The following is a 60,994-nucleotide window of genomic DNA, read 5'->3' as shown; positions in this document are numbered from 1 at the left end:
CTGAAACCACGCCTTCTTTCTTTGCATGCACATTTGGGCGGCATTATGCAAATATTTCCACATAGTGAGGTAGATATGTGGGGGCGTGTTAGACTGAGCCGTTTTAGGGGGTCGTGGCAGAGTCTTAACTTTGAAAAAGAATATCTCTTTGGTTTTAGCCTGTAACACTCCAAAGAGAAAGGAAAACTTGAAATCGCATCATATGACCCCTTTAAGAAACAGACATAAAGAATCTGCCATGAGACTTTCATCGAGTGTTAATCTCAAGCACCCTGTCCTTTGTTTGGAATGCATTGCATTTTTGTAAAATACCTTCACAATATATCATCTGGAGTTTGAGCCACAGACCATTGAGAAATAAAATTTTCAGATGCATTCGTTTTAGGCACATAAGCAAAATAGATTTGAGACTGAAAATGACACTAAATATACACTAGATGTAAATTAAGATGAAATGTGTTGCTTGAATGACTGCATCCAGCTCTATTCATCTGTAGACTCTTCTAAATTTGTTGATCCTCTCTCTTACGCAACTTCATGTCTGAAAAAAAATGTGCGGAAAGATGTAAACAATTATCTACTACTCCTCAAAACAACTGTTTATAAAGTGATCTTGCAATAATTAATTCCAGAACTGTATATTTTTAGATATTTAATATAATGCATAATGCATTTCAGATTTGAAAAACAGAAGACTGGAAGCGACATTCCTACTTATAGCTGCTCATCACTGAATAAAATGCACAAAAACATATTTCTCAGTTATTCTGACATATTTATCAGTGGGTTTTTTCTTGCTAAGAAATTACTGATAATTATCTATCTATCTATATATCTATCTATCTACTACTATATATATATATATATATATATATATATATATATATATATATATATATATATATATATATATATATATACAGACTTTTAATTGACAAAGTGAGACTACACTTAGTATAAAATGTACGATTAAAGAGTTTACTATTCTCTAACATATTCAGATTGACAGACAAGACCTGGCGAGAATCCATTTCTAAAGGTTTGGGTCAATAGTCTTTGTCTTTGTCTCTCATTTTTCCTCAATGATAATTTGGTTAAATGTTGTAACTCTCACATGACGTTTTGACTGGGAGATATTATCCCATTTCAGCCTGAGATATTTATATAGACAGCATAATGAAGCTTATGTCACACTTTCCTTTCATTGACATTAAACAAATCATACAAATGTTGTTCTAACTGGCTCTCTTCACACAGGGTCAAGGCTCAATGTTTCCCACCTCGCTCTCGCTACGGCAATTCAGAGATTTTAGTTTCAAGTGTATCGCTGTGCCACTCAGAAGAAGGTGTTGTTTTGAGTTATTTACGCAGTTGAAAAAGACTCCCTTTGTATTAGTATGAGTCCTGCAAGACGGCACAAGTTCATATTTTCCAGGAATTTAAGCTGTGTTGAACAGTGTTGAAGATAGAGGGGAAGATGGAGAACGGGAATGTGCCAGGAGCATTGGTGAGGGAATGAGAGACAGAAAGAGACACAGAACGATAGACAGCCCAGAGCAGGACGACAGCAGAGTCATACTGCAGACAGCCAATAGATTTATAGAAGCGTTGGTATTAATATAGCTGCTGTGTTTCAATGTATTTAAACACACACACACTGGCTGTGGAATGTGCAGGATGGGACAATCGTTCTGTCTTTGCCTGCTGATAGTAAAACACACAGGGCACTAATGAAAGCCTGCCACTGTGGGTGGATACACGGCATGATGGGATACACTCTCATTTCCTCGTATCACCCAGACAATGAGGTACAAAGACGCTCAGACGAGAGGCCATGAACTCTAGTTGCAAGTGCAGAGGTGGTAATCATCACCTCTGAATTTATGATTCAAGATTTTTTGCAGTAATGGAGAATTTACTGTAGGATTTATATCAACATAGAGCAAAAAGTGTCTGAAAGCACAGAAAGGAAATGGTTTATGTGCATGTGTACACAGGTGGATGTGTGTGGCAGATAGCCTGAGTGAATAAAACTAACGTAATACCACCATGCGTCCCCCTTGTTCTGACAACCAGTCTTTATCTAAATAGAGATGCTTGCTTTAGGAAAACATACTCATAAAAGTTGAGCTGTGAATAAAGGCTTTGAAACCTCGCAGGAGATTTTATCAGGAGGTAATCAGTCTAATTGCAACTTAGGCTCTGTCAGACTCTATTCTGCGAGTCTGTGAGGTGCATGATGGAATGGAAGAGTTCACTGTACAAAATTTTTTGCAAAAAAACAGCAATTTTTGTCAAATTTATTAAAATTACTGTGACTTAACAGTTCAGGTCTAGTGCATTACAGTAATCTTTACTCATAATTGTGTGATTTCCATAATATGCACGACAAGAATAACTTTAATTTTAAAGAATTAACTTTAATTAGCTACCCCCCCCCACACACACACACACACACACACTTCAGTTAGTGGTTTTATTAATAAGACATGAAGACATTCTTATACCAAATGTTTATGTGTGTGTGTGTGTGTGTGTGTGTGTGTGTGTGTTTTCTGGGACAACATTCCTTGTTGTTCCCTATGATGGCTGCCCTGCACCTGATTATTTAATAGAGATTATCTTTTTTACTATAACATGGCTACATAGCCTATAGGCCTACTGTAAATGTAGCAAGTTACAGTCCTAAAGTCAATCACTAAACTTTTTTCTGCATTTATTTACTGCATGTAATAGTGCAACCAACGGTGTTACCACAGTTGCACTGGCTCTGAAAATGTTAATTGCATTCAAATTTAATACAACCGTTATTATCCCACAATGCAACATAATGCAGTTATAAATTGTGGAACTAATCTGGGTTATTTTCACAGTAAAATTCCGAATACAGTTATTAATTGTAAGAAATTACTGCTAAATCTTGTAAAATCCTGGAGGTCTTTTACATTGGTATATTTATACGTTCTGCTACAGGGCATGGAAGTTCAGCCGTTTCGAGGAGGGCCGAAATAGCCTAATCGCCCCTAATGGCAACGACTCTGTTCGGTAAATAACACAATTACCTGCACCATTTCTTTTTGTGGATAACCGGAGTTTAGTGCTCGGTTGTTAACCTTTCAGTGTCAGGATTTTAAGTGCTGATAATATCTCCAGAACAAAGCTTAGGCCTACTCATAGTTACCATTTTTGTCTCTTTTTGAACGGACTAAAACATAGAGACCCAGCGTGCAAGTCTGTGTCAATAAACAATGTTGTGTGCGTGCTCTCCGCACTGAAATCCCCAGATGGAAATTGAGTCCCTGTCCTCAGTTAGGTAAGGCTTGCTGTTTCCAAAATGGACCTGCAATGAAGTGTTTATGGATTTGTGGTTTGCAGGCATATGGTCTTAAAGGATGATGCAAACCTCTGGACACACACACACTCACACACACTCACACTCACTCACTCACGCTCTCTCCGTAACACACTGCCTTCCACTTAACACTAGATGGAGCTATTTGTCTCATTTCATGGCTGCATGCTTCACGGGAAACTCTTCAGATAATTCTGTGCCTCTGAAATACACCGATTAAATACAGTACAGTGTAATTTAGATCATCAGTAGCAACCAAATAAAAGATACCTTTGAATATAGTGTATAACCTAAGAAGAGTGCAAACAAAGATATAAGAAATTGCATGAAATGCCACTTGTGAAAAAGAGGTCCAGTAGGCCTACTACCGAAATAATATGCTTTAAAAGAATATACTTAAATGTGAACTGAATGTAATATTTTGGGGCCATGTTATTTATAATAAAATGAAAATGAATTATAAATTAATTTATATTAGGCCTACATGCAGTTAGTTGAACTTAGACCCGCTTTATATGTAATTTCATAATTCCTAAAAGTGTCTTTTGAAACTATTCTGCTATTAAAACTTGTATGCCATGTAATTAAATATATTTATAATTACACATTTGTAATGATTAAGTTGCAATTTAACACGTATAATGTATTAACTTTAAATATAATATCAAGTAACACACTATAGTTCAAATAATAATCAAGTACGTTATGTGCTGTAGTCAATACATCAAAACATCAAAAGTGTACTTTAAAGCATGACAAGATTATGATTTAAAATGTACTTTTAATTTGACATTATTACAAAGTACAATTTTTAAAAGTGCACTTAAGAAACAATCATGAAAATGTACTCTCTTCAAGTACACTTAATTGACCTTTAATTTCATTAATATTGTATTATCTGCAAGGGCAGTTTTTAAAAAATATACTTTTAAGATTTGAAGCACATTCAATACAATTAAAGCTGCTGTCCGTAACTTTTTTTGGTTAAAAATTATCCCAAATCAATATTTGAGAAAGTACATAACCAGCCAGTGTTCGAAACTATCGCCTTATATTAGCCCGATTCACAACGGTTATCTTATAATAATGTTTTCTAATTTGAGTGGTACATGTAGGTTTTCGCAGGAAATTCAAGCATGGCACTGCATCATTACGTTACTTCTGTAAATATAAAGAAGTTGTCCCGGCTACTAGGCTATCGCATGTGAGGATCCTGCAGGTGGCCTATCGTTTATAACCTTTTCTCACAGCAGCCAGAATAATTAAATGTATTATTTTGATGGCGGCTTGTAATCCAGAAAGGATTACGTGTTTATGAAACACATGTGAATGAAATTAAATTATATTCCAGTTTTAAATGTGCTTCTGATTACAGATAGCCTGGGATTATAAAGATTTGTATTTTAAAGACACCCAGTTCGAAAGGAGCATCATTTGCTTTTTGGGTTAAAAGAATTTCTTAATATGAAATTCGAGTGGTATGACAATTAGAGATTAGACTGTACAGAAATTGAAATCTACTCGCTTATACACACTATAGGCTACTCATAGTCCCGCAATGCTAATGTTGTTAACATTAACAATTTGAGAATAAAGTATAACAATAATAATAATTTGCACGGTTTGATGTGATATGAGCTAATTTAGATTAAATCATCTTTGGTAGCGCGATTTATTGTAATGCTTTTTTCCTCAGTTGGTCAGAACAAACGTGGCAGACTTGTTACTTACTTGTTCAGATGACAATATCCGGTGAAAATGCTTATTTGTGTCATATATTCCAAGATGTAGTCTAGAATCTGTGAGTGCAAAGTACAATATCCACACCGGTGCGGTGACTGAGTGCCACACACACATACTCCTCAAAATATTAGATTAATCTGCGCTGGAGCCGTGCCGCAGCACAACCCACATAAGGAAGATAAGTCCGCACACAGCCACAATTGCAGGTTTTCAAACAGAGATGGCGACAAAGAGGCAAAACTTACGGACTGCAGCTTTAACAATTCATTTTCACAAGGGACTTTGGGAACGTTGATATGTTCAGTGGTGTGATTTACAATAGCCAAATAAAACTGTTTTAAACAATATTTTGATAATTCTGTAATAATTATTGTGCTTGTACATAATACTAGTTATTCTAAAATTAACTGGAAACTACTATAAATAATTATGTGCTTGTACATTATACTAGTTATTCTAAAATTAACTGGGAAACTACTATAAAGTAGTAACTGGCAAATATTACCTTAAAAACCTGTCTTGTTTTTAAGGTAATACACCTAAGTTTAGTTGTGTTGGTGTTACCTGTGTAGGTTAATTCAGTGGTTTTACATATTGTAATATTTTTTTTACTTGAATTTTACCACATGAAGCACAGTTAACATTTTATTTTATTTTATTTATTTTTTCAAGATACCGTCGCCTTGGAATTATAAGGTTCTATCTGACATTTTTATCATGGATCAAATCGATCCACCATGACAAACAGCGAATATCTGTGCTGTTTAATGCATTTGAGACGTTGTGTTTTCCTCAGTGCATAACTGACATGTCACAGGTATATTTTTCATCTGTAAATGTTAGAAAGTCATGCAAACATATCCATTTTGATGTCAAGAGTGGGCGAGACACACGAGAGCAACGAGCGCAGCTGTGCGAATGCATGCTAAACAGACAGAGCGCAATCGAATAGGAGCGCAATAATTCTGAGTAAAATATACATTTTGCTAAACAATTTGTTTTTGGACATTAAATGTGTCTTTTGTAGAATTTTAAACCTACATATAAAGTGTATTTTTATGATAGCAGTAACTGTAAGTGTACTATTGTAATGGGTAAATCAAAAGTAAGCTAGACACTACTAATTACTAAGCTCAAATAAGTTAATGTGTGTTTCTTATAGCAGTTAAAATGTAGTCATATTCTTTATTATTTATTTTCATTTTTAATTCAGTGATCCAGGGGCCAAGTTAGCCACCATCTTAAGACTGTGTCTTAAAAAATTGTTTGACCAACTAGCAGTTGCCAAATGGTAATCAGTCTTACTTTTCCAATACAAATAAGACCAATCTACCTTTTCATAACTGAATTTAAAAAGCTATGACCAGTCTTGAAGAAAAACAATTAGTTGACTAACTTTTTAAGACTAGTCTAAACAGTTTATGCAACCGGTTAGTTTCTCAGCATAAGTTGCCACAGTGACTAAGCTTGATCTAGAGCTATGTTAAATTTGCTTTATGGAACCAAACCATTTGACAATGAGTCAGAATAACTGAAATAAGCCTGGCTTATTTGGTTAGCTTGTTTTATGAAACAGGCCTCGAGGCATTAAAAGTGATCATATTTTCTCCATTGCATCATATTGCATCGAATCGCATTGTGTTGAATCGAATCGAATCAAAATCGGATCGCACTGCATCGTAACGGGGTGAATTGTATCACATCGCATCGGTAGCTGCTTCATATGTATTTTTAATGTATCGTATCGTTGGCTATGCATCGAGATTCGTATCGTATCGGCCTGAGTCATGAGATGCACATCCCTACTACCCATGAAAAACACAACTAGGCACAGTTTTTACAGTGATTACACAGAGCCCTGAAGTGTACTGTAGCAAACAGAACAATAAACATGATCTAAAGAATAATGGGTTTTCTAATCAATGCATGATATACAATGAATGAGACCATAAAGTGCAGAGGATGGAGTTGGTAGTTGGTAGCAGACCAGCAGCACCTGTCAGACAGTTGTATGAAATTAGTTTGAGGGTTAAGAGCTTGGCTGAAGTGGGAAGATACTCTTCTGAAACCCGGTGGTCTTTGCGAATAGGGATTTGTTGTACATTCCAAGAGAAAAGTTGGAAGAACTAATGCGCAGAGGGATAAAAGGGATCAAAGATTATTTTGGTGTCCCAGAGTGCAGTTTAGAGGGAATGCTTGCATCTGCTATTCAGTGTCGTTTTATTTTTTTGTACAGTTAGGTGATGTTGGGGTGCTTTGAGTGATTTTTTTTTTTTTTTTTTTAAGTAGACAAGAAGCTGCTGTTTACTTCATCAAATAGGCTCTTCATTTGCTGGACTTTACTGTTGTTTGATTCAGAAGTCCTCTCAGACAGATTTAGTATGTGAGTGCAGTGCATTGTGGGAGGTTTACCAGAATCTTGATGAAGACATCCTGCAAGGTCAGAAACGTTCACCGTGTCCAGCAGTTCGTAGCGAATGACCCCTGAATAACTCTTGCTTCTGTTATCTTCACCATCATCTTAATGACCACAATTCCCAAGTGAAACGTCTCCCTCAGTTTTATACCCTCTGTCTGCCATTTTCTAATTTCTCTCCTCTCTCTCTCTCTCTCTCTCTCTCTCTCTCTCGCTCTCTCTCTCTCTCTTTCTCTCTCTCCAGATCAGAAGCCACCAGCATGCAGAATTCATTTTGGAATTCTTCTCTGGGTAAACGGTTTGCTCACGAATGAATAACAGAAGCACGGATCTGTGCAGAATAAGGGGTATGTGCCTCAGCATAAGAGGAAATCCCCTGTGACGACCCTTACCACAAACTTTGTACACAGTTGTTTCTGTATATTGTATGTATATACCGTGGGGTTCAAAAGTCAGAGACCACATTGAAAATATAAGATTTAAAAAATGTAATTAAATTCTGGATTTAAACAAAAGGTTTTAGGATGGTTGAACTTGAATGTAAAAAAAAAATCGTTTTCAAATTCACATTTTTAAAATGTTTAAATATTCATCTTTCATTGTTATAATATATTATATAATATAATAAAGTTTTAATTTGATAACATTATTTATAATGTTAGTCATGAATATGTGAGTGGTCGGTAGGAATATTTTTAAAGGAATTATTCAGCAAGGTTGAATTAAGTTGATCAAAAGTGACAGTAAAGACATTTATAATGTTTCTGTAAATACTTCAAATAAACGCTGTTCTTTTGAACTTTCTATTCATCAAAGAAAAAATGGTTTCTACAAAATATTTATCAGTACAACTGTTTTCAATATTGATAATAACAAGCACTGTTCCTTGTTACTGCATATGCAGGGGGAGACCGGGGATGATAGTAACACTTTTTGTTTGAGGGTCAGTAACTTAGTGGTTGTTCATGCTAGACCTCTCAAACTTTGATACATTGTAGCCACATTTGTCTGCTACAAATAAAACTCACTTGAACTTGTACTACACAATCACAGATTATGTGAGTTAATGTCAAATACAAAGAGGTAGGTTGTTACAACTCACCAGCTGGGGATAGATGTAACAATAAGAGGTCATTTGGTGAAACAATATCCACACTTTCCAGATTATCCAAGAACTTTATTGAAGAACAAAAATGAACAATTTAAAACTAACAAAAATATTCTGAAACTTTAAACTCAAGACTATAACAAATTGCTGTGTGTGTGTGTGTGTGTGTGTGTGTATAGTATATTCGTTTTGGAACTTTAAACTTAACACTAACATTTCTGTGTGTGTCAGTGTGGTTGTGTGTGTGTTGGAACTTTAAACTTAACAATATAACAAATTTGTGTGTGTCAGTGTGTTTGTGTAGTGTATTTCTTATGGGACTTTAAACTTAACACTATAACAAATTGCTGTTTGTGTCAGTGTATGACAATTTTTAATGAACTGTTACAACTATCCCCACCCCAAGCAGCCAGTACATATCTAACTCTTTTAGCATGTGGGTTTGAAGTTAGCATTAATGTCTAGCATCAAATTAAACTAGAGAAATGGCTACTTAAGCTACTTAAAAAAAATTGTATCTACATTACAATGAATGCTAGGCAAAAAATAATCTTGATAAAAAAAATTACTTTCTTACCTGACAATCACTTTTTTGGTGATAAAATTCACAATCTTGCTCACAGACACATGCCACTTCTCCTGTTAGCTCAAAATGGAGATGTGAGTGTATGATATGGATGACATCACCATAGGTTGTTTCTGATTGGTCAATCTGACAGTGTTACAACTAACCCCATGTTACAACACTCCCGGGTCTCCCTACTGTACATATTAAATGAAAAAATGCAAACTAGAAGCATTTTCACTGGTGGTATCAATTTTTTCCCTACTGTACTTCCAACAATGGCAGTTTTTCTGTATGCTATACTAAATTGTGGCACACTGCCATCCATCCGAGCATATTTCTGTCAAACGGCGAACGACTTTCTTATCTCTAATACCTTCTCCTGCTTCACATACACCTTTATAGTCATATCATCTGCTGCAGTAACCCAAACATTTTCACAGTACCAAGAAAAGCAAGCAAGCGGGTGTAATTCTGCTCAATTAGAGATTTGAGCAGTAACCCAAGCGGTAAAGAAAACAAGCAACGCTCTGCTGTTTTTCAATAACAATGGCTTAGCCAACTCAGCAGCTGGCCATGTACCTGACGGCAGGAATCTCACCAGTGGAAGATTTTTGTGATAGGCTGCACAAACCGAACATCTCCTTTAATTCAATAGGAGAAACCAAGAAAAGCAAGCAAGCGGGTGTAATTCTGCTCAATTAGAGATTTGAGCAGTAACCCAAGCGGTAAAGAAAACAAGCAACGCTCTGCTGTTTTTCAATAACAATGGCTTAGCCAACTCAGCAGCTGGCCATGTACCTGACGGCAGGAATCTCACCAGTGGAAGATTTTTGTGATAGGCTGCACAAACCGAACATCTCCTTTAATTCAATAGGAGAAGTAGGGCCAGTAGGGGGAGCTTCAGATACCATGTCCTAACTAATGCACGACTAGTGCAGTCGTACATTGTGGCGTAGTTCATTGTGATTAAATACAGAACACCAAATGTTCAAAAATTTATTTATCCATTAAAATAAATATTTTATCCATCAACAACAATAAAATTGTATCTACATATTTATCGACACAACATCTGCAGTTGTTGATAGAAATTTTAATTTTTTTAAGGAATTATGTTCCGCTGTTGAAAAGAATATGTCAGTGTCTAAATTAACTGCAGGTCTCCATCAAAGAGAACATTTTCTGTTGTGCTGTTTTCAAAGTGAGTTTGCATGTTATTAAGTCCAACAACTTGTAGATGTTATAAAAAACCGCTAATACCACACTGCAGTGAACAATTTTACAAACGATGTGACTATGATCAAAACAGACCGCATCATTCCATGGCCTATAAAGATCTTTTGCGGCCAATTTAAGACATCTCTTAAACAGCACAAGACACTCTTTGTTTGGGTTGCTAAGACAGTCAATAACAAAACTTCTCTAATCCCCCAAATGTTTTGCTCCAACGCAATGAACATTTAATTGATTACAACCATCCCCATCTCCACATATCAACAAGCAGATCAGAGGGCAATGGTTCTTGGGAGCTGTGCATGCTGCGCTGTACCGCACAGTGCTTATTTTCCTCTATTCTTTGAGTGTCCTCAATTTCTGTGTCTTAGGAGCCAATACCTACACCATTAGGCCAATCAAAAAGTCCTTTTCCCATCATGCTCTAATGGCTTTAACAACAAAAAAGAGACAAATATTCCTGTGGGAAAAACAAAAGCTTAGTACTCATCTTTATTCTCCTCTGAAAAAAAGGAAAGGTTTCCCTGCAAGAACTCATTTCTCCGCAGATGTGTCCTTGCTCCACAGCAGGGGGTTGAACTTTCTAATTATTTTAATAACCTTCTTAGTGAGACGTACTGCAGGAGCTCCAGTAATTGCAGTGTTGATCTGTTTACCCTCTGTTCTGTTTTTCTGTTAGCGTCACATCTGACAATCAAAAATAAGTTCCATATCTAAGATTTAGAAAAACAAAAGCTTAGTACTCATCTTTATTCTCCTCTGAAAAAAAGGAAAGGTTTCCCTGCAAGAACTCATTTCTCCGCAGATGTGTCATTGCTCCACAGCAGGGGGTTGAACTTTCTAATTATTTTAATAACCTTCTTAGTGAGACGTACTGCAGGAGCTCCAGTAATTGCAGTGTTGATCTGTTTACCCTCTGTTCTGTTTTTCTGTTAGCGTCACATCTGACAATCAAAAATAAGTTCCATATCTAAGATTTAAAAAAAAAAATTGTTTCTTCCTTCATTTTCGTGGCATTTTCTCTCTCTGTCTCTGTGTTCGTGAAGACTTTCTTGGAGAACTTCTGAAACCTAACAGACTGTGAATAATTCAGATGTCCCTGGTGGGACCATTTGGACAAGGACAAGAGCTATTACCATCTACAATGCCATTTCAGCAAGGAAAAGTGCACGCTACTCGCAGCACACCTCTTTATCGTGGGAAATTCCAATTCAGCATTATCTTTTGCCTTGGGGCTCTTCTGGTAATCACTACAATCAATGAACAAAACAGTTTTTTGCTCATATGAGTCATTACATCACAAGACAGAAATCATTATGTGATTAATCAATGTAAAATTGCTGTAATGATTTTGCCTTTTACTAAATGATGTCTTTCTCAGCCATTTAACTCATGATCAGAAGATGTGTTGTTCAGCCATGGATAAATGTCATTACTAAATTATCTTAATGGTTTACAATTAAATAGATCATAGAGAAAGAGGTTCCCCAGTTGACACTAGGACACAATCAAAATCAGCATGTGTTAAATTCTTGACCGCAGATCTCTTGGCAAGGATCCACACCAGATGGAAGCAGGATTTCGTTTTGCTGGACGTTGCGACATCTTACTGGTAACCATTCAAGTGGGAATGTGTCCGTTGTAATGTTTTTAACTTGTCATGAACTAGCAATAAAAAACGAAGCTGTGATGGTGCGTAATTGAAGACAGAGATCATTATCAATTAATTCGAAGTCAGCGGGGGCCATTCACCCTCATTCAAAACTGAAGTTTTAAACCGTACCGACTCCCTCCTTGTGACTTCACTGTGACTAAAACCTCCCTGCCACATTGAAGTAACTTTTTGTGGTTCGCTTTATTGATACCACTATGCACACACTCTTCATTTAAGTCTTGAAATGAAGAATTACAAAAGAGCATATGGAATTTAAACATTACAAAAGCTGCGGGAAGGTTTCAGCTTTAATGGGCTTTTGGCTCCTTTCTCAGCATGTAAGATGTGGTTGTATTTTGCATTTGTCATGGGTTTACTATAAATTCAGTGTCCATAATTGCATTTCCAGGTAACATAAAGACCAGACAGCAAAATAGACAGCAAGTTTAATGAAATGAGACAAACATTGTATTTTCAATTATTAAGACACTATTCTCTGTGAAATTACTCTAGGACAATACATATTTGGAAAAATTTTAAGAATTTTTCATTATGTAATAGAAAAGAATAAAAGATATAGTTCACTAAACACATTGACCTTTTGTGACAACATCCCCCAATAGTACCATATATGGCACAATTTCAAAAAATGTAAACAGTTATGGAACACAAAACCATTCATAAAAGGGCACAATAAAATTAAAAGGTATACAAAAATGTAAAGCGAATATTGTAATGAATACTTATAAATGTATAACATTTAAAACACTTGTGACAACTTGCACCAATTTGATATTTATGAAAAATACCCGTATTTAGCCAGTTATTGTTTTCACTTACAATTGTAGAAAGAAAAAGAAATGTGATTATTACATTTTATTTTGGAGGACAGAAATCAGATTTTTTTTTTTTTTTACATTAAAATTTACTTATTTATTTATTTATTTATTTTTAACATAGGTGGGGTTCAAAGGTTTTTTTTTTTTTTTTTTTTACCAAAACATAAAAAACCACTGCTAAAGAAAAAGATTTATGAAAATGTATTTTTTGACTCGAGATCATTTAAGAACTGAATTATAGATATATGCTTATCTGATATGTTTATCACTGCCTCTCTCTTGTCGTGTATCTCAATTAAATTCTTCAACATTCATTTTTATCCATTTTCATAGCATGAAAGTACCTCATTAGATTATATCATTCTGTCCTCGAACAATCCCTCACATCCCAATGAGTCGTAACTTCCCTGTTTATCGGTTCAATGATTTGACGGTTTGTGTAATGAGGCACTTGTCCTGTACGGCAGTCTGCTGTGTGTGTGAGTGTGTGCGCTGACGTAGAGGTGGGCTGGCAGAGAGTTAAGTGTAGTCTGAGTGCCATCAAGATAAGGCAAACATCAGAAGTCCTGAAAACAGTAGATAGCTCAGTCTGAGTACTGATGTGTACATGAGTGTCTTGTGTCAGATGATATCTCAGCGGATCCTCAGCGTCGGCTCACATTTTCATTCATTCGGAAAGCTCAAACTGATAGCTTCAGCAGAAAAGTTGTCAAGTGATTTCATGAATGAAGTATCACGACATCGCTTGGCACTCTCCAGCATCATTTTATTTTTCGTCAGATTTGGCAGATCTGAAGCTGATCGCTGGAAAGCTGAGCACGTATTGGACGGATCTTCTCCTCGAGCAGAAGAGTTGTGAAAGAGTTTTGCAGAAGAGCTCCAGCAGCAGCAGCAGCATGGATTACTTTTTATTTCGACTCTTCTGTTCTTTGGCTTTGGCGTCGCTTCTAGTTCAAAGGTAAGAACTTGCTCGTTTGTTTCGTCTCACATTTAAACGATTGCATTCGTTTCTGCACGTGAATATTTACTGCACACATTTGCTCACAAACGTTCACTGAATGAACTGCCATGATATACTATACTTAGCTTAGGTGCATCATAAAACTTTCAAAAACAACAAAATATGTTTTTAAAGGTTTGTACATCCGTTTTTGGATTTACATCTTTAGAAGTTTTCACTCTTTTGTAATGTAACTAAAGTATTGTATTATAAGTGTCATAAAGTGCTAAGAGTTTCATTTAATATCAGTGAATCCACTTATAGTTTGTTTGCAGTTTATTACTTATGTTTTTTTAGTTTGCAATTCAGTAGTTTATACACCAAGGTAAGTTTGTAGTTGCTCTTATATAGTTTCACATAACTTTTCTTATATGTGCTGTTATGGAAGGAGCTTTGCATCTGCTATTTGTCAAGTAAACTCATTTGTAATAGTCTCAAATCAACCCTTTTTGATGCCATATTTTCTGCACGTTTATGGTATCTATTACCAGCGCATGGTGTATTTTGTAATAGTCATGAGCATTAAGCTCCTCAATGGTACTTTTGGCACTTTTGGCAACAGCAGTTTTGTATGACCTAGTAATAAAGGATCCTTTGTATATTATAAACACTTACACAATGCAAAAGAACACAGGGTATTTATTATTTATTACCTCTTTATTTATTACCTTTTTTCGTGCAGATGTATTTGGATACTTGATAAGGTTTAATTTTCTCTTCTAGGGCAGACTCAAACGAGATCCTGGGACTAAAGATCCCCTTTGACCCCATTCTCAATGCCAACACGGTGTGTTTGACCCTGCCCGGCCTGACAAAGAAACAGCTGGATGTATGTATGAGGCATCCAGATGTGACAGCCTCAGCCATACAGGGCATCCAGATTGCCATCCATGAGTGCCAACATCAGTTCAGAGGACACCGCTGGAACTGCTCAAGTCTGGAAACCAGGAACAAGATCCCCTATGAGAGTGTTGTCTTCAGCAGGGGTAAGAAACAAAATTAACCTAATGAACCCATGTCGAAATAGTGACTTTTTTAGTTTGGGGCTGGTGTGAAGAAGTACAAAAACTGAATTTTAAATTAAAGTTGGTATATGTACAACATACCTAGCCTAGTAACAAACTAGGCTACATGTAAATTGGTTTGGTTAGCTGGAAATTGATCCATATTGGTGAATAAATCCTTGAAGTGTGTATATTGTAAACACTTACACAATGCAAAAGAACACAGGGTATTTATTATTTATTACCTCTTTATTTATTACCTTTTTTCGTGCAGATGTATTTGGATACTTGATAAGGTTTAATTTTCTCTTCTAGGGCAGACTCAAACGAGATCCTGGGACTAAAGATCCCCTTTGACCCCATTCTCAATGCCAACACGGTGTGTTTGACCCTGCCCGGCCTGACAAAGAAACAGCTGGATGTATGTATGAGGCATCCAGATGTGACAGCCTCAGCCATACAGGGCATCCAGATTGCCATCCATGAGTGCCAACATCAGTTCAGAGGACACCGCTGGAACTGCTCAAGTCTGGAAACCAGGAACAAGATCCCCTATGAGAGTGTTGTCTTCAGCAGGGGTAAGAAACAAAATTAACCTAATGAACCCATGTCGAAATAGTGACTTTTTTAGTTTGTGAACATTTTGGGAAAATCTGGTTTGGTCTGTGCTTATCTTGGGGCTGGTGTGAAGAAGTACAAAAACTGAATTTTAAATTAAAGTTGGTATATGTACAACATACCTAGCCTAGTAACAAACTAGGCTACATGTAAATTGGTTTGGTTAGCTGGAAATTGATCCATATTGGTGAATAAATCCTTGAAGTGTGTATATTGCAGACACACATAAATGTTTGATAGTAGGAAAGCTTTATCAGCCATAGGCATATATCACTTAAAGAGTGGATGTAAATATCCTGCAAGAGGGCTTCCCTGGCCGGCTAATGCATTTTACTCTGTGCCAGTGCAAGTGCTGTGAATTTGCTTTCAGCATTTTCCCAACCCTCAGTGGCAAAAGCATAAACCTGTTTAGTTAGTTTCCGTAACCCAAAGTGACAGTTTCCTTCAATCTTTAATTAATTTTCCCACTTCCTCCACCATCAGCGCAGCCGGGCGTGCCTCTCACTTTAAATTATTTGTTAGATTGATTTGTTCCAGGTCTTTCATTGGCTTGGAAGGAAATCTAAAACAGCATTTCCATGTCTATGTCTTCTGGCTGCGCCTAAGTGCCGTTTGCCCCCCATAGAATCATGAGAGGATTGCACGGAAATAAAGCAGCATCGGCTGGTGTCGTGTTTGTGCGCGTGTGTGTATTTCAGCATGCAGGGTTCCTCTGCGTGAGTGTATATGTCACTGTGGGTGGGTGAGTTAATAGGTGTGAGTTTCTGTGTGTTTTGAAATGATCAATTGAACATCATTCAGCTATCTCAGATCTTTGATCCGAGCCCCAAGGGCAGCTCTGCCATCAGCAAGCATTTTTTTGTAAAACACAGTGAATTCCAGACACTGACTGCTTCACACCTGATTTAAGTCTTAAAGGCTCATTAGTCATTTGTAATCGCCAGAGATGGACAAAACAGGACACAGAGGTGAGGCGAGGCTGCATTCACAGGCCTAATAAGACAAGCATTAAACATGCTTTTTAAGCTGTAGACATGGGGTCATGGACAGTTTAAAACTTCTGTTTTTCTGTTTCTCTTCAATGATCATTTACAATAAACCAACATTAGTGGTCACACAAATTCATATGAATGTAGACAGTCAATGATGCAGAAGTCATAAGCTTTCATATTTTTATAGAGTTTCTTTCAGGTCTTTGACATTAACCAAACCATTCTTTTTTCTTTTGATGATTTAAACATCAGAAATGTTATACGAAAGACGCAAAATTAATAGACTTTCATTATGTGTGTACATACATATTATGTAAATAAATTGTATGGATATTTGACATTAACCTTTTTTCCTTTTTTGATAAATTAAATGATGAATTAGGAATCTATCTATCTATCATCTATCTATCTATAGAGAGAGATTCATATGCTTTCAGATTTTTGATTATTTAAATGGCAAGATAGTAATTTCATAGGCTTTCATTTTTTATCCTTTTTTTATAATGTTGTTTTTTCATGATTTAACGGCAAAAACAGGAATTTTATATGTGTACTTAAGAGTGTATTTTTATGCTGAAGAACTGCCCTTTGATTTTAGCAAGTAGAAGGAACTATAAACTATTTAGCCTTTATGGGCTCTTTCATGTTCCTGAGCATGGCCTTCTTTAATTCCCCATCTGCCCCGAAAGTGATTCAGGAGAGTCTGCTTTTATGAGACCTCCATTTATTATTGTTTGAGACCATTAGTTTTCAACAAGCCTATAGCACATGCAGGCACCTTCTTCAATGTGGAAACCCTGGAGAGAAAAAAACACTGTAATTAAATATTCTTATATGAGAACAACAACATAACTTGCTACTGCTACATGTGGCTCTCATGTGTTCAAACGTATTTGCTGAGGAATTTCTTAAATCTTGTCGGAAAGCCTTAAAGTCTGCCGCACTTCAGGTCCAATACAGAGCGCAACGGATGAGAGCTGAAATCCAGATGAGCGGCATGTGATTAGTGCAGACGGCCGCTAACGGTAGCCAGGTTAATTGCAGCCACGTTTTTGAGCTCAGCGTAGAGCCTGTGCACAGATGTGCATGTCTGTGCTTAGCCACGCTAGCCAGAGCCCTCCACACCTTCTCCATTGTTCCAGATTGTGCATGCTTTGGATGCTTAAAAGCAGCGCAGCATTCACTAGCTTTGTCCTGTGAGTTCTTTCTGACGCTTGTTGTTTGAAGGAATATACTGGTACTGCTGTGAAACATCAGGGCTCATGCGGTTTCTCCTCAAATACGACAGCATTCTTCTCCACAAAGCACAGAGAGAGCAATTCCAGGGGCAAAGTGGGCAGTGGATAAACAACGTTTGAGCAAGACTTGCCTGAATAATCTCTTGTATTGTCTCTTTGGCAGGTTTCAGAGAAAGCGCGTTTGCATATGCCATCGCAGCGGCCGGTGTGGTGCACGCCGTGTCCAACGCTTGCGCCATGGGCAAGCTGAAGGCCTGCGGCTGCGACGAGAAACGCAGAGGGGACGAGGAGGCGTTCAGGATCAAACTCAACCGTCTCCAGCTGGAGGCCATCAACCGGGGTAAAGGCATGGTGCACGGCGTGATGGAACACTTTCCCGCCGACACTCTCGGCCCCCAGGACTCCTGGGAATGGGGTGGCTGCAGTCCCAACGTGGAGTTTGGGGAACGCTTCTCCAAGGAATTCCTGGACTCCCGTGAGACATACAGAGACATTCACTCCAGGATGAGACTTCATAACAACAGAGTTGGCAGGCAGGTGAGAGACGGCGTTACGCTGGCTGTGTGTGTGATGTGTGACACTAAGCCTGAATGAATCAGCAGTGTTGGATTGCATTTCCAAAGAGTGCAAAGGGATCAACTTACACTCCCTTTCAAGGTGCATTAAAACGCGGTGTTCAAAGATGAGCGCTTCTTTTCTACTGAGATACTATAACCGTGTCCCATGTACTATAGGAGACAATAGCGGTTAAGTTCCTCCTTTTGATGTACCTAGAAGCTACAGATTTCCTCCGAGCGGCGGTTAAACATGAAGGGACTCTCATGTTGCAGCTGTGCTCTTGAAAGCCTCATCCCTGTCCGTTTTGCCAAGTGTAACATTTTTGTTTGTGCCTTCCCTGAGTCGTGTGATCGTTGGTTTTTCTAATGCGAGGCCCTGGCATTGCGAGTGGTTTGTTGAACTTTTTGCCTGGGCTCCTGCCTGCGTCTAAACGTACAAGCTGGTGCCCCGTCTATGCTCAATTAGGTGCTCTCATTAATCTTTTCTGATCTCCACGCACCCACGCAACCACCTACCAACAGCAAAACACTTAAATGAGCAATAACTCCACTCGAGCAAAAGCAAACATGTGCTTCTCTGAAACGTGTTATCTTTGGATTTGGGAATGTTTAAAAGGCATTTAAGCTTTTTATCAAAATATGCCTTCCCTGGTGTTGCCTTTGATCAGTGAGCCCTTCCTGGTGGCAATGTGTGATGTAAGGGATCGAGGTGTTGTCTCTTTGCCTGTGTTGTACTAATTAGATAATAAGAGGCAGATTAGTGGCACTGTAGAGCAGTTAAGTTAAATGCACTGAGAGGAATAACAGGACGTGGATAAGGTAAAGAACTGATGGATCCTAATGGCCTTTCTGAATCATTGTTTGTTACTTGTGTTTCATCAAATCAAAACTGTCTTATATTTAAGATCCTTTACTCTGCTTTGATAACATCTTTACACGCTCTGGATATTTTCCCAACTTCATGAGGAGCATTAAGAGCATTTTAAGCTATCTGGCCACTTGTTGGTTGCTTTTCCATCACTCTGTAGTTTAAGTTACCCATCCTAAAAACACGTTTACTTCTGTAAAAAAAACTTTTTTTTTTTTACAGAACTAGTTCCAAACATAAGCTTATTGATCACAGTTGTATTAAGATCATGAGAAACCTGTCCAAACTTTTCACTGGTTCTTTATGTACATTCTTGTTTATGATTACTCAAGCAGTTGTTACACAAGTGTTCATAAATGTTAGACTTCTTAAATTATCTTCTTAAATTATGTAAGAGAACTGGAAAGAGTATGCTAACCTGGTTAGGAGTTGCAAGATGACTGCATTATGGAGACAAAGGCAGAAACCATGCAATAAATAAGTTGGAATTTGCCTTTTTTAATTTATTATGTATAATTAATTATTCCAGAGTGAGAGCAACTAAGCTTTTGAAAGAAAAATAAAAATAAAATGTTTTCAGAGGGCTATCACTACAACAGTGCAACAACTAACAGAGGTGGTGAAAAAGTACATGTGGACATCTTGGGTTTTGCCATTTTTCCACTGCCTCTGTTAGTTATTTCATTGTTGCTCTGATATAAACTTTCTCAAAGAATCTCATGTGGCAAGACAGTTTGCTTGTGCTGTTTATTGTTATTTTACTGTAAATGTTTATCCCCTGAACATCCCTTTATGCATAACTTACATTTTACTGATATATTCTTTTGAAAATATATAAATATTATAAATTCAAATCATATTAGTTACTGCATTTTGCAAAATAGCACAGTCTAACAGCAGCCCAAGTTATAGTTAAACTACAAATATTAGACTGTGCATGTTCGTCAACTATGTATAGTGAAACAAAGTTTTGGACTTTTTATTTTGAAGATAAGTTTATATCCATTAAGTCCATAAGATCATGAAAGTTAAGTGAATACAATTTGTTGAAATAAACCTTGCATGAATAGCGTAATGCCATTCGTGTCATATTACTCTTGCAGGCCCACTATTGGCTAATTCAGTGGTTGAGGGCAGTCATTTTGGTTTGACATTGCTGTTGGCATTACTTCACAACACTTAAATGTCATTTCAGTCAGTACTTACTTTAGGAATTAGACAGTATTTGCTGAAACTTATTTTCAACTTCATTAGATAAAGCTCTGAGTTACTGTTGTTGGATTAGAAGTGTTTGTACTGTTTCTCTTCTTGTAATCCTGAGGTAACATTTTAAATTTGGCAGGCACTTTTATCCATAGAAACTTCCATTGCATTCAAGAGATACATTTTTACCAGTTCATGCATTCCTTGGGAATCAAAGTCATGACCTTGGCACTCCTACTGCTACTGATTGAGCACTATTTTAAGAGTTTGACTATTGCTTGTAACTTCAAAATTAGCCATTTAAACTGCGTTTGGTGTGGCTGCTCCTCACTCAATGACAGCTCATCAGCTGTGCATTTTAGACGTGGGAGGTAAGATATCATCATGAATTAATCTGTTGTCACTCTTTATCAGGACGGTACAGAGCTGAAGTGTAAATGACGATGATAAGCTCAGATGGGCTTCACTGGCAGGTTCACATAGACAGAGTTGCAGACTGTTCATTGTTTGCTGCTTCCTCTTCTATAATTTGTCTCTGTATCGTTCCATCAGTTTTCTGGTTCCCTTGATTATGCAGACAAAACATACTCGGTCAGTCCCAAATAAATTAACAGAAGTGTTTGCCATCTAAAGTACTTCTACTAATTCTCATGCCCAATTCGGTCTCGCTCTATAAGCTTAGGCACATTGTTCTAGAGACTGTACATTTGGTATAATTCTAGAATCTTTGTTACTGATGAATTATGTCACAGTTTCGTGATTAATAATTATGATAATTACCATGATCATTGTAGTTTTTTTTGGCAAAAGTCACCCATTCTTAGACTCAGAGATGACACTTCAAAGGATCTTTATTGTTATCAGTTTCTAAACTGATTAATTGTTATTTATATTGGCTGATCTATAAAGGATGCTGGAAGTTCAGGATTTCTGTCCGAGAAGCTCAATTAGGAGGTGTGGCGTTTGATCAAGCTGCCAGCGAGGGTGTGATGTACAGAGAGACGCAATTTTTCAGGAATATTTCTTCTGCTCCTGCCAGTAAGCCTATTTGGCATCCAAACCTGATTGTCAGAAAGAAACTTTACTGCTACCGAAATATGTTACTGTTGGCAGGTTTTCTTGAGTCAGTGTCATCGAGATGAGAAAGAAAAATGCCAAAATCCTTCATCTTCCATCTTTAATTAAACTCATTGGGCCTCATTTATCAATCTAACGTAGAAACTAGCGCAGATCTGTGTGCACAAATCAACTTACGACAGAGTTCACGTGTGATTTATGAAACATTCGTATGCCGCCAATCTCATCGTACGAATGATCGTATGTTGATAAATGTGGCAGCAGAAAACAATCGTCATTTGAATATCACGCTCCTAAAAACACCCTGGTTTAGAAGCCTCGCCCCAAGAGTTTACGACACGCAGAAACGAAACCCGGCCAAAAAGAGGAAGTAATCTCGTTAAAGAGAAATTGATCTTACTCCAAAAACACCCATTAACCTTGTTACATTAATGTAATTTATATGTATATTAAAATACTGGTAAATATAAACAGCCTATTTAGTTCCCCTCACTCTACAACAAATATTTTAAATTTAACGGTATTCAGAACAGAACAAGAATGAAAAATAAGTAGTTATAAATTATATTTTAAACTGTAAAATAAAACAAATTAGGCTATATAAAAGACATTCTAATCTTACTGGTTAATGATCGACTAATGAGCTTCGTTTGATGGTTAGGAATATAAAAATGAACAAAATGCTGTCATTTACTGTGCTCTGCGCAAGTTCAGGTAACTCAAGAACTTGCGTACACGAGCTGAGACCAGACGTGAGATTTGATCGTAGCCACTGCTCACGTCCATATTGATAAATTCCACGTTTTGCGTTGAAATGACCGTACGCCCAATTTTCTGTCGTACGTTCGTTTCGTAAATGAGGCCCATTTTCTCAAAATTCATGATATATTTATGTTTTTCTCTTTTTAGCCCATTGTCTTTGGCAATTGGGTCCCATGATTTTGGCAGATGAGTGATGTGACATAGGAGTCCCAGGCCGGGTTGAAGGGGACACGCTCTGTATCACAGAGCTTTTTTTATTTGCAAGGTTTGTGACCCAATATTCCTTCACCTCCCTCCCCAGGAAAGGTAGTCACTTGTCGAAGAATGTAGTGACTTTTCTGGGATGTACATGTCGCCTCATGCCCACCCTCTGGTTCTCACGGCGTTCAGTCTTGCTAAAAGCTCTAATTAGTGGCCGCTGGCTATTTGGAAACAGATGTTTCAAGCCAGCAAAAGATTTTAGACATCAAACACAGCGGGAAGTAGAAAGACATTCGCCCTTCCTTCCCCAAATACAACTTTAAATAATCTGTCACTGGCCAGGGCAACATAGAGGGGGAAAAAAAGGAAACTTCATGACGAGGATCGATTTAATTGTATTGTTTTAGAAGTTGCCATTCACTGCTTCTGGCAACATCATGTGGACCGGCAGGGCAAAAACAACAGGGCATGTTTTTATGTTTGTAGTAGTTGCCGATTACATGGCAATGTCTAGTTGGATTGTAAATTATTTTTTGCATGTTTTCATTGGAGCTCCTTCCACTCGGTTGGAAAGCCAGGCAGCGTTTCTACTTTTAGAGCAAAGCAAGCAAAGAGCAGGAGACGTTACAGAAACACAGTTTATAAGAACAATGTTTTGACCTAAATGTATTAGTGAAATTTCCTCTACATTTCTTTGCTATATACACCACACATGATTTAAATGTAAATATGTTTAATTGACCAAATACATCACAGTCTGGTTGCGCATCTATCCGAGACATTAATAAAGACGTGTGTTGGGACATTGAGGTTTTGGTGGAACGCCTCCTCTAAAACATCAAAGGAACCAAGCAATACTGATTCAGCAATTCATCAAGAGCCATTAGATGGAGGATCATGTTGTAACGCACCCTGTCATCATTTTGTCCTAGATCTTAAGTGGACTTATAGCCTACCTAACGGTGTCTTACTGTGACTACAAGCCCTGAACACAAAAGTGCTCCACATATGATTGTCTCTGTTTGTGGTGACAGACACTAATATGTTCCTGCTTTTTTGAACTGGCATACAAAGATTTTAGACATTAATGTTGCTGTAATGTAGTGTTACTGACATCATGAAATAAAATTGACCTTTAGATTGAATGGCAACATTCTCACATTTCACAAAAATGGCAAGAAATTGGATTGTTAGAATTAAAGGACAGACTTCAAAGAAACCAATAATGCAGTTTTTAAGCCCCCTGTGTTACCTGTTGTCACTTGTACAGGGGATGCTCGCTGTAGTGCTTCTTAAGCTGTTCAACTGTTTCATACATGCTTTTGTTCTCAGATCAACTTTATCTGCAATAGGTTTACAGTAAATTGAAGGAATATGAACACTGCCATGTGGAATCTCTTTATCAGAAAGGAAAACAGCCTTGCTGCCATATAGCAATTCTGTATCACATTGGAATAGCTGTGATGTATTTCCTCATTGGGAATTTCTATAGCAAAAAAATGTCTGCCCACTGCTCCGGGTGTGTGAGTGTTCACTGCTGTGTGTGTGCACTTTGGATGGGTTAAATGCAGAGCACTAATTCCAAGTATGGGTCACCATACTTGGCCACATGTCACTTTCTTTTCTTTCAAGTATATTAGTGCAATTATTTATTTAAATGTCTAATTTAGATGTGTATTTATTTAAATGCACAAATAATAAAATGTGTTCTTATGAAACAAATCATTATTCAATTATTTGTTTCATGTGTTCAGAAAAATGTGCACTTATTTTTTACAGAAAAGATCAGGAAGAAGAGTACACAACTGACTAGTGCTGAGCATGTTTTTAAGAGGAATAAATGGCAATGATTCACTAATTTAACTGGAGTTTGAAATGTACTGTATAAATATCTCAAATTATTAAAGGAACATGAATTTAATTTGTTATTGGGGAAATGTTGCCACATGGAAACTCTGTAATGGAAACTAGTAAGAGACAAAAAAAAAAGTTTTTCTTTAAAAAAGTATTAATATTTCTTCTAGCAAAATGTAATAACTTTCTCCACTTGTTAAATTACTTCTTAAAAGGTGGCATGACAGAGAAACGTAATTTTAATCCACAATATCATAGCTTAATATTTTTCACCCCAATGAAATCCTGATTAACAAAATAAAGTCCCACTCAGAAATGCAGCACATTAAGAAAGTTAAATGCATTGCAAATGCTGTTTCAGTTTAATAGTATTCTTGAAAATGTTCAGTTGTATCAATGGCTTGATTGACAGATCCCAAATAATTGAATAATATTGTAAAAGCTGCTTAGCTTAAATGTTAGTGTTTGCATTGTTGATGTATTGTGAAGGAAAAAGCATCTGACTTGAGGGGCTGTGCAATTGTTTTGCTGTATACTGCCTGTGGCCCAAATGTGCTACCAATGTGTTTTACTCGATCTCAGTATGGTGCCAGTTTATGGGCTAGCCTGTCTCACTGTTTCTTCAATTAAAGTGGCCCAGATGTGGCTCTCAATTTGCTCTGCACCAATGAAATTACAGCACACCCTTCAAAACATCCACATCCACTGCATGTCGGAAAAGAAAATGTGCAAATTTATAGGCCCTAATATGTTTTGCTTGCAGATCCATTTATAGTGGCTTCTGCTGTGTTACTGTAGCTTTTGGAGCAGCACATGTTGCTGTAGACATCAAGTGCTGATGAATTACTGCAACTCTTCTTCCACTGTGAATCTGCTGTTGCCAAAGAATTGTCAAACCAAAAGATTTGCTCTCTGTAAGGTTGAAATATGACTTTAGGTTTGTTCTGTGCTGACACCCTCTTGAGATTTCCCGAATATCCCGTGATTGCATGCGGTTGCGCTGTAAATGTATGTTCCTCTGCATATAAAGCACTGTATCCCTATAGAAACGGTAAGATACGTTGAAACAAATGTGTCGATAAAGCCTATTGTTTCACAAGTTTGATTCTATGCCAGCAGGGCAGTGCAGAGACTTGACAGGCTTTACTTTAAGGATGTTAATCTGTTCATGGCAGACACAGCAATGAGCTGCGCTTCCTGCACTTCATCTGTAGCTCCTCAGGCTAGACGGTCTGCCAGGCTTCAGTCAGACGCTCCACCTCTCCACACACCCGATAGATTATCCTGTTGCCACTTAAGCAGGGCAGCAGCTTCCAAGAGAGCACTTTCTGTCTCTTCCGCGCACCCACACCACTCCTGCCCTTAGGTGCTGAATCCAGGCAGAGGAGGAAGAAGAGCAATCAGACCTTGAGATCTTCCATCCCATCCCTGTAGCTTCCTTAGCATGGGCCGCACATGGCAAGAGCAGGCAGGTCCACTTCCTAACTGCTGGAGGTGAGACATTTAAATTCCCGTCAGGTTTTCGGCACTCAAAGCAAAAGGATTTGAATATCCTTATTTGTCTGTACCCACATCACATTAGCCCTCAGGGAACTGATTTGGCTTCGGCTTCAGTCTCTTGAAACAATCCCGAAACGACCTTGAAACGATGAAAAGGCTGGTGCTACACAGGATTAATCCTTGTTTATGCATCACTGAGGGTTAATTTGAGTGCCACTGGGGTGTTCACCTCAGACGGAGCACGATCAACCTGAAATTCTTGTCTATGTTTTGTAAAAATAGTCTTGTAGTACCTGATTTCCCATTGTGGGCGTATTGTTGTGATTGATCGTTGTTATCTTTGGCTTCAATAATATCTGTTTCATATCTGTCTCTCTACTCTTTGAGCCCATTCATATAAAACAGACCTGCTCCATTTGCATGTGTACCTATGGTGGCTAATAGCTTGAAATAGAAACCACCAGCATGCAAACCGTATAGCCTGAAGTATTCACAATCTTCAGGGACGGGAGATGTCTGCTTTTGACAACTGCTGAAAGTGACCTGCGACTCGAGGTGAACCACAACAATTATCCGCCAAATATCAGAACATTCGGTTTTAGTAGTCTTCGCCCCTGGAGGATAAAAAAAAGTTGTTTTGAGTTATTTCAAAAATTGAAAAAAATATGTCCTGCTCAGCTCAGCTTCATTTTGAACAGTGAAACCTAATCTGTTGAGTTTTGACTGACAAAACTCAACTTATCTCTATAAAGATGTTCAAATTGTGTTTTGTCCCATGGTGAGCGCTAGGAAGCCCGAGACAGTGTGAAATGTGGGATTGCTAAACCTTAATGTTTGTGCTAGTGTTGTTGATATGGGTGGGTGCTGGGGCATCTGTCAGTAGTGAGGGTGGCCCCTCTTCCTCTTGGTAATTGGATCTAAAAGTTTATAGCTGGGGATGACAGATGAGTGCATTGTTGAGAGAATGGGAGGTCTGAACTTATGAGTCAGGTATCCTCATCTCCAGCTCTGATATGTCATGTGGTGAAACTTACAACCACAGAGAAAAAAGCGCACGAGTAATACTAAACTGAATAAATCTGTCAATAACATAACTCTTTTTTTAATATGGATATATTAAGTTATTCAAAAATACATTATGAGCATGTTTTTAATTTATGAATTTATAAAATTTGTTTTTGGTGTGAATAAAGTAAAAAATGTCAGGGTGATACAACTGTCCAGATTTTATAAATAAAAGTCATTTAAAAAGTTTAAAACCTCATTAAGTATATTTTGGCATAATCATTTATTATTTTCTAATATAAAATATATTAACAAAAGTATTTGAAAAAATGTTGTCAGCCAAATCATAGTCACGCTGTCCGACCAACATGTAGAAACATGCAGAAAATAGGAACTAATATATGTAAAGAGCCCATATAGACCCTCATGAAAACTAAATAAGCTTTATGAATTTATTCATGATATTTAATAATTTTACCTATTAATTAGGTTCTCATAGATCTAATATATGTAATATGAGATGTTGCCATCAACAGTTCACTGTTATGAAAAGCAAAATAAAGATTTTAAAAATATATTTTTTATTTAAAATAAAAACATTTAAAACCCTTAAAAATAATTGTCCTTACTGTTTACACCCTTAAACGTCATTGACTCATCTATTAATATCTGTATAATTTTCCATTCATTACAAATCAGTGATTCATATAATAAAAGATAAGAGGATTTTTCGCTAATGCAGCAGCTTTAGTTATTGCATTGCAAGGTCTAGATTGCCAACTATGGTCTAGATGCTGCGGTTTCCAGATATTAACGTCTTCCTCATCTGTTTTGCTTGTGTGCAGGTTGTGGTGGACCACATGAGGAGGAAATGCAAATGCCATGGCACATCAGGGAGCTGTCAGCTCAAGACCTGCTGGCAGGTGACTCCAGAGTTCAGAACGGTGGGCTCGCTGCTGAAAGAACGCTTCAATATCGCCACGCTAATCAAAGCCCACAACAGAAACACGGGTCAGGTGGAGCACGCCCACCCGACACACCGACGGAGAGCCAATGCGAACGATCTTGTCTACTTTGAGAAGTCCCCGGATTTCTGCGAGAGGGACCTTGGATCGGACTCTGCCGGGACGCAGGGTCAGATCTGTAACAAGACCAGCCAGGGAATGGACAACTGTGAGAGCCTGTGCTGTGGCCGGGGCCACAACATCTTACAGCAGACTCGCAGCGAACGCTGCAATTGCAAGTTCCACTGGTGCTGTTACGTGGTGTGCGAGGAGTGCAGGATAACAGAGTGGGTCAGCGTCTGCAAATGAAATAAGCAATCATCTATTAAATGTACAAAAACTAACATTAAACATAGGGAAAGACTGAGAAATCCCTCTCTTTTGCAATGGACTGCCATTTCCATGATTCGGATGGAAAGCACAAAAGTAGACTGAGATGAATTGAGTACTAGAGAAGTGTGCACATGTTTGCACACTGCATGGGTCCAAGCACAAGATTTCAGACTGATTTTGGACTTGCACTGCATATATTTTCAGAAAGTATTTTTAATTTAAATAAATTAAGAATATGGATATAGTGTTGAGTTTATTGCCAACAGAGCACTCATCAACACTACGTGGTGTTTGTTTTGTTTCAGTTTTTAAAGAATTCAATGGCTCATAGTCCTGTAATATAGCACCAAGCAGACGAATGGGATTCCGGTACTTAAAGAAGATAAATAAATATATCTATATATAAATATAAATACCTTTGCACAGAGCCATTTTTTTTAGAAGATTTTACCAAATAAACTCTGAGTAGAAAAACGGTATCATATACCAGTTAAAATCAATTCAAAAATCCCCAGCATGTCTTGTTTAAATTTCCAGTGATTGTGTATATATATATATATATATAACCACTTTAATGCTGGTAAAAGTGTAAACTGGTCCTCAAAGGCTTTTTAAGCACAATCAAATGAATGGATTGCAAGCTGTGGATCAGTCCTGGTGACCAGCGGAAATGACAACACTGTTACATGGATCTGGACATTTGTTATGGACAAATCTCATGAAAAACAGATTGTAAAAAGGATCTGAGGAGACTAAATGTATGGAAGAAGCTGGACTACACCTCTAAAGATGCTTGTGTGTACTGTATGTTGTTTCCCTGCAAACTGTTGGCTGTGCCTCTGTTCACTGTAACAGGAACATATTCACCAGAGCTTTTAATGTCAACCAATAGACATTTAGACATATGTATAATCACGTCCTGATCACCACACTCGTAATGTGGTAGTTATAGGTCCCCTCAACTCACCAAACTTTATATAAAAATAAAATATAAAAATTTCTGCCATAGTCAAGTGTTCAGACATGACTACTCAACATTCAGAGTTGTCAGATTGCTTGTAGTCTAACATAATGTCTTATATAAAGTAGTAAAATATCAGTTGATATTTTATGAAAATAACTGTTCATGGCCAGTGTAAGAAACTTCTATGTTTTAGATATTTGTTGTTGTATTTTAAAAAAGAATCCAAGTTTCTGCAAAAATCATTACTTTGATCAATAATAATTACACATACAATAAGCTTGTGTACACTTTTGCCCATCTGAACCATTTTTCATAGTATCTGATCTCATAATTACTCACATTTTAAAAGGAACTCCTACCAGTAATTTTAAACATTGTCCCATAATGAAAGAAGAATTTTTTTTGTTTGTTTGTTTGTTTTAATCTGCTAATTTTGTTCTGTTTTTCTGTTTTGCGTTGTTGTTGTATTTATTTATTTGTGTGATTTTTCTCATGTTAAAATATATGCCAAAACATCAAAAGTGCATTTGTCAAAATATACAGTCAGTTGAGTTTTGAGTTGTCAGAGTTAAGTTCCTGTTAACGTTTAATTTAGTTTGATTGTTTGCACATTTAGACCAATTATTCTGGAGAAAATGACTGACATGAAATACTGTGCGGGGTGAGCGCGATTATATATATTTTTTATTTTAAATTGTATAATTTTAAGTTTGAATATATAAGTTATTTTATTTTGTGGATAACTTAATTTTTGTAAAACAATAAAGAACTTAATTCTAAATGGTTAAATAGTGATGTTGACATTCCTGCATACTAGCTTTCACATTTCACCTGTTTTGCGTGTGCAGCAGGAAGGAAGAAAACCACACATTATACAGGACTGATCTGTTGGTCATCATGCAGACCAATATACCCTATCGTGCATGTTTTTTAATTTATGAAAATCAGGAGAGAGAGCGAGAGAGAGTGCCAAAGAAAATTATAAATAATTTCTTCTGTTCTCTGGAAAAAGTAAACTATTTTTCATTTGTGAACTGCATGCATGAACAGTGAGGACAAGTACGTTGTTGCAGCCTGCAGAGAGATGCCTCAGGGCTTCAGTCAGTTGACAGCCATTTAAAGAGTAGCAAAACTGATCATCTCTGCTTTTATATAAACATGTTGCAGCATAAATTAGACGAGTAACCCTTTTAATCATTAACTGCCATAAAGAACATAGTAAAGTCATAACTCATAAAGAATATCATAAAGCTCCATAAGAGACAAGACATGCACAAATAAAAGTGTACAGGATAATCTGTACTGTGCAATCATAATTCTAATTGGCAGATAGGTGCACATTAATATTAATATTAATACAGGCAAAACAAAATTCTACACATTGAAGTTTTATTTTTGCGCTTCAGTTTGAACTAAGCTGAAGAAAAAAACATGATTTATGGTACTGTATTTACAGTACATTTGCACTGACAGTCAAATTCTTGGCTGACACTTTCATACCCATGTGACTTCCTAAGAAAGCGTTCATTTGCATATATTGTGTTTTGTATATCATTCACTAAAGTGTTGTTTTCTGTGCGGTTGAAGAGCACGCTCTGTGCAGGAAGCTGACGCTTAGCGACACGTAGAGAAGTTTGAGAAGACATTGAGGAAAAGAGAGGCCAGCTGGGGAAAGCAGCCCGAAGGAAAACAAGCACCTCAGTGCCAATGCCTGATGTGAAATCAGTGTTCTGCGTTTTTCCCCAAGGGTGGATCACGTCAAGCTGATGTGATGGGCCAGTCTCTACAAGCACAGGACAGAACAGACAGAGAGACTGTACACACCATACAAAGCTCAGAATGACACAGTTTTTATTGCAGCCAGAGAGAAGTCATTATTATTTTGTTAGCTGAAGCAAAAGCATGACATGCGAGAGGCAGAGACCAAACCGTGTGTATTGAGACCTGTACACCATTTGGTCATGGTTGTTTCACCGTGCTAAAGGAATTATGATCTTGAGAGTCAAAGACTCATTTAATTATCTGTTTGCAAACATAAGTGAACTTTGACCTCCCTACATGCTCAGAGACCACACATGAATGTTTGAGCAGGTATTGGTTTGCAGATACATGAGGAATTCCGCATGAAAAGATCCTGTGCAGGCAGATGAACACACTAACAGGCCCTGGGTGGTGGTTTACCCGCACTTCACCAGATGGAAAATGACTGTCTGTTCTTCAACTGGTGTCATTATAAAAATAAAGTCAGTGTGATACAACTGTCCTGATATCTTGAAGAAAAAAAAAGAAAATCAATTCTTGAAAATAGGTAGTTTGCCATAATTTATTAATAATATATATCATATATCTATAAGGTTGTTAATTATCATGTGGTACATTTCCTTAAAAGCTAAATAACAAATTAATAATAAATGTTTCTAATACCATTTAAAAGTTTGTGTGTGTGTGAGAGTGTGTGTGAGTGCGTGCGTGTGTGACTACCGGTTTGGGTGGTTTATGAGGACACAAATTTGTATAATGACATGGGTATGACATAGGTACTGCAATGTGAAGGTGGTTTATGAGGACAAATAAATAAATATATAAATAAACAAATAAGAATAATTAATATCTGTACACTAAACTGTTGTGTACAGAACATTTCTAAAAACTTGTTTTCCGTCAAGATTTTTTCTATATCACAGATGCTCTTATTTGTCATTGTCCCTTTAATGTTGCTGTCAACATGATTATTGCTTCGTCTATAATAAATATGGACGTCATAATGCAGAGGAAATCAGCCACATTCCTCTTTTATCAATGCTATCAATCAAAGTTTTTCTTGTGATCATGCATAGTAATAATGTTTGGTAACACCCTTTGTTTGAATGTCAGACTCTGCATGCAACAGCTGCCCCTGAAATTCTGTGGTACTGTGATGCGTGTGATTTTGTGAACATTCTAAATGAACAGGCAGGATTGAGCTTGTTTAAGATTTTTTCTTATTGTATAGCACACCCACCCCACCACTATCCAGTTTTGGTCTATTATACACTCATTCAGTTCTCAACAATATTTGGTATTTGTCATCAGTTTGTTCTTTCATTTTTCAACTGATCTCAGGGTAGCAACACACATCTTAAAGGGTTAGTTCACCCAAAAATGAAAATTAGCCCATGAATTACTCACCCTCAAGGCATCCTAGGTGTATATGACTTTCTTCTTAAAGACGAATCCAGTCGGAAATATATAAAAAATTGTCTTTGATCTTCCAAGCTGTTCAATGGCAGTCAGCGGGTGTTGCAGTTCATCAGTCCAAAAGAAGTAAAATAAAGCGCATCCATCCATAATAAAAAGTGCCTCACACGGCTCCGAGGGGTGAACAATGGCCTCAAGTAGCGAATCGATGCGTTTTTGTAAGAAAAATAACTAAAAATACAAATTTAATAAAAATATTTAAAACGTAATAATCAATTCAATCTAGCTTGCGCTCACTGTTGTTTAATGGCACTCAGCGGGTGTTGCAGTGCATCAGTCCAAAAGAAGTTAAATAAAGTGCATCCATCCATAAAAAAAAGTGCCTCACACGGCTCCGGGGGGTGAACAAAGGCCTCCTGTAGCGAATAGATGTGTTTTTGTAAGGAAAATAACCATATTTAAAATGTAATAATCAGTTTAATCTAGCTTGCGCTCACTGTTGTAAATGGAAGCAGCTCCGGGCGGATGACGTAAAATGACGGCATTGCGCATGCGCCGCTCAGAAGTGAGGAACGCGGAAGCACAGGGGAGAGATCAAAACAAAACAACGGTCATGAATTAGAAGTACAAAACGAGGATTTTGTGTTGTGAATGTTAGAACATAGATTGCACTCTAATTTCAAAAGAGCAATGAAAATCCTGTTTTCCATGAAAGGTCCTGTCTACTTAATAAGCAAACATTGAATACATTGGAATAAATCCTTACAAATAAAAATATTTGAATAAAAAAATTGCAAGATAATAGGCATTTTACTTTCAGTTCAATGGTGGAAAAAGGAACTCTTATCATAATTTAAAGTATCCATAGTTTGTTCTTTTTGCTGTTGACTTTGATCTTCCAAGCTGTTTATTGGCAGTCAGCGGGTGTTGCTGTTCATCAGTCCAAAAGAAGTGAAATAAAGCGTATACATCCATAATAAAAAGGGCCTCACACAGCTCCGAGGGGTGAACAAAAGTGTCCTGTAGCGAATCGATGCGTTTTTGTAAGAAAAATATCCATATTCAAAACGTATGAATCGCTTTAATCTAGCCTGCGCCAACAGTTGTACACGGAAGCAGCTCCGGGAGGATGACATAAGATGTCGGTGTTGCGCATGCGCCAGTGAGTCTCGTGAAAATCAACGTTTGTTTACAGGAGCAAAGAAGCAAAGTTTCCTTACTTTAGCAAAGGAAAACCAGTCTCCTCTTGGCTTATATCAAAATCCTTCGATATTCTTCTTTACAAACCACCCATCTAACAAACCCTTTGGGAAAACAAAAGCTGAAAATGGGTGGTTTAGAAATTGTCATGGTTATGACATCAGAAGGATGAATATATGCTTCAAACGGCCACCTACAGTTATATAGCAAGGCCAAATGACCGATAATACAAATGAGAATAAGAAAAAAATCATTTTTGTCTGCATGTTGGTTTTATGCATTAAAAATGTTGATAATTTTTTCAACAAAAAGTAAAACAGTAATCAGTGTAACCATCAAAAAAACTATATTTGTCTTATACTTTGAATTATATATATATATATATATATATAAAACATTTTTTTTTTAAACATGCTGACCTTGACACACAGACACAAGGATCTAACAAGGCCTTTTCTGTGATATCATTTCTTGTTTTAGGAATAAAATGTCTTCTTGCAAAAGTTTCAAATGTTATTTAAACTGGCAAAAAGTAACTGCTTTATTGTTTTAGGAACTCCATATAAAAAAGTCTAACTCTTTTTCAGTGCAAGATGTCTTAAAAGCACAGTAGGAAAAAAACAACAACCTAGAGGGTGGACAATGGTCGTGTAAAACTAAAATATCATTTAAACATATATGTGTTTGGTGCTGAGAACCTTACTAACCATATAAGATATGGTATATGTGGACTTTAGGGTTAAAAAAAATGGCATGCAGCAATAATGATCATTGACATCATACTCAAAGCAGAGCCAGAGCTGGCAGAGTGTAGGTGGTCACAGACTATAGCAAATAGAAGCACCTGATCCAGTTGAAGGTGATTAGAAGTGTTCAGGTTTGGTGGATGAGCTCTAAGATAAGCCACAGTCAGCACCGATCAAGCATCCATGGCATGATCAGAAGAGAACTCACACACACCAGCAGACTTAATCATCTTAACCCCTGACTTATACATCAAGATTATATTGTAATATCTCACTTCAGTGCACCCTGAAGACTTTTCAGTTTTCAGTTGTGCTTTATACTATGTATCCTGTTCTGTATGATTATCCAGTTCTGCTTGAGCATCTATGTAATCAGCATTTCTTCTCCAATTCTAAGATACCTGCTATTTCTCCATGAACTCCCTCCTCCACTAAGTAGTCAGTTCACTCCAGCTCCTCTCCAGGTTTTTCTTTCCCACCACAAGTCTGTCTAATCCACCTTATTTTTAACATAAGACCGGGCACAGGTTTTATAAATCGTTCCGACCCTATCACAGTGACCCTGGGCTCTACAGCTTTGATCAAAGATATCTGCACTAAATGAGTTAAATTGCTGCATCGTCAACCAGCCTTTAAAACTTCTAAAGAGTATAATTAGCAATTCCAACATTAATAACATAAAAAGTAGACGCAACCTTACCCTTTAATCTTAAGCTCCTATGCCCCTTGATTTACCTCTAAGCTCCGACCCTATCACAGTGACCCTGGGCTCTACAGCTTTGATCAAAGTTATCTGCACTAAATGAGTTAAATTGCTGCATCGTCAACCAGCCTTTAAAACTTCTAAAGATTATAATTAGCAATTCCAACATTAATAACATAAAAAGTAGAAGGAAAGGGCAAATTGGAACATGTCTTAGGGGGAGTGCCGGAGCCTCTCTGTACTTTAATGTTATAACCTGCCTGATCTTAAATGTTTGTCCTTACATCAAAAAGTAATAGAGACCATAAGTGCCACAAATGCCATCTTAGCCTTCAGAACAGAACCATCGTTAGGTAGTGATTATTAATGACCTTCACATTTGAAGAAACCCAGTGACTTTTTACTCTTAAAGGGACAGTTCCCTCAAAAATAAAAATTGTGGTGTTATCATGAATTGTTCATTTATGGCTTTCTTTCTTCTGTGGAACTCAAAAAATGCCAGTTTTTTTTAAGTCTGAAGAAAAACTTTCTTCAAGATATCTTCTTTTATATTCCACCGAAGAAATAAAGTCATATAAGCTTGATATGACACATGAGGGTGAGTAAATTATGACAGAATTCTCATTTTTGGGTGAACTGTCCCATTAAATCTCTTCAGTTTGTGATGTGGGGTGGGTTATTTGTTTGTTTGATATATAGTGTGCAATTTAGCGCTTTTATTCTTACATGATAAAACATAAAAAGATGTTTCAGGCCTCTCACTCCCTTGCAATAGGTGCCAACTAGAGGAGCTGAGCCTTTTGAAACAATGTATGAGGGCCAGCTGCACCTCTCAGGGTTATGACATAAGGGTATTCTTTTACACAGATAAACAGAACACAAAGAAGCTGAATAAGTTAGCTTGAAGGCATTACAAACAGACTGTGACACAGGTATATGCTTCATCCTCAGGTGTCAACCACAACTGAGCGCAGATACCTCCCGTGTCCTTTTGACTGATGAGATACGCTTAGTCTTAATTGACATCTTTGCATTTTGACTAGAGGGCTAGGCAGTGAAGTCACTTGTGGGATTTTATTACGATGGAGAAATCCCGCCCACAACTCCTTCACTACCTCTGCAGGTTTCATAGTCTAGCGGTTTGGACACATGGAAATGACTGTTATTTGCTATTTGGATGATGTGGTAAAAAAAAAATGGAAAGCCTTTCCACCCCCAAAACCATTACAGAGCAAGTGGTTGCCAATGATAGCTAATTGTCCAATCTTTTTCTGAGAGGGAAGTCTCCCTTTTTAGGTTCTCTCTCTGTTCTCCCCTGCCAGCTCGGTGGTTGAACATGAAGACGAGTGAGTCACTGTGCATTCTTTGGATGTTCAGTAAGAAACAGACAGTAATGACACACTGCCTGCATGAGAGTGTAATAAAACCAAAACAAGAAAAAAAACGAGGAGCGTCTGTGTGAAACGTGATTAGGAGAGGAGAATGGGGACACCCTTTGAAGATTTTAATCAGCAGTTAACGTATTGGAAAATGACTCATAAGGCATCCCGCAAAGCGCCGCCATTCCTATTCCTCTCTGAATATTACAGTTTATCCAATTTGCCACTAATGCAAGATAAAAAATGTTTCATGGACAGGAATGTGTTTAATTATGGAGAGCTTGAAGTGTTTGCCAGAAGCGAACGGAAGCAATGTGAGGGGCTGCAGTAAAGGAGTGTGAGTGATGAATGCTGTGGGGCTTCCCACACTGAAAGAAAAACGAGTCAGTGTGCAAATTACTAAATTATGGAGAATTTGTGGATGAAGCAATGTGGATTATATCAGCTCAACAAGTGAGTGAGTAAATAGGACAATGAGTGACCTTTCATAAGGAGGTTGAGTAAGTAAATAAGCGCAGGAGTGAATGAATGAGACTCTCTTGCTCTCTCTTTATATTTATGCATTTGGCAGACCATTTTATCCAAAATTATTTACATTGCATTGAAGTCATATATTCTGTCAAATATGTCTTTGGAATCAAATCCATGACCTTGGCCTCGCTAGCGCCATTCTGTACCTTTTGATCTACAGGAACGTCAGTTCAGTTAAAGTGTGGTCAAATTCAAGCAAATACAGTCACTTCAATGGGAATCAGCGCAATGAACAATTTCGCTTGATGGACTTCTGGTGGTCAAGAAATTTTCTTATTGTGAATTTCACATCAGATTCAAGTTTGGTGAACTCTTGACACAAGTTCACAGCGTCAACCAATAGAAAGCCTCTTGGTTCAGCAGTGACCTCTATGTGGGCAGAGATTTGTAACTTGAGGCACTCATACTGAGGTGTCTACTTAGCCAGTTTCATATTACAGTACAATTCAATATTATAAAATGATCCATAAAAAGATGCAGTTTGAAAAGCAGAGCTGATTAGTTTGCTATACCCAGCAGAATAGATTTAGATGTTTATTTTGTCGTCATTATTACAGTATCTATTATTGTATTTTGTCACACCTGGTCAAGCTTTGTTTCGCCTGCTCATATTCGATCATTCACCCTGATTCATACAACAGCGTAAGGGAATGAATTAAAGGAATAGTTCATCAAGAAATCAAAAATTGCCCACTCTCAGGCCATCCAACATGTCAATGAGTTTGTTTCTTCATCAGATTTGGAGAAATGTAACATTACATCACTTGCACACCAATGGATCCTTTGCAGTGAATGGGTGCTCTCAGAGTGAGAGTCCAAACAGCTGATAAAAACATCACAATAATCCACAAGTAATGCACACAACTCCATCAATTAACGTCTTGTGAAGTGAAAAGCTGGGTGTTTTTAAGAAACAAATCCATCATTAAGGTGTTTTAACATTAAACCATCACTTCTGGCCAAAATACATCCATAATTCATAATAAAGTCTATCCCTTGTTGTCCTCTCACTTCAAAATTCACTGGCATATTTGTTTAGAACTGTTTTGGACTGTTTTCACTTATAAAAAAGCTCCTGATCTGTACATATTAATCTTCTGATTCAGACGAGAGGAATGTCCATAGCAACAAAAGCAATGATTTGGCATTAAACATTATTTAATGATGTTTTTTTATTACAAAGACACAGCTTTTCACTTCACAAGATGTTAATTGATGGACTGCAGCTGTGTGGATTAGATCTCATAGAATTAGAATGATTATTCAAACTCGTATTAAAAATCATCTTTGGTGTGAACAGGCATTAAGTTATTGAAAAAGTGAGTAAGATTCACATTCATTAATTTCACCCATGCACTCACCCATTCATTCTCTCACTGACTCATTCATTTATAAAGGGTTTGGGTCATTGAGGAAGTGAATGAATGAAATAAATGAGTCTGTGAATAAATTAATGGGTGAGTGAATACATGCATGAGTGAGTGAATGAAAATGAATTAATGTTTGAGACAGACAGTCATGAGTGAGTGAGTGAGTGAGTGAGTGGACCCTGGGCAGCAGCAGCAGCAGCAGCAGCAGTGTGAAGTGCAGATCAGTGTGGAGAGCAGTAAAGCTGGTCTTTAATCTGGCTGCAGCAGCTGGATGCATCTGACAGCACAGAGGTTCTCATTATCTCCTCACTCCTCCACTCCGCTCTCTCTCATGTGGTCACACAGCTGCAAGTGGCGTGCCTTGACCCCATCACTCCCAATGCACATGGGACTTTCCACCAGAGAGAGAGAGACAGAACTGTGAGCTGGAGAGAGCGAGAGACAGAAAGGGAGAGAGACAGACAGGCCACAGAGTTGAGATAGAAAAAACTGTGAAATTGTAGAGAGAGAGAGCGAGCAAGCAAACCTTTTAATCACAGTTTGGACAAAAACGAGGGCCTCCTGACATGCTCTGTTATGTTTCAGTGGCGTATTGTAAACACATCTCATGACAGAACAGCACAGCACACGCGCTGACATTTCAACAGCTCATGAGAGACTGCTACTGAGACAAATTATGATCTTTCTACAGCAAAAGTATGACAGGCAGCTGATTGACCGTGCACATTTAATGTTTTGTGATTATGAAATGGAGTGTATCATGTAACAATAGCAGCGATGGAGCACTCACAAGTTTAATGGCTCATACATTTCTCGCCTGCGGCCAAGCTCTCATAACTCAGAGGAGGGGAATGCTGCCGTACCTCTGTTAGCTTACAGACATCATACTTTGTGTATACAGAGGTGTATAAATACAATTATATTTGATTAGATGCTGAAAGAAATTGCTTTTATGATGTTTAGTTACGTGTGTTGAAAAATAAGCAAAACTGTCGATGTGTAAATATACTGTTAGTTGGTCGTGTGAGAGATATCAAAACACATCAACCGTTTTTCAAGAGAAACACCTCGGAGAGAATGCTTCGGAAAGCATATTATCTGTGGCACCTGTAATTGATTTCAGTTGAAAGATTTACATGAGCATACAGAAACAGTGTCTGCCACATGCATTCTTGTACTGTCTGGCATCTGTTAAACAGAAAAGTTTAACAACCATTAGCCATTTGAACCAGTGGTTCTCAACCTGTTGTTCATGACCTAAATGTTGCAAGACAGAGAGCAAGCTAATATTAAAATATTACTCACTAATTATGCAAAGAACAACAAATAGGCAACAAATACGCAAATTTACAGTAAATAGCCATAAACGTGCATTTGTTGTTGGGGGGTGGGGGGATGTGTGGGACAGAAACAGAAGCCATTCACCTAATTAAAAGTCAGTGTACCATTAGAATGATTTTGAAATTGATATTTCAAGGTAAATATTTGGGTTTTTACAATTCAATGAGTTCTGATGATGCGTGTAGAAGTTTTTTGGGATTTTTCTCATAAACAAAGCATTCAGCATGTGACACCATCTCTCGCTGTTAGATTCTTATCAGTGTCTCGAGGTGGTTGGTGAATCATGGATTTCCCCATATAGCCAAGAGCAGACATGAGTGTATTTACGACCATGTCTTAACATAAAAGTGATTTATAGCCAAGAATTCCTTTATGAATTATACATTAAACTGTGATCTTTTCCTCTGCGATGTTTCTTTGTTTCTAAAATGTTTAAATAAATCATAAAAAAAAAAAAAATGTGTTCACTCAGTGCTTCACTAATCATACAGTAAGTATTCACTAAACTCTCACATTCATTAATAATTTCAGGAAATCACACTGCAATGAGATGTATTATAGAGTAATTTCACAAAGACTTGTGTTTTATTTGAATCTGGCAATTTTGAAGACTTGTGACATTTGACACTTTAGCAAATATACAAAACTTTTTTTTTTTTTTTTTGGAAATAGTAGTAATAATACCTCAGGCTCAGTGCATTGTAGTACATCATTAAACAGTGTAAATAATAACAACACATTCCACATATTTCATCATCATTATTAAAATAATAAATGAATGCTGCCTTATTGGGATCTCACTTGTCCCTAACCCTATACCTACCCCTAGTCATACTGAACCTGCTGATCAGTAAAGGTGTCCTCAAAGATCTAATATGAGAGCCACATTATACCCTTTACTCCGCTTTTTTGAGTATCTTCTTCATTTTTTATTTAAAATAATTTTTTTATGGGATGTGATGGGAAAACCCATATGAAAAAGAAGTACTCTTAAATGTGTTAAAATGCACTTGAAATTCAGATAGTATAGTTATAGTACAGTTGTACTATTGACATGCTTACCTGAATGTATTGAATTGCATTTTAATATGTTTTCTAAAAGTATACTAGATGTACTTTGGTAATAAATATATGCTTAGTTACGCTTTTAAGAAATATGCTAAAACACAAGCATACTTTTGTGACATTTTAGTGTATTTACGGAAAACATACTTATTTTACTCTTACCTAAAGTATGTTATATGTTTACTTTGTGTAAGAACATAATAAAATGATACAGCGTTTAGTGGGTTTAAAGTATATGCATATTATTTATAAACCATAAGTAGACATACTGCAATATATTTTTAATATTTATGTAATGAACATGCTTCAGCCTACTTTTCAAAAGGAAGATATGTTGACATTTTTGACATTTTAATATATTTTATAAAGTATATTCATTCACTTACACATAAATACATTATAGCTATAAAATAAGCAACATTGTACCAACTTATAAACATACATTTGTCAACTATACCTTAGTAATAAGCACACTTAAAATCAATGTATATTGTTTGGTTTCACTTGTTTGTACTTGTAAAAGAATATTAGGCTGTTTTGCAGTACAAATTAAATACATTTTAATTTCACTTTTAAATACATGACATATTAATTGTAAAAGGCTACTATTTTCCACACCACAAGCATTTCAACATTGTATCATTTGAAGTGCATCATAAATCATTTTTCCAAAGATATGCTTAAAATAACTATTTATTTACTAGTTTATGTACCTAAATTCAAACAAGCTCAGCCTACCGCGTGATGCGTGAAAACAAACCTCATTGGCTTTTGTGGAAGCTCAGGCTTGTTTTGCGTAACACGCGTGACCAAATCTGATTGGTTCTCGCGCACATCAAGCAAGCACGTTTGAGCTTCTGTTTACCAGTTCTGATGTGCGTGTGCAAAGTATTTATCCTCTTGTCTGTCTTATAACAACTATAAAAACATTGTCCAAAGTATTGGCAGAAAGAATAATTTGTCGTTAGAATGTACACCATTAACATGCTTTTTTTTAATTAAAATGAATGTGTTTTTTCCCCTCAATTTGCAATTGTAAGAAGTACATTTTAAATATAAATGAATATTTCATTGTGAAATATTAAGTTAAAATGTGTTGTTTTCAGATCTGTTGCAATAGAAGCCAAATTAAAATCAGATTAAATATGCTTTAATCTCATCAATGAATCTCACAGGTTTAATTCTGGCTGACATATTTCCTAATAAAGTGATTAATGGGACTCTGAATGTCATGCTAACTTTGGATTCAGCACTTCTGTTGTAGAGATGTTGGGCCTCTTTAACCTTATGTTCAGTGTTACACAGAGTGCTGTATAGTGACGGCAGACAAGAGGATAAAAACAGACAATCATGTCAAGCTTTGAAAGGTAAACCGAGAACAGAAATTCTAATGCATTTCTATGCAAATAATAATACATATGATATTCAAAACACTTAAAACCACTGATTAATTAATTTTCTTTTTACAGACCCTGTGATGAAGTTTTCAAAAACCACAGTGTCTGTATTGCAAACCCTCAGATGCAGAAAATGCAAGTCATACTCAAAGAAAAGGGATCCTCCACATAAAGATGACGATGGTGACATTTGTTCTGTTTCTTTGTTTGGTTTAGCCATTTGCGGGCTTAACTCTGTAAAAAAAAAAAAAGCACTTTTTGTTCACTTCTGCACTTTATTGTTTTTCAATAACTTCTTTATGTATGTGTGTGCATAAAAATACATTATGCATTTTTATTAAGTGATGGAATATTCATAGTGTACTTTCCAGTAATACAGGTGTAACAGAAATGTTCCACAAATTGATTGAAGTAGTTCTGTTATAGCATTTCACTGATCTTTATTTGATTTTATCATCATTTATTATAATTATTTTGGTCAAGAGATTGTATATGCTGCTGTTCTTTTTAAATGTACTCAAGGAATGTATTGTTGTAACGTACACAGCATATAGCATATTAAAGTTTTCTAAATGTGAAGGTGTGTGTACATGTGGCATGTTCATTAAATGATTTTTGTACTTTTTAATATAAAATGAAATGCTAATTAAAATGTACTAGAAGCACAGTAAAGTGACGCTTAAAATATATTCTAACTATAATGTGAAGTACAATTACACTAAAGATACTTTAAGTTATTCAATTTTAACACAATTAAATATATTAAAATATATTGCTATTAGTATAAAGTTCATTGTAAGCATATCTTAAAGAGCACTTAACATACACTCTAAAAAATGCTGGGTTGTTACAACCCAACTTTGGGTCAAATATGGACTAACCCAACATTTGGGTTAAAAATTTAATGTAAAAATTTAACACAACGGTTGGGTTAGTCCATATTTGACCCAAAGTTGGGTTGAAACAACCCAGCATTTTTAGAGTGTACTTAAAGTTGTTCTAAAATAACACATTTATTACGCACTTAGTATAGTATAATAAAAATAAAAGTGCATCAATATTAGTACAACTTAAGTGTATTTCTTTTTTACCTGGGAAGGGAGAAGAATTGGAATCAGAAAAGGCAGAATCAAACTCGGGCCATTCATGTCAAAAGCTAAATCCCCTGTCTTTACTCTCAACACTACTGTCTCAGTTTATACTGGACTGGCACAGTATCTTTTGTAATTGTGGGCCAGACAATTGTGGGCAGAGTTAGTGTAAATAGACTTTGCCAGCATGACTGGCTATTTGCACTTAGTGTAAATAGACACTTTATTAATTTTATGTCCATTAATTTTATGTTTACTTGACTGTAGGCTAGTTAGCTTGCTACAGTAGTTAGCTTTCAAGGTTTTTTTCATCACTTATATTGCAAAAAAAAAAAAAAATCATGATGATGGTTTGAAACGTGTTTTGATGGATTTATTACTAGAACTATTTGACATGGTAACATTTTGTTGTTCATTTATAATGTGTTCGCAAAGATTACTTATGATTTGACCCCAAAAGTGTGGGCTTTTTCTTGCAAAACAGTCTGGTAGAGCCATGTCCAACCATCATTGATCTTAAATCACGTGTCACATCATGTGATCAGGTTCAGGATGTATGCAGACTCAGTAGCTACTGTATCCTAGATTCACACAGGTCTAAATAAAGCAATAAAAGCCTGGTTACAGATGCTCTCATCAAATATGGGTGACCACAGCTGGGCCGCCGGCACATCTGCTCTTGAGGTCACCCATCCCTCCACATTATGAGAGTCCATGATGATGAATGTACGGGCCTCTGAGAGAGCGCTGTGGTCCCTATGTGGTCTCATACTCACATTCAGCCAGGTTTAGACTCGCTCTGCTCCAAGCCAATTAGTGAGCAGCACGTGTTCTGATGTGCATTTGAAGATACAATTGAGGTAAATGCTCATTTAAAAGTTAAAATGACACAACTAATGACTTGCTGGGCGATCTCTCAGTGCTATTAACCTGTGAGAGGTCATACTGATGAAGATCTGTAGCACTGAATGTTACGTCAGGTTTTTATTTTTTAAATGGTACACGCTAGGACAGTATGCAATTTTTTCTAACTTGCAAATGACATCTATACGACAATCAAGCTATATAACAGTTCCTCTTTTTATACACTTTTTAAATTTAATATCCTAATGTATTATGAATGCCGAACCTTAAATCAGTGTCTGGCCAGTGCTATCCATTAATACTAAGTGTTTTGGCCTGAAGTGCCAAAAACAAACCAGGTCATCACAGTTAGTAAGTGGCAATAGACGAAAGACTTATTAATGCTTGGTAAACTTTATGGGCGCTTTCACACTAGAGTTTGTGGTGCAGACCCAAGTCCGCTTGACGTCAGAGTTTGGTTCATTTGGTTGGTGTGAAATCTGTTTTCCGAACTCGGGTGCGCACATCAGTGAACCACACCCCTCAGCTTAAAAAGGTGGTCTGGGGTTCGGTTCATGTGAATTCTGGTACGTTAGGGATGTGCCCGAAGCCAAATGCCTCATCTGCAAAGGTCCAAATAACGACTGAAATGAATAATCAATTTCAATCTAGTGATAGATAAAATAGTTGTTAAACTGATTATCCAACAAGCACGAAAGTTATTTGCTTATGAACATATCTGAAATCACAATGCAATTGTGAGTTTGTAAAACCTGTAAAATCTGACTTAAGTCTGAACTTTACTACACTACCCCACCACGCTACTACAATATACTACACTACCAATAATCTTTAAAAATAAATTAATAAAGGATGTATTCAACTGATCAAAAGTAATAGAAAAACATAAAAACATTTATGTTACAAAAGATTTCTATTTGAAATAAATGCTGTTCTTTTGAACTTTCTATTTAGCAAAGAATCCTGGGGGGGAAAAATGTACCATGGTTTCCACAAAACTATTACACCGCATAATTGTTTTCAACATTGATAATAATAAGAAATGTTTTGTGAGAAGCATATTAGAAATTTCTGAAGGATCATGTGACACTAAAAACTGGAGTAATGACTGCTGAAAATTCAGCTGGATTCTTTCACAGGAAAGAATTACATTTAAAATTATAGCTGGATTATTCAGCCGGATTCTTTCACAGGAAAAATATTTCACATTTAAAATTATATTCAAATAGAAATCAGTTATTTTAAATAATAAATAATAGTAATAATGAATAATAGTAATTATATTTCGCAATATTACTGTTTTTGTTTTATTTATTTGTTTGTTTGATTAATCAATTAAATGCAGCCTTGATGAGAATAAGGGACTTCTTTCAAAAGCTTTTTAAAAATGTTTTACTTAAACCCCAAATCTTTAAAGGGATAGTTGAAGGGATAGCCAGAAATTAAAACCCTTTTACGCCTGATCAAATTGATCAAAACCTGTATGATGTTCTTTCTCCTGTGGAAAATAAAAGAAGACATTTTGAAAAATCTCTAAAAAGTGTCCATAGTCAGTGGAGTCCAATATTGTTTTGTGAATGTGTTACAGGTGAGTTTTTATTTTTGGGTGAACTATCCCTTTAATTATACTTGTATTTAAATAGAGTAGTGTGAAGATTAGATTTTGTTAGTGGTAAGGTGGTGTAGCAGCTGGTAAAGATAATTAAAACAATCAGTCCCTGCATGGGCAACACCTCGTGCAATGTAAATAAATCACTTTTTGAGTTCTGTAAATCACTTTTTATAAAAACACTGATACGTGGCACATTAAGAGACAAAAAAGTTTTGTTGAGTTTGTTTAGAGCACAATTATACAAGTCTGTCCACATAATATACCGCTACCCTAAAGAAAGGTCTTGGTCTCTTTGAACATCTCACTGTAATTATAAAGACATAACCTTTATATGAGCACGTCAGTAGACAGTGAGACAATCAGACCACACAATCTGAACAATCTTTGTCTCACTAAACTTTAACAGGCCTGCATCTAGCTTCCTCTAAAATGTCTGACCTGAAATAAAAGAGTGCTTTGAGAGAAATAAACTGAAAAGACTGAAAATTACTAGTCTGAGACTTCCAGAGGTAAGATGTCAAACACTTGACAGAAGGGGGTCAATTGTTCGCAATAGCCTAAGCCTTTGATTATAAAGCAAGATGATTACCACAACCATCATTAGATAAAACAGAGGTCGGGCTTAGAGAGAGCCAATTTGCTTGTCTAAATGTCTGGCTACAAGTGAATAAATAGTTTTCTAACCAGTGTAGCAGGGGAAGATGAGTGGCTTGATGACTCATGTTGGTGTAGTTTATGATGAAAGAATCAGTATTCTGAGATGAAGTCATGCCTACAAAAACTTGAGCTCAGGTGAGATTCTGAACCACAGGACAGCAAAGAGGGATGTGATTATGACTACATCCATAATAATAGACTGAAATCTCTCCAAGCAAAATAGAAATGAAAGCGATGCTTTTTTTCTCCACCTTTGTTTGCACCTGAGACGTTTGAGGGAGGAAGATCACATGTCTGTTCTGGATCTGATTTCAAATTTGTCAGGTCATTAAAGACTGAAATAACAGGGTGGTTCTTAATGCAGCTATACACACTGACAATGGAAAACACCTTTGGTTTGAAAAGTTGCAATTATTATCATCTTTTCTTCTTTTTAATTGGAGATGAGTCAAAGTTTCTCAGACTGTAACCATTTTTCAAAAAAAAAACAAAGCATCAATTAACCAGATCATAAAGGAATTATGTTTTCAGTAAATCTTACAAACTTAATTCATTTGATTACATTGGCAACAAAAAAATCTAAAACTACTGTAAAATGATTAGAACAATAGCTTAAATAATACTCCATTTAAAAAAACAAATGCTTTAATAAAATTATGAGCTTCATATTTCTGCTTTTAAAGGGGTCATCTGATGCAATTTCAATTTTTCCTTTCTCTTTGGAGTGTTACAAGCTCTTGGTGCATAAAGAAGATCTGTAAAGTTGCAAAGACTAAAGTCTCAAATCCAAAGAGATATTCTTTATAAATGTTAAGAGTCAACCACGTCTACCTAAAACGGCTTGTTCTAACACGCCCTCACATACCTACGTCACTCTCTGGGAAGATTTGCATAACGCCGCCCAAATGTTCACGCAAAGAAAGAAGGCCTAACTTTTATTCTCGCTGTATTATTGTTGCCGCCGCCATGTCGTGAAGGCACTGTGGATCGCCGGATCGGCTTTCACCGTGGACGAGGGGTCGTCATATGTGGTTGCTGCAAGCCTCCTTCCTTGAATCCGCCGCTTCTGCTCACTCTAGCCCTCCGGCCGTTCCTCACTTTATCCCCCGGCCTCTGCTCACTCTAGGCCGCCGTGTGTGACGCTGTGTTTCGTTGTGAAAGCGAAACTACTTTGTTTGGCCTTCCAAAAATGGAAACGACTAGAAATCAGTGGTTAAGTTGTATTTACAACACTGTTCCAGAACACTTCAACCCAAATATTCAGATGTGTGCAGCACATTTTATGGAGGACCGTTTCCTGATCCTGGGAGAGTAGACTACACGTGGCATCATCACAATATGGTAAGGGGCGTAACATTTCCGTCACACGCTTCAGGTATTCGGCCAATCACAATGCACTGGATAGCTGGCCAATCAAAGCACACCTCGCTTTTTCAGACTGATGAGCTTTGTAAAAATCGACGCGTTTCAGAAAGCCGGGGCATAGATGAGAAACAATAATGTACAGTATGTGGAAAATAATGTGTTTTTTGAACCTTAAACCGCATAAACACATTTCATTACACCAAATACACAAAATAATGTTCTTTTTAGCAGCATCATATGACCCCTTTAAATCCTCAAAAATTGGCCTGTTTTACTTACTGTTTAAGTGCCTAACTATAACCTCGATTTTTGCTCTTTAGAAGGTAATCAATGTTATGCCACAAATGCTGTTGATTGCGCTTAACATGTACTGAACCCGGAATATTCCTTTAAGAACCCACAGGTGCTTAAAACAGGCCTACATTTTTGCCTTTTTTACAGCAGCATATCAATCCTTTCGCTGTCCTATAGGTTTGCCATATATGTTTGTAAACATTATCCTCTCTAATTGTGTGATTCCAGCTGCCATCCGTCTGCAGCTCAACTTTCAATCACTGTCCAAGCATAATTAGAGCTTGAATGACTTTGCTCTTTTCAATTAGCAGAAGATGGGAATGAGGGAGTGGATTTTACGGTAACCGCCCGTGTGAATTATTTTGTCATTTTGCGGCCGACCTACAGGCGAACCAGAGGTCAGGAGGGGTCACGTCACAGGCTCACACTGCAGACTCATTTTCCCACCAAACTGCATCTTGTGTGGCTTCACAATCTCGCCCCCTTGTCTGCATGGGTGGACGAGGACCATTCTCTAACCGCTATCAGCTGAATGTTTAGCTGTACCCACACTCACAGACAACAGTACGCTGTAATGATAGAATTGTATCCAGATGATAAGCCGGGGTCTTTTATAACTCATCAGCCAGCGCCACACTCCATGTGCACTTTGGTGCCAATTTATGGGGCCGGCATGTGAACCTGCTGTTGTTGCTGCCGCTTTGGACCACATCACTTAGATCTGAATCACTAAAGCCAGCCTTTCATCTGAGCTCGTGGACGGCAGCTGGGGAGGAGGGAGAGAGCGAGGGAGGTGTGTCCTCTCCTCCTCACACTAATTACAACCATACTGCTCCTTTGTCGTGTCTGAAGTGGAGAAAGATCAAATGAAGGCAGCGCTTTGTGCTCGGAGCAGGACATTTAAGGGCAGACCTGTTCGTATGGGGGAAAGAGCAAAGGGAGAAAGCAAAAAACGGCAGTGCCTCAGCTTTACATCTGAGGTTTTCTTCTGATCGACTGTCACGTTAATGTTAATTAAGTTTTAATTTACAGTTGGGTTTCCTGTCTCGTCGCTGGAAGCAGAGTTGAGAGGTGAAGTTTCTAAGAGAGTGTCTGACTCCACAGAGCACACCTGTGTGCTATTGCCTCATAAATACCTATTAACACTTAGCTGGACTGAGCTGGTAATATATAATTTGAATTATCAGCTACAAATCTGCCAAAACAATTCTGTTGTTTTTCTAGAGTTCATGAGAGGTTCATCATTCTTCAGCAGTTCATTTAACTGACACTCTTTTTCACACACATTTCCCCCAAAATGGTAATATCTTTTGTCTCCACTTGGAACTACTTTCAGTTTCAAGACATGCTGTATGTCAAATTAGCAGGTTAGCACAGTCTTAGTTGTGGTAATATCATAGGTTTTATGTATCATAGGGGATGATAATTCATTTAGATGTGTAGAGTACTGAATACATAATTCACAGAATTACAGTGCAAGTCATATGTTTCTCTTTGACTATAGGATTATGTTATTTGTTTTATATGTGCTTTATATGTATATTAGTGTAAAAATATATATTCAGTTTTACCTTTTATTTAGCTTTTCTGAGACAAACTTTTGACTATAGGCATTAAGGTTGCTCCACTTTGCTGTTTATTCTGTTTATTACTCAGACTACCTATTATACCGATAAGAGGCCCAATGGCACTGACTGTTGTAAGATTGCATAGTCCTAAAACTAAGGGGTCTTGCATCACTCTCGTTATATTGCAATAATGACCGGCTGACTATATTTTATCCCATTATACAGTACCTAGCCAAATAAATAATTAAATAGACATAAATATTGTATTAAGTTGAAATTACACTAGCATTCAAAAGGTTTGGGGTCAGTACAATTTCTCTTATGCTCACCAAGACTGCATTTATTTGAACAAAAATACAGTAAAAACAATAATATTGTAAAATATTGCAAATTAAAATAACTTTTCCATTTTAATACATTTTAAAATGTAATTTATTCCTGTGATGGCAAAGCTGAATTTTCAGCAGCATCATACTCTAGTCTTCAGTGTCACATGATCCTTTACAAATCATTCTGATATGCTGATTTGGTGCTCAAGAAGCATTTCAGTATTGAAAATATTATCAAAGTTGTGTTGCTTATTATTTTTGTGGAAATAATTTTGTTCTTAGGTCCATTAAAGCGCGGACCAATAGATTCAAGAACAGCTTTTACCCCAGCGTCATAAGGGAGCTGAACATTGCCGGCATACACAAAAACAAAAACAGATAACTGAGAAATGCACAAATCTGCAATACGATATTTAATAAGGCTTAAATTTGCACTATCGCCTTGTTTGTACTGTCTTTGTATTGTATTGTTAAACTGCATACTGTTTATCGCTGACTGTACTGCAGACAAGGCTTAACTTTGCACTATCGCCTTGTTTGCATTGGCTTGTGTATTGTTTGTCTTTTGTTTGTCTTTGTCTTTTTTTTGTATTACAGATGTTTAAGTTACATGTGACTGCACTGTTAGGATTGCTCAAATTTCACTATACTTGTATAGTGACAATAAAGAAATCTTGAATCTTGAATCTTGAATCTTGTAAGAGGCCACATATTTGTATATAATCTAGTGGTCACTATTCAAACTATTTGACTCCAGAATGACTCAACTGACCAATCAGTATCAAGCCGTGCCAAAAACAAAAAAGTATGATCAGATTGCTGAACGCCTTTCAAAGCGGAGCTGTACTGAAGATGTGCGCTCTCTCACACCATAACACCTCTAAACATCCAGTGATTCAGGATCTGTCTTTTACTATCACCCGTGGAATTTGGCGACAAGACGGAGGTCTGCTCTCCCATACTGTGGTGGCTCTTCCTAACACAGTGCTAGACGGCATCTCAGTTTACCGCCATGCTTTTATCAACTGACTTACACAATCATGATATTACATCAAATGTTTCAGACCATCATCTTGCTATCAGTTTTGGTTATTTTACAAGCATACACTACATAATTAGCAACAAACAAGCCCCCACCTACAACTGCATGCTAGTGCAGCTCCTCGCAACTTCCTACGACTGCACATTGTAGTTGTGTTTGGGGTCTGAATACTGCCTCCGGTCTTTAGCTGGGTGGGGCATCCAGCATTCAGACGTGTGTGTGTGTCAAAGGAATGTAGGCAGGCTGCACTGGGCCAGCACTGATGTGGTGGCACTGCTTCACACACACGTCTATGGACAGAGAGTGTGTGAGGATGGCTCTATGGGAACAAGAGGGGGCCGGTGCACACACTCATCTCTGTGAGATGCTCTGTGGTCTGTAGGGAATGATTCACTTCCCACTCAGCCTATGTGCAGACGACCAAGCTTCCTAAAGTTAACCTCTCTATTTACAGTGGCATTATAGCAACATGTGGGCCAATGACAACTAAGAATGTCCATGACAAAGATAGTCTTTGTATTTATGTTGGTTTCATATAAGGTTGAAAGTCTTTTAATTTAAAAATGTCTTATGACGTAACAATAAAGTAAAAAGTAAAAACATATTTTTCTTACAGTTTGTACAAATGTGAGTATGCACTGTACTTCTTAAACATTACTTAAAAAAAGTTTGTAAATATTTTGAATGGTTCAATATTTTTTAACAAATATTTTGAATGATTAATTCTTAGATGTAATTGTTTTGGAGGGACACATGATTTTACAACATGAAATAACTTTGCCTTAAAAAGGTCAAAAAAAGGTAAAGTTACCTGATATTTTAAGATAAAAAAATTCTAAATATTAATGACCATATATTAATATTATATTAATTGATATCATTAATATTAATGATATTAATGTACAGTTATGCATTAACAGATCTAGACTAAATACAATTTTGTCAGATTGACCCATGTGTCATTCATTTAATATCAGCAATATCATTATTTTTTGTGATTTAAAATGGGATGTAGTTCTATTATTTTGCCATCAAACCTAACTTTTCTCTTGATTCCTAAATCTCTTTAATTCATTCCATTGTTGTTTTGCTTAATCCCTGGACTCATAAAGTCTTTTGCAGAAATCCCTGATACAGCTTGTCTTCATTTCGGTGGAGAATCGTATACTGTGTTTGTTCCCATGTATCACGCACACATTTCATCATTAAAAAAAGGAACCTGTGCTTGTCATCTGGATCATTACAGCAAATTTCAAACATGATAAAGACCAGCTGAAATACAGTTTGTTGCTGAAAAAAAAACTGAAGGAATAACAGGAACATGGATCAATTCCAATCATGTGCTTGCTTGAGGCTAATAGGGAGATGGCGAGAAAAGCATTTGTTTGTCCCACAGTGAACACAGAAAACATCCTATTTCAGCTGACAGCAATCCTATCAGCCTCTGTGGCTCTTTGGGCTTCCCATAGATGTGATGTTCCTAATTGCTGCTGGCAGGAGACTGGCCATATTAAAAATAACTGTATAAGTACTGTGGTATCATATATCTGTTACACAACACTGCTCTCAGTAAATTGTGGCTATGACACATGCCGAGGATCTGGCGTGGTTCTGGCAGCGGTGGCCCGCGAGCAGCTGGGCCGCTCCGCTGCTGCTGACGGAACCGTAACGTTTCCAGCAGGCGACCCGGAGCATTTGAACTCGGAAGGCAGAAGGAAGTTCAGCTTTACCAGGGATCAAACGGCCTATAGGCTGCAGCCACCACAGCTGGCCACCAATCTGGGGGGAACACCCTCGCTGTGGCTTTCTCGACAAATATTAAAGACCGTTCCTTTCGTAGGGACAGGGCTGCTCTTTCTAGCCCTGCCAGTTTGTGGCTGCGTAAATAAAAACTGCCATGGACTCATTCATTTGAACGTTTAATATCTGAGAATCTAGTGAAATCTCAAAATACACAAGAAAACATGCACATGTTCTGTTTACCAGCTGCAGAAATACTTTTGCTGGCCACACTCTGCTGTGCTTTTCCATTTGTCCCCCTCTTTTGACTCACAACAAAAATGTGTACTAACATACTTGTTCATATGCTGTGTAAAACGGATGTGCTAAAATTATGCCAGTGCTGACTAATGTATCTCAATACTAATATGCTGGGCACAAAAAAGACAGTCTCCATAACAACATAGAAAATGTTTGTGTAAGCAATTTATTAAGTGATGCTCCTTTTCTGGCTCCCATAAGCTGTTATGTGCCAAATTGTACGTGAGTGCAGTGTTTACTGGACGGTAATACAGTGAAGTTAAGCAAACTTTAAGTGAGTTCATACCACAGGTAATTAACTTAGTATTGTGCTTGGCATGTTTTCTTGACAGTAAGCAAGCAACTATAGTCTACTGTAAAACACTCCGTACAGGCAGACAGTAGCAGGGTTTTCTGCTGTCCTACATATTCTGCAATCACTGTGTAGTCGCTTAAAGCAATAGCTCACCCAAAATAAAAATATATGCTGAAAATTTACTCACCCTCAGGCCATCCAAGATGTAGATGAGTTTGTTTCTTCATCAGATTTGGAGAAATTTAGCAGTACATCACTTGCTCACCAATGGATCCTATGCAGTGAATGGGTGCCGTCAGAATGAGAGTCCAAACAGCTGATGAAAAAAACACAATAACCCACAAGTAATGCAGTCCATCAATTAACGTCTTGTAAAGGGAAAATCTGCATCTTTGTAATAAACAAATTCATCATTAAGGCATTTTAACTTTAAACAGTCACTTTAAACATAATGAACATAACTTTGAAAATTAAGTACACTCACATGATATGAAGAATCCGTTCATATAAGTAGTCTAACAAAAGCTGTTTTACTTTACAGGAGCAGGTCATCTCATGGTAGTAGCCATTTTGAAATCACATGACCTACTGAATGCTTTTTTAATACTAGTGGTCAAAAGAGAATGGCTGACTGTAAATAAAAGATTTTATTTTATGTAACAAAACGTTGCTTTTGCTGGATTCTGCATCCACAACAGGAGGTGTCAGTATAAGCTCAAGACAACCACCATCATATTAGCCAACAATTTAAAGAGATATTTCACCTTTTACTCACCTTCATGTTGTTTAAAATCAAGACTTGATAAAAACACAAAACTGCTTGAAAATCAACAGAAATATATTGAAGAAATTATACACAATTGGATCTCCATGACAACCCCAATAATCACAGCATACAGTATGTGCCAAAAGGCATATAAGTGTCCCTTAAAAAACTTATAGGTGTGGAAATGTAGGTGTGGAGATTTTGATCTACCATAACCACCGTAACCTCTTTAAAGTGACGTATCTGGGATTCCCCAAAGTGGCAGTATCATCAGGTGTAACTTCCCTCACCTTGCCTCACCTTTTCAAGGTAACTACACTACTATGAACATATAGCAAGGTAAGAGAAATACCATCAGCGGTTAGGGCAGAAAGAGAATAAAAAAAACACGAACTGTATGAATCATGGAGGACAAGCACAATGACATCTGGCAGGCAGGTGGGTTTCAAAATCACTGGAGGGCTTTTAGTGCCGAGCTTTAGGATGTGCCTCCTCTACAGGACACAATGAGCATTACATCTCTAATCCTTACCTTTGCATTGCTGACAGCCGGTCTAGTAGAAGAAACTGCATCACTAGCTGACTCTCTAGCAAATAGTCTTGTTCCAGAGCACAAATTAGATGAAGTTTGTCCTTTAAAAAAATCAACAAGGAATAAAAAAAAAAATGAGTAAAAACATATTAAGCAGTCTCAATGTTATGTACACTATTATATAACATATAAACTAATTTATAAACTATATATAGTTTATATTTTACTCAATAACAAAAGCTTCATAGAAACTCTAGAGGCAGAAAGCATCCTACTGATATTGTGCCAAAGACTGGAAACGTTTTTGCCTTCTGGTGCCTTCAGAAACCGCACAAACAAACTATTTAAGCTCATCACCACTGATTGGTTCAATTTTCTGCAGCAGTTGATGAGCTGATGATATACGTGTCTCTGTGCTATTTTATGCAGCTGTATTTTCCTTCTGGGCATCTGCAATTATTGCTGCTTCATAATAGTGATGGTATTGGCTGCCAAGCAAGCATGGCAGAAGATAGCATTGAGTTATGAAAATACGGAAAACAATCAAATAATGTGAAAGAGTCAAGTAATTCTCAGTTGGGCAAAATGCTGCATTACACTTGACCCATTTTTCAAAGTTCAATCCAGCACAAAAATAATCAACATCTGGAGCATCTGCGTGTATTTTAACGACATGTATCATTCCAAATTTTTGGTCTGGAACAGATAGGCTTGGTAACTCATTGGAAAGTTCAATGTAAGCATAAACACATGAAACCATATGGCCCGACAAGGTACCTAACCCCCTCCATAGTCCAAAAGGTTACCTTTGTTCCCATCAGCAACGGCAACCATCCCAACGGTAACAAATGTCCATTTTCCCAGTGCCCACCAGAGAGCGTGTCCTCTGCTCGCTTCTCCCAGGACAGATTTATGTGTGCCTTTAGTGCTCTCAGCAGCTGTGGGAGTGTAGCATTCTTGGCTAAAGCAGCTTGTGTTAATGATTAGTATGTTTATGGGTCTGCAGGCAGACTCTCCCAGAGACGGTGACACCAGATGCAGCTCCAGCCAGCAGGCAGACAATGCTGCTGGACAGAGATGGATGAGTCTAGCAGGCTCTCGCTGAGATGCTCATATTGCCTTACAGTGAACAGAGGCCTCACTGCTGGCCATTTTATGGGCTAACACTGGCACATACTGCTGCCCTCTAAAGACTTCAACAGTGTCATATAGAGTAATTTCGGTGCAAATGTAATCACAGGATTGTAGACTTAAAGAAGTTGATTTTTTTCAACAAATTTCATTAAATTTCATTCAACAATTTTTTTTCAAAATTATATTAATTATATTATATTACATTAATAATGTTATTCATACTGTAGATTGGCCATATGTCAAGGGTGTTTCCCTTGCCTTCGACCCAAGACAGTGGGATAGGCTTGAGAAGCCCTGCCAAACGATATGGAGAATCAATGGATAGATGGATATCATGCATATCATGCAATGTTTCTACTTTTTGGGCCACTTAGGTATCTTATTTTGTCCTTAATTTAGGCCTTTTTCATATGGGTATGATATGCATCATGCTGCTTTCTTACCCATTCATGACAGGAGACCACATATGTTGCAGAGCATACTTGATAATTTTACAAAGAAAGTGAAGTTTAAAGTTGTCAAGCTTTTCACAGGAATCCTCTCTGCATTTCTGTCTCCTCACTGTGTCCAGACACAAGTCTAGGTAGCCGAGGAATGGCTCTTGTCTAATATCTGTAATGAGCTTAGGCACAGTTTGCCGCAAAGATGAACCACGAACCAGGGTCATCCCCCCATGACAGTTTAGATTTTGACATTTCTGCCTTTCACTGTCAAGTGGTTGAGTCCACAGAGACATCTGCCCTCCACCGAGGAGAGCATGTCTGACCACAGGGAAATCTGTTTCATATGACTGAGCTAAAGCCTTCTGGAGTGTTCATCAGACACAAGCCATCCTTAATCATTTTATTTCAATTAACTTTCTGGCAGTGCTCAATTTTACAGTCCCAAATGCTTTAATGTTTACAGTATGCTCAACCTAAATTCTAAATGACAATGAGAAAAACGTAAAATGTATTTTATTTTGCAGATCCAGTGTTATATTAGCTCAAAATTCAAAATTCTGTGTAAAGACAAGATGCTGGATAAAAGCCAGACTAAATTATTCTTGCTCTGACCCACTTTAACCCCTAGTATTAATGAATACACATGTAATTTGTGTGTAAATGCATTTATGCCCCCTCTGAGCAGCATTGAACATTCTGTGTAAAGACACCAAAATGTTAAAGGTCCTAGAACGCATCTCCATTAATGCCATTTTGCTTTATTATGCATGAGGAGACTTTTTTTTTACAAATCACTTTGTTGTTGCCCTCAGTTTCTGATGTAAATCATTAGCCTATTGCGGGCAGAAGGGTTATGGTTAAAATAAGAAATATAATTTTATGTGAGTATAGGGACTCAATGATGGGGCTACGAAGCTGGTTTATGCTCATATTTTGTACTTTCATCTGATATGGGAGTCTGTGTTGCCCTCTGTTGGAGAATCATTAAGATTGCTAATAGTGGCTGCTGTAAAGATGAAATAAATACATAACACATAGCCGCTGCTGTAAGAGCAAGATAAATTTTTTTATGGAAAGTTGATGGAAAGTTCAGAGCCTTATTTCATACACTACTGGCTGTTTTATGACTGTATCATGTAGCTGCTACATTGTGAAGGTTTATTCTAATTCTTGCTGCTTTAAGGACGCTTAATGAAAAATGTTTACAAGTTTGCAATGTCTCTGCTTTAGTGTGCTGCATAAATTGTAAAACAATATATAAGCGGTATAAACAGCCCCTATTCTTAGCTTTTAGAGATTAGAGCATTTGCCTCTTTCTCATAAACCTAAGTCACATGCGAGTTAGGGGCTGTGTTTTTAATGCTCTCTAATGATTTATCTTTGTTTATCACGCCATTAAAGCTTGACAGCAGGTGGATTCTGGAAAATGGCCACCCGACACACAATCTCCATTTCCCAGAAGGAAAGGAGAAAAAGGCCTCGTCCCGGGGTACACATCTCTGTGGTTTTCTCTCTTTAATTTGACAAGTCATAGTATTGCAGTATGGCAGGCTCAGGTGACATCATCGCCCATCGTGGAACGGGCCGCTGTTAATGCTTTTCAACATGTGCTGTTGATTTTGGACCAGGTGTATGAAGTACTTTGCAGAACAGGGATCCAGCCTTCCCTCTGTGGTGGTGAAATAACCCAGTGTGTGGCCAAAACTGATTAAGAGGTTGGTTCCACCACCTGAAAACAGGAATGCGGAAATCTTGTTGATCTCTCCTGTGCAGCATGACATGATATGTCGTGTGTTCACTGTATTTTAAGACTGCACTGATGTCTTAATGGGTGATATGTTACAATAAGATTTAATCTATTACATGGATAGTTCACCCACAAATTTAAATTCTGTTATCATGTACTCACACTCATATAATTCTTATTATATACATATTTTTGCCCATATTAAAAGTCACTGTAGGGTCCAAAACAACACTGAACCCCATTGACTTTCATTGTATAGACTAAAAATAAATAAATAAGATCAAATGAAATAAGAAGCATTTTTTCAGAATTTAAATTCATGTTCCATGTTAAAAAAAAAAGAAATTCGTGTTTCACAGACAAAAAGTCATACAGTGAAGTACCCCATTAAATAATGTTCTTTTATACAATGTGAAATGTTAAAAAATGTGTTAGTAAATGCATAAATTAACATTAATCTACTGTGCTTAGCTCATAGAAAACAGATAACATAGACACAAAAGAAGATATTTTGAAAAATGTGAGTAACTGAACAGTCAGTGCTCCTCGCTGACTTCCACAGTAAGGGAGAAAAAAAACAATGGGGACTATCAACTGTTCGTTTACCCACATTCTTTAAAATTCTTATTTTATGTTCATTTTCAGCAGAAGAAAGAAACTCATGCATGTTTGGATGTTTTGTGTGAACTATGCCTTTAACTGTAATTTCATAATTACTCTCACTGTCTTTGCTGCTGAATGTACTGACATGCATTAATGGTAAACCAAAGTAAATTTTAATGTCACTTTCTATTAAAAACATTTTATTATGTATTTAAATTAAGTGAACAGTAATACTGGACACAGTTCAAATTCTAATCAAGTTCTTTACATGTGATTTAATATGTAATATATATATATTAAATAAGTGTATTTCCTTAAAGCATGACAAAATATTATTAAAACATTTTGTAAGAAACAAACTATACTCTAAAAATACACTTAAGGAGACTTTTATTTCATTTATTAATATTATGTTATCTGCAAGTACATTTATTTAAAAAATACACTTTTTTCACAAGGGAAGCAGAGAAAGTCTGAACAGATTAGTCAATTAATTGATGCTTTCATCCAAAGCAGTTTACAGAATATGGATAAAATCCCTTTGGAGTAACTTGGGGTCAAGTGTTTTACTCTAAGGGGTTATTAGTTTATGGATGACCCACTGTGGGGTTTGAACCTGCAACAGTCCAATTAGCAGCCCAGGTCTTCAACCACTAGGCTGCACCACCCACTATTGTACTATTTAAATTATGCATTCAATAACATCTTTACATCCCCTTCACCTAAAACTAGAGTTGCATCAGAATGCTATCACGTTTGCTTGCTGAAAACCAACTTCTGGACACACGTGGTTGTGCTTCATGTGTTTTCCATGTCAATTCGGTACTTCAAACATGCTGATAAATGGGCCTGGGGCGCAGGAATCTGCTCACTGTGTCTCTCACCCTCACTTTGTCATTCATTGGTGTCATAAAAGACCACAGGACACCAAGTGATGATCTTATAAACGTATTTATACATTTGCCCTGAAATGAAGCGTTGAACATTTCTCCGGCTGATCGGACGTCCGAGTGAGTTTCCCAGCCCTGGGAGAGGAAGATTTTAGAGTTTATTTTGGGAGGTCAGTAAGAGGTGGGTCATGGGTAATGGATTTATCATAGGGCTTTGGCCTTTCATGAGCCGCATTACTTCAGGGATCCATCTGTTGATTCTGGCAGTGGCACAGCATTCAGTATGACCCTGTCCCCAAACACATGGCCCATGCTGTCCAGTGATTTACAGAAGTCAACACTCATGCTTGTCATAAACAGACAACGATGCCATCTGCTGGTGAAACTCAATTTTGACTTCAGTCAAAGTTTGACTGTCTACTCCAGGGTTTTCCAAACTGTGTTTAGCTTCAACCCTAATTAAACACACCTGCACCAGCTAATCTAAGGCTGTGTTCGAAATGACATACTAACATACTGCCTACTGCCCAGTAGAGTGTACTGCCTACTTTTTTTTTTTTTTTTTTAGAATAGTGTGTGAAACAGTATACAATTAGCAACAAAATGTTTCAAAGTAGTATGCTACAGTGTTGTCACATGACAAACACTGAATCTTAATTCAGCACAGCTGTCGAGGCTGTTACCTTACAAATAAATGTGCTAACCATTCTTTTTACAAAGGCTTGTTAATAAGGGTTCATACTAGTAAACAATGCTACATTGCCCAATTGAACTCATTTCATAATTAATTGACTTTACATACTGAACAGAACTGAATCAACACTGAGCTGTCTTTAACTGAACAACGATATTGTTTTATTTTTGGCAGTTACACTAAGTGCAAATAATGATAGCTTTTGTTTACACTAAAATAGCAGTATTTTCTTTAGCAATAGGCTAAGTGTAAAATAGTAGTTAGGTGGCAGATATTTATACTTCAGTACTGTAGTACATTATAAAACACTATGTAATAACATATTGAGTGTAAATTCATATTTATTAATATTATTAAATGGATGTTGACTATTGGGACAATAAAGCCCTTCCTGCACCTAACCATACCCAATAACACTGCATTATTAATGAGCCGTTTTATTTCCACTTTTCAAATATTTTCTTTATTTTTATTGAAAATAAATGCCTTTCCGATCTGATATGTGATGGGAAAAGGGGAAGATTAAAATAGCTGTTAAACTTTCATTAATATCAGTAATGATAATTACTAAATTATACTGCTGCTTAAAAGACAGCCCTGTGAAAGACTATTGAACAGATACACATCAGTGCAAATCAGAAATGAGTGAGGGAAGGAAAGATCACTGTTTACATTTTTAACACCCCTCTATAACCCTTTAACATTTGTTCCTGAACTTCTTGAACTTGTCCATCCTGTACAGCTGATGTAAAGACCTTTAGGTTGAAATCAAGGGGAAAATGTGACTACGCTAAGGTTCAAGTTTCCATTGTTAGACTATGAGATATGACCTTAGATACAGCACCAGCTGGGGGGGTCTCACTCTGCATCACCTGCACTCAATCACCCAAAAGACCTTCAGCAAGAACTCATCAGTGGGACATTTAGGCAGTTTGTTAATGTGTACTTCAACGCATTTGCACCGAGCCTATGAAAGATATATTATTTACTGTGGGTTTAAATACACAAAATCCCACATTATATCCC

The 60,994-nt window shown here is 37.1% G+C and overlaps 1 protein-coding gene across 1 annotated transcript; it reads left to right on the top strand.

The window, feature by feature from the left end:
• Nucleotides 1–13,409: 13,409 nt before the first annotated feature.
• LOC107560469 (protein Wnt-10a) lies at nt 13,410–28,147 on the top strand. Its single transcript, XM_016244652.1, has 4 exons — nt 13,410–13,871; nt 14,637–14,899; nt 17,929–18,302; nt 27,638–28,147. The coding sequence occupies exons 1-4, from the start codon at nt 13,639–13,641 to the stop codon at nt 28,103–28,105; spliced, it is 1,338 nt and encodes a 445-aa protein (XP_016100138.1). The 5' UTR covers nt 13,410–13,638; the 3' UTR covers nt 28,106–28,147.
• Nucleotides 28,148–60,994: the final 32,847 nt, after the last annotated feature.

Source organism: Sinocyclocheilus grahami, unplaced genomic scaffold (genome assembly GCF_001515645.1).
Source record: "Sinocyclocheilus grahami isolate Dianchi unplaced genomic scaffold, SAMN03320097.WGS_v1.1 scaffold729.1, whole genome shotgun sequence".
Taxonomy (NCBI): Eukaryota; Metazoa; Chordata; class Actinopteri; order Cypriniformes; family Cyprinidae; genus Sinocyclocheilus; species Sinocyclocheilus grahami.
This window is presented reverse-complemented; position numbering and strand designations above follow the sequence as displayed.

Coding starts and splice junctions, on each gene's coding strand:
- LOC107560469 (XM_016244652.1), top strand. CDS start 13,639: ATGAAGTATCACGACATCGCTTGGCACTCTCCAGCATCATTTTATTTT. Junction 14,900..17,928: donor GAGTGTTGTCTTCAGCAGGG/GTAAGAAACAAA, acceptor TCTCTTTGGCAG/GTTTCAGAGAAAGCGCGTTT. Junction 18,303..27,637: donor ACAACAGAGTTGGCAGGCAG/GTGAGAGACGGC, acceptor GCTTGTGTGCAG/GTTGTGGTGGACCACATGAG.